This window comes from Equus przewalskii, chromosome 5, assembly GCF_037783145.1.
Source record: "Equus przewalskii isolate Varuska chromosome 5, EquPr2, whole genome shotgun sequence".
Lineage (NCBI taxonomy): Eukaryota > Metazoa > Chordata > Mammalia > Perissodactyla > Equidae > Equus > Equus przewalskii.
Genome location: NC_091835.1, coordinates 8351518 through 8417000, shown reverse-complemented (window position 1 = coordinate 8417000; position 65483 = coordinate 8351518). Strand labels below are relative to the sequence as shown.

At 52.8% G+C, this 65483-nt stretch overlaps 2 protein-coding genes and 1 long non-coding RNA gene across 3 annotated transcripts; 1 reads left to right on the top strand and 2 right to left on the bottom strand.

Annotated features, from left to right (window-relative positions):
• Nucleotides 1–29538: 29538 nt before the first annotated feature.
• WNT10A (Wnt family member 10A) lies at nucleotides 29539–42037 on the bottom strand. Its single transcript, XM_070618318.1, has 4 exons — nucleotides 41388–42037; nucleotides 40086–40348; nucleotides 32900–33279; nucleotides 29539–30618 (listed from the first exon to the last, which is right to left on the bottom strand). Exons 1-4 carry the CDS (start codon nucleotides 41498–41500, stop codon nucleotides 30121–30123), a joined length of 1254 nt encoding a protein of 417 aa, XP_070474419.1. The 5' UTR covers nucleotides 41501–42037; the 3' UTR covers nucleotides 29539–30120.
• A 6126-nt stretch (nucleotides 42038–48163) lies between these two features.
• On the bottom strand, nucleotides 48164–61259 carry WNT6 (Wnt family member 6). The gene is made up of 4 exons (XM_008544660.2): nucleotides 60794–61259; nucleotides 51164–51384; nucleotides 50642–50976; nucleotides 48164–48994 (listed from the first exon to the last, which is right to left on the bottom strand). The coding sequence occupies exons 1-4, from the start codon at nucleotides 60871–60873 to the stop codon at nucleotides 48533–48535; spliced, it is 1098 nt and encodes a 365-aa protein (XP_008542882.2). The 5' UTR covers nucleotides 60874–61259; the 3' UTR covers nucleotides 48164–48532.
• Nucleotides 51222–55514, top strand: LOC103567912 (uncharacterized). The gene is made up of 3 exons (XR_548811.2): nucleotides 51222–51351; nucleotides 52281–52357; nucleotides 55242–55514. It is a non-coding gene; the product is annotated as an uncharacterized lncRNA (long non-coding RNA).
• Nucleotides 61260–65483: the final 4224 nt, after the last annotated feature.

The window sequence follows — 65483 nt, the reverse complement described above, 5'->3', positions numbered from 1 at the left end:
AGCAGTTTGTCGTTTGTCACATATAGCCCGACTTGAACAATCCAGGGCTGCTATGGCTGCTCCATGGTGATGAGGATCCAGTTTCCCCCCATCTCATTGCTTTGCCATCCTCAGCATATGGCTTCCATCTCACGGTCTAGGATGGCTCCTCCAGCCCCCACAATCATGTCTGCATTCTAGCCGTGAATAGAAAACAGGAGGAAATAGAAGCCTGCCCTTCTGCTCACAACCCCTTGGTCAGAACTTGGTCACATGGGCAAATCTATATACAAAAGAGTCTGAGAAATGGTCTTTAATTGGGTAGCCATGTACTGAGCCCAAACTCTGGGGTTCAAATACTAAAGAACTAGAGGGGGAAATGAATATAGAGGGACAGCTAACACTCCGTGCCACAAATAGTTTTCCATTGCTCTTACAAAAATGTTTTATATGTCCCTTGGCTTTGCCTTGCTGGGGTCCAGCCTCACCTCCCAGCACACCCCCGTCACTCTCTGCCGTCCAACCACACTACAGTTCCTTGAGTGTTCCACCACCCCAGGGCCTTTGCAGGAACTATTCATTCTGCCTGGAATGCCCTTCTCCACATCGCCTAGGTAACTCCCACTCATTCTTCAGATGTCAACTCAAATGCCATTTCCTCAGGCAGGCCTTCCTGATTCCACTCTGATACGGGTATTTTTCTTAGCCACTCTCATCTACCATGAACACTTCCTCTATAACACTTAGCTCAGTTGTAATTAGACACCTATTTGCTAATTATTCACCTAATTGCCATCCCCTCCTCTAGACTCTCTGTTGACAAAGGCAAGGCCATTTCATCTCTGCCCACTGTTATATCCTCAGCACCTAGTAGATTGCAGGACAAATATTTGCTTTTCTTGAAAGAAAGGACAAATAAGTCACATTGAGTCCTTCAAATTGTCTGGATGATACTGACAGGACAGTTTTGGCTGTGTGGACAAGTTCTCAGACCACACGGCTTGATCCAGAGACTTCTCACTCTACAGTCACTGTGTCAAGCATGGGTTATCTGGGTCCGCCTGTGGGCAGAGAATGGGTTGTTCAAATTCCACGGTGTAAGGTTTGAGTCTAGCATTCTGTGCCTTGCCCTCTTGCCCCCTGACTGCAAATAGATTCAAGCAGACTTTTAGCTTTTCTCTTTGATGAGGTTGTATTAAAAAAGAAGCCAGGAAGGTTGAATCCTGCCAGACCGCATCTCTGCACAGAACGCCCCACGGCTGTATCGTGTGAATGACTGGCTGCTCTGAGGTCCAGAGCTCAGAAAACCTAGAGGGAAGAAGCCCTTGGGAGTGCCCACTGGACTTAAAATGGAGCACAGTGAGGAATTTCTGCAAGACAAAGATATGACTCCTTCTTCTGCATTATTCCTGGTCCAAACACAAAGAACTCTGCAGACCTCAGAGTTATGTGTCTGGATGCTTTTGGCTATAAGTTACAGATGACTCCTTCTCAGCTGGCTTAAACAATAAGGAGTTTCTTTTTTTTTTTAAGGAAAGAAATGGATCTTTTTTCCTTTTTTTTTTTTTTTTGAAGATTGGCACCTGAACTAGCATTGATTGACAACCTTTGTTTTTTCCCTTCTTCTTCTCCCCAAAGCCCCCAGTACATAGTTGTATATTCTAATTGTAGGTCCTTCTGTTTCTGCTATGTGGGATGCCGCCTCAGCGTGGCCTGATGAGCAGTGCTAGGTCCATGCCCAGGGTCTGAACCTGTGAAACCCTGGGCCGCCAGAGCAGAGCACGCGATCCCTACCACTCGGCCACAGGGCCGGCCCCAGGAGTTTCTTGACACATATCGCAAGGAGCCTAGAGGCAGGGCAGCCCAGGGTTCTTTAACTCAGCCGTTGGAACACTCCAGAGAGGGCCTGAACTCGTTCCATCCCCGTTTTATACAAATGGTTCTGCCCCTTGCTTTTTTCTTTTGATAATATATCGTTCCCAACAGGACATAAAGAGCTACCTTATTCGATGTTTTCTTGTTTAATTGAATAGTATCCCATTTTAAAGAGATATCATAATTTATTTAACCAGTCTCCTCTTGATGAACACTTAACTTGTTTCCAGTCTTTTGCTATTACAAACAACGATGTGATAAATATTTGTGCATAAGTTATTTCATGTGTGAGTAAGTGCATCTGAAGATAAATTCCTGGAAGTGAAATTGCTGAGTCACAAGATATGTGAGGCATTTGTGATTTTGATAGATGTTGCCAATCTGTCTTCCACATGGGTCGTACCAATTTACATCTCCCTCCCCAAATGTGTACGGCAGCGCTTTGTCTTTCTGACACCTTCACTTAAACATAGAGTGGAAAAACTACGGCGGATGTCTGAATGGTTTCCGCATAGAGAAACAGTAGTGGAGTGGCTTATCATCTCAGTCATTTTAACTGATAGCAACATAAGCCTCAATCCTCCTTTTCAATAAATCATTAATCCTTGTGGACTCCCCAACCCCACCATTGTCCGAGGGTGCCAGGCTGTCCATACACAGTCCATATTTCAGAACTAGCACCTGTAACTTGGTCTTTCTATCCAAATGACTCCTCCCTAGATGTCTTTTCTCCCCATCTCCACCCGGCCATCTTCAAGTCCTCTCTCAGACCCAGCTGAAAGGTCCTCTCCTCCATCAAACATTATCTGACACCCCCAGGCAGTCTTGGTCACTCTTCTCTGCTTCTACAGAATTTTGTTCACAACTCAGTCATAGCATGAATCACCTGTAATATAATTATCCGCTTACCTGTCTGTCCCTCACCCTATGCTACTCAAGGATAGAAACCTCATCTTCTCTAACTTTGGGCCAGCCCCTCCACACACGGTGTCTGGGACATAAATGGTTCACAGTAAATGCTCTCTGAAATGAAATTAGGCAAGGACACAGTTTCGTAGCACCCAGTGGCAAATATAACAGTACTTCCCTTTTTCCTTTTCTGGTGTGTTGATCAGAGAGTCAAACAGACAGACACTTCTGAATATGCTTTATTTCTTTTTGTGTTTCTGGACTTCCTCCTTCTCCTGGAATCTGTTCTATTCTGTTCTCTGCTATGTCCTCAGTGCCCGGAACAGTGCCTGGGAGACAACAGGGGTTTCATAAATACGTTCTGAATGAATGGATATCTCTGATCAGAAGGAACATATACAGTGCAGCTGGGACTTTTTCGCCTGTTTGATATGGCCAGAGGGTATTTCTAAGTCTTTCCAAAAGCCTCAAGCTTAGTCCCTCCTGCCAGTTCTGTGTGTTTGGGTTTTCTTTCACCTCAAGTTAATGCATGCAAAGTGCTTAGAATAGTGTCACGTACTTCGTACACGTTCAATAAGTGCTGACTATTATTTTTATTAATATTCCTGCTAGCCCAAGCATGCTCCCATCATCAGTTCACTGCGTACTGGTCTCTTCCTCTCTGTCCCAGCAGATAATGTGGCCTCAATCCCTGAAAAACATTCCATTGAAAGCACAGGCTTCAATATACCAGCTTGTGTGATGTTGGGCCAGGTTCTTGATTAAGGAACTCTCAGGGGCTCAGTTTCTTCATTTGGACAATAGGCGTTATGTTAATATCTACCTCTCTGGACTGTTATGAGAATTAAATGAGACAATGATGGATACCGCTTAGCACCATGCAGGCTTTGGAGGAAGAATTCAGCTACTGCCTTCTCCTCATCGTCATCATCACCACAGAGGGGAAGGGCTCTCATCTCTTCTTTCTGGGGGCTCATCCCCACAGCCCTTCTGGTTGACTGTAAACCTTTAGCTGGTTCTGGAGTTTGGAGCATCACCGGGAGGCTTGTCTTGACCATGTCTGGGTGAAGTTCCCGCTCTTCCCTCAATGCTCTCCTGGCTGCGTTATTTGAAGATATTTGTTTCACTCTCATAAAAGTGTTTTGCTCTGACCCATTACTGAGAGCTGGAAGGAGGCTGCGGGAACTTCAAATCAGAAAATAGGGAGTTGCTCACTCTCCTTGACCACATCCCTGCCCCATGTCCAGTGTTTGGTTGACACTTGATTCTGCCAGGTGCCCCAGTTTGATGAGTCCTACTTCCCATAGACTCACGTGTGACTTCGCTCTGTAAATTTTTAGGGAAAATGAGGTCGCCTCTGACCAAGAGACCACCATTTTGCCATCTCCTAATGACCTTCATCTCAAGTAGCAACTACACGCTTTCCTTACTAATCCAGTTTTGTGCATGCTACTGTTTTACCAAACAAAACAATAGGTGGTACAGGAATACAGAGGAATTAGGAATTACAACAATAATTCTAGATACTAGAAAATAAATAACATAGAAGACAGGCAGAGGTTGTCTCTGGTGGGGAGGGAGGGAGGGAGAGTAATTGTGGAAGGACCCACAGGGAACATATGAAATCCTTGTAATATTCTGTTTCTTAACCTGAGTACTGGGTACATGGATGTTCATTGGACTATTAATCTTTAAAATGTACGTATTCATACAATACACTTAAGTGTGTGTGATGCATCCCATAATTTTTTCTAAAAAGGAAAACACTGTGAAAGAGGAAGCAAGGGAGGCAGGGAGGAAGGAAGCAAGGGAGAGAGGGAGGGAGGAAGTTGGATCTGTTAATGGGAAAGAACATGTCAACATCAAATCTCCACTTTTGGTTGATATTATTCAGCATCCAAGAGGATAATCTTGACAATTACTCACTGGATCAGTTTATTTAATTTATGAACTGTGAGGTTAATTAATGCTCAAAAATCAAACATTCTAAGCTTCTTTCCTCAGAATATCTTCCAGACCAAGATCTATCTCATGGATTAGGGGGCAGAATTTCCTGGGGAATCCTGATCTTCTTGTAGTTGCTCCTGCAGCAAAGGTGGAACAGCCATACATTAGGCCAAAATACAAATGAACTCTTTAGTTTTCATCTTAAAATTATCTCTGCTCCTCCAACCCCCAAATTAACTCTATCACCTTCAGTACTCACAGCTCAAGCAAAAGATACTCTTACTGACCAGTAACATAAATTATCACTCCCTCAGCACCAGGGTTCTCAATTTTGAATTATTTTCAATCTTTTCTGCCAAAAGGCTTGCTGAAACAAATGATTTTTTTTCTCCTGAACTGGCCAAGGCTTAGAAAGCATGGTATGTCCACAGCCCCCGCCTGAGACAGTTTCTTAAATATCTATCTGTGTGTTGTTACCAACTCTATGACCTTGTCCTTAACTAGCTTGTCAATAACCACAGCTACTGACCAGGACTGGGCATCTGCCATATGGAGAGACAATCTAGAAGTGGGCCGGTGGCCTGTGCATAGTCGTTAAATAAACAAACGAATGGATGACTCTGATGTAGTTTGGCACAAAAGCTTTGCTCAAGAGAATGGACCACGTCTGAACTGAAACAATCAGATTCACTCTCTTGTGGAGGCGAAATTGAGAAACAGATGCTGAAAGTCAACGACAGGTTGAGAAACTGAGTGAACACAAAGAGGTGGCAAGTTACAGAGGTCTGGAGGCCACACGGAGGCAGAAGCCACGAGTAAGCAAAATCAATGAACAAACAAACCATATTCAGAGAAGAGACTGAACAGGTTGGCTGCCAGCAGAAGGAGTAGGAGAATCAAAGAAAGGAACAAGGCGCGTCTCCACCATGGCAGAGAATTGAAGCACTTCTGATGTTGTGGGCGTAATAATATAACCCAATCACAAGTTTTATTTAAGGTCCTAAATCACCTTCTGGTCCTCAAATTATGTCCTAGGCTACACAAGGATTAGCTGTTCTGGGTTTCTTATGAAATGTTTATTGACCTTCTTGCCATGTGTAGCTTTAGAATAAACTGATATCATCAGAATAAAGCTATGGGGAGGCTGGAGGGTCTCCATCCCTTGCAGTCAGAGGAGCCTCACTAAGACAAGATTTGAGAAGAATCATCTGAAGGATATGCTTGTCATTCATTCATCCAAAAACGTTCTTGTACTGTATTGGGCACTGCACTAGGTGTGGAAATCCCTAAAGTATCCTCTGTAAGTCTGGTGTAGAGGATGGGAAACAGTTACAGCACAGTGTGAAACTGTTACCACAGAGGTTCACTCAAGATGCAAGGGTCCCAGAAAACAGAGGAGTCAATATGAGCTGAGATTTAAGGGTCCCTTTAGCCCCTTAGCCATAAAAACAAGAAGGATGGTGACAACAGGCGGAATAAACAGCATAAACAAAGGAACAGTGGTTTGAAATGGCCAGCTGTGTTTAGGGAAGTGTGAATGCATGATTTTTATGCTAAGCAGAAAGAGCCAGAAGTGAGGGAAAGATTAAGAACCCAGGAAAGAAACTGTTCTTCAGGTTATGATGAAGTAGCTAGTATCAGGACAACTCTACCACTGAAAACAAATATTAAAGCTAGATAAAATACAAACCAGAGCTGTTTGACGTCATCAAAGAGCAACCAAGGCAACCAGGACCTCGGGGACCAAGTTCTCAGAGAGAAGCAAAATATAGGAAAAATGAAAATTAGCAGAAAGGGCAAATTTGTAGGTAAATTTCATTGAATAATGACAGTTCAGAACAAAAAAAAAGTGACCTATTATGAAGTTTATAATGTATTAGAATAAAATATATGACAATAGCATGAAAGCCACGAGGATGCTAAGCAGAATTAAAGTGTCATTAAGCCCTTGAATTGTCTAGAAAGAGGTAAAAGGACTAATTTAAAGGAGACTTTATTGAGTCAAGGATGTATGCTGTCATATCTAGGGTAACAAAATAATAACAATAATAATGATAAATGTGTAACTAACAAGTTACAGAGGAGGGAAATAGAATAATAAGAAAAAATATTGATTGATCCAGAAGAAGGCAAGAAAGGGATAAAAAGACACAAAAAACAACCTGCGATCCATTTTGAGTTAATTTTTTTGAAGGATGCAGGGGCTGCGTCTAGATTCATTTTTTGGCACATGGATTGTCCAATTATTCCAGCACCATTTGTTGAAAAACTGTCTTTTGTCCATTGTATTGCCTTTGCTCTTTTGTCAAAGATAAGTTGACTATATTTACGTGGCTCTATATTAGGGCTCTCTAGTCTGTTGTGTTGATCTATTTGTCTGGTCTATCACCAATACTATACTGTCTTGATTACTATAGTTCTGTAGTAAGTCTTGAAGCTGGGTAGCGTCAGTCCTCCAAATTTATTCTTCTCTTTCAATATTGTGTTGGCTGTTCTGAGATTTCTTCTTTGACTCATGTATTATTTAGAAGTGTGTTGTTTAATCTCCAAGTATTTTGGGATTTTCCAACTTTCTTTCTGTTACTGATTTCTAGTTTAATTCCATTGCGGTTTGAGAGCAGACGTTGTATGATTTCTATTATTTTAAATTAGTATTTTATGGCCCAGAATGTGGTCTGTCTTGGTGAACATTCCATGTTAGCTTGAGGAAAGTGTGTATTCTGCTGTTGTTGGATAAAGAAGTCTATAGATGTCCATTATATCAAGTTGATTGATATTTTTTTCCAGTTGATTGATGTTGTTGCTGAGCTCAACTACATCCTTACTGATTTTCTGCCTGCTGGATCTGTCCATTTCTGATAGAGGTGTGTTGAAGTCTCCAACTATAATAGTGGATCCATTTATTTCTCCTTGCAGTTCTATCCGCTTTTGCCTTACGTCATTTGGTGCTCTGTTGTTAGGCACAGATATGTTGAGCATTGTTATGTGTTCTTAGAGAATTGACCCCTTTATTATTACATAATGTCCTTCTTTATCCCTGATAATGTTTTTTGCTCTGAAGTCTGCCTTATTTGAAATTAATATAGCTACTCCTACTTTCTTTTGATTATTGTTACTAAGGCATGTCTTTCTCCATCCATTTACTTTATTTATTTATTTTTAAAGGCACAGACTTCTACTTATTTATTTATTTATTGGAGGAAGGTTAGCACTGAGCTAACATCTGTGGCCAATCCTCCTCTTTTTGCTGAGGAAGACTGGTCCTAAGCTAACATCCGTGCCCATCGTCCTCTACTTTACATGTGGGACGCCTACCACAGCATGGCATGCCAAGTGGTGCCACGTCCACACCTGGGATCTGAACCGGCAAACCCCGGGCCACCAAAGCAGAACGTGTGCACGTAACCGCTGTGCCACCAGGCCGGCCTCCATCCATTTACTTTAAATTTACATGTATCTTTATATTTAAAGTGTGTTTCTTTACAACATATAGATGAGTCTTGTTTTTTTGATCCACTCTGACAATCTCTGTTTTTTAATTGGTGCATTTAGACCATTAATGTTCAAAGTGATTATTGATAATAGTTGCATTAATATTTACCATATATGCTACTGTTTTCTATTTGTTATCCTTATTCATTGTCCCTATTTTTTGTCTTCCTCTATTTTTCTGCCTTTCTTGGTTTTAACTGGGCATTTTATAAGACTCAATTTTATCTCCTTTTTTAGTACATCAATTATGCTTTTTTTTTTTACTTTTTTTAGTGTTTGCCCTAGAGTTTTAATATACATTTATAGCTAATCCAAGTCCATTTATAAATAACATTATACCACTTCACACGTAGTGCAAGTACCTTATAATGACAAAATAATCCTAATTCCTCCCTCCCATCCCTTGTACTAATCCTGTCATTCATTTAACTTATATATAAGCACACACAAGAATATATATATAAGAATACATAATCAAACCCGTTGTTGCTATTATTATTTTAAACAAATTGTTGTCTGTTCAATCAATTAAGAATAAGAAAAGTAAAAAGTGTTTTTTTACTTATACCTATTCCTTCTCCAACACTCTCCATTTCTTTATGTAGATCCAAGTTTCTGATCTACATCTTTTACTTCTGTCCAATGAACTTTTTAAAAACATTTCTTGTAAGGTAGATCTATTGGCAACAAATTCTTCCAATTTTTGTTTGTCTGAGAAATTATTTGCTTCTCCTTCACTTTTGAAGGACAGTTTTGTAGGGTACAGAATTCTAGATTGGTAGTTTTTTCTCTTAACACTTTAAATATTTCACTTCACTCTCTTCCCACTTGCATGGTTTCTGAGGAGAAGTTGGATGTAATTCTTAGCCTTGCTCCTCTATGGGTAAGGTGTCTTTTCACTCTGGCTTCTTTCAGGATTTTTTCTTTATCTTTGATTCTCTAGTTTGAAAATAATATGCCTCAGTGTAGTGGGGTTTCTTGGGCATTTATTCTGCTTGTTGTGTTCTGGACTTCCTGGATCTGTGGTTTGGTGCCTGACATTAATTTGGGGAAATTCTCAGTCATTATGGCTTCAAATATTTCTTCTATTCCTTTCTTTCTTTTCCTTCTGGAATTCTGATTATGTGTATATTACATCTTCTATGGTTTTCCTGCAGTTCTTGGATAGTCTTTTCTGTTTTTTTCAGTCCTTTTTCCATTTGCTTTTCAGTTTTATACTGAGATAGCCTCAAGCTCAGAGAGTCTCTCCTCTGCCACGCCCAGTCTACTTAGAAGCCTAGCAATGGCATTCTTCAATTCTGTTACAGTGGGTTTTTTTTTTTTTTATCTCTAGCATTTCTTTTTGGTTCTTTCTTAGAATTTCCATTACTCTACTTACATTGTCCATCTCTTCTTTCATACTGTCTATTTTATCCATTAGAGCTCTTAGCATATTAATCATAGCTGTTTTTCATTCCCAGTCTGATAATTCCAACATCCCTGCCATATCTGCGTCTGGTTCTGATGTTTGCTCTGTGTCTTCAAACTGTGTTTTTTGCCTTTTAATATGTCTTGTGATTTTTTTCTTGATGGTCAGGCATTATGTACTAGGTAAAAGCAACTGTTGTAGATAGCTTTTAGTGATGTGGTGGTAAGGTATGGGGGAGGGGAAGCATTCTATAGACTTATGATTAGGTCCTAGTCTTTCAGCGAGTCTATGCCTTTGGACTGTGAACTTCACACATGCTTCTCGGTTTCCCCTACCTCCCTTAGGTGGGATGGGATGGCTAGACGGGGCTGGGTTTGGGTATTTCCCCTCCTCCAGGTCAGTTAGGCTCTGATAAAACCCTGGCAGGTTAGGTTCTGGTTAAATAGTTTCTCTATAAGGGCAGATCTTGTTAAGAAGAAAAGAATGCTCTGGTATATTTCAAAGTTGTTCTTTTCCCCACTCCTTTGCTGGAAGCACATGGGGACTTTTCTCATTATTCGCTGAGAGAATCTTGGAGAACCACAGGAGATAAAACTCACAAAAGTGTGGGAAGCTCTCGATGACTGGGTCCCCTTGGAGTTTTTAATTCTCAAAATTGTCCATGCTGAACCTCCAGCAATTCATCAATTACAGTTCAGGGTTCCCGACTCCAGCACTGGTTCCCACAGAGGTTTCAGCTTTGGGGTTTCTGTTACTATAAACTGTTTTTCTCAGCATCCGCCTGTTGGTCTCTCCAATTTGGGGGGCAGTGGTGTGCCCTATGACCTCACTTTGTTTATGGATCTAAGAAGAGTTGTTGATTTTTCAGTTTGTTCAGCTTTTTTATTTGTTGTTAGGACAGAGTGGTGACTTCCAAGCCTGGAAACAGGAAGTCGTTTTTGTTTTGTTTTCTTTTTCTTTTCTTTTCTTCTTTTTTTTTTTTTTTGCTGAGGAAAATTAGCCCTGAGCTAACATGTGTGTCAGTCTTCCTCGACTTTATATGTGGGTTGCCGCCTCAGCATGGCTGACAAGTGGTGTAGGTTCGTGCCCAGGAACCTGGGCTGCTGAAGTGGAGCATGCCAAGCTTAACCACTATGCCACAGGGCCAGCCCCCGGAAGTCGTTATTTTTTTATTATTGACTTCTAGCTTAATTTGTCAGGGATTTCAATCCTGTAAATTTTGCTGGTATTTCCTTTATGGCCCAGATTAAAACAAGACTCAAAAGGATCAAACTGTTTCCAAGGAACTTAACTGCATCCCAAAACAAAGCTGAAACATAATTAAAGGAATAAAAAATAATCCAGCATCCAACAAAGTAAAATTCGCGATGTTTGGTCCCCAAAGATGAGCTGACTTCAAAAGAAGCGTAAAAACTCCAGCTATAAGGAGGAGAAAACTCAATCAATCAAAATCAACGCAGGACTAACGCAGATGTTAGGATTAGTTAGTATAACTGTGTTCCATATGTTCAAAATTTAAGCGAACATATGGAAGATATTTTTTAAAAGAACTAAACTGATCATCCAGAGATGAAACTACAAAGTGTGAGATGAATAATGAACTGAGAGGAATTAGCAGATTCAACATGGCAGGAGAGTAGTGAACTTGAAGGCCAAGACTGTGATCAGTTTAAGGTGACGTGTACCATAGCCCTTGCAGCAACCACTGCAACGACAAAATGAAGAGGTAGAGCTAATAAGCCAATGAAGCAAATAAAGTGGAATGATACAAAAACACTCAATCCAAAAGAAGGCAGAAAAGGAAGGAAAGGGAACAAAGAACAGATAGGACAAACTGAAAACAAATAACAAGGTGATAACCAACCTAACCATGTCAAAAATCACATTAAATGTAACTGAACTAATTAAATAAATAGCAGAGATTGTCAGAGATGTGGACTAAAAAAGGAAGAAACCCAATTATGTGCCTCCGAAAAGAAACGCACTTTAAATATAAACACGCAAATAGGTTGTAGAAAAAGACATACCATGCTAACCCTTAAAGACAGCCAAAGTGGCTGTATTAATATTAAAGCAGATTTCAGAGAAAAAACTATAACCAGGAATAAAGAAGTTCATTTTATAATGATAAAGGAGTCAATTCATCTAAAGGACATACCATTCCTAAATGTTTATGCACTTAAAAACAGAGCTCCAAGATTCATCGTGCAGAAACGGATAAGACTGCAAGGAATAATCCACAATTATATTCAGAGATTTCAATATCCCTCTGTCAATAATTGATAGAACAAGCAGAGGGAAACTCATAAAGATACAGAAGACATGAGCAACACTGTCAACCAACTTAACCCAACTGACGTTTACAGAACACTCCACTCGGCTACAGCATACACACTCTTTTCAGTCGGCCATGCAGCTCTGCAGCTAAGGGAGTCACGTAGGTAGGAAGCAGACTTGAGAGGCATTACCTTAAAAATGATAATTAAGGCCTTGGGAGTGAAGGCAAAGAGTGTGGAGGGTGAGAAGAAAGGAGAGCCCATGCCTACAGGATGGGTAAAGGGAGAGAAACCAGCAGAGCAGCCTGAGGAGCAGCCAGAGAAGTAGAAGCAGCAGGGGAGTGGGCGTTATCAAGACCACGTGGAGAGTGTTTCAGGCAGGGAGTAGTCCACAGAGTCAAGTCCGAGTTTATTCATTCAGCAACTCTGAGCACCTGCTACATCGCAGGTACCATGCAGGGGTCTGTGGACACAACGGGAAGAGAAAAGGCAGACTCGGTCCCTATGTTCCTGGGGTTTACAGAAGGAAGACAGCAAGATGAATCTCACCAATAAGTTTATAACTACAAAGATGGCTTTGTGAGAGCGTATATCGAAGGAAGGTTGTCTGTCCTGAGGAAGTGACATTTGAGCTGGATCAAGGTGGAAGGGCATGAGATGAAGCACCAGGAGCACAAGCAACGAAAGAAAAAACAGGTAAGTTGAACTTCATCAAATTTAAAAACTTTAAACTTTAAAAGACACCATCAAGAAATTGAAAAAGACAACCCGAGCGCAGGGGAAAATGTTTGCAAAACAAATGTCTGATAAGTGACTCCTATCTAGAATATATTGAGAACTCCTAAAACTCAATAATAAAAAGACAAATAACCCAATTTAAAAATGAGCAGAGGATTTGAATAGACATTTATCCAAAGAAGACATACAAATGGCTAATAAGCATGTGAAAGTCTGCTCAAAATCATTTGCATTAGGGAAATGCAAATCAAAACTATAATGAGATACCACTTCACGCTCAAAAGGATGTTTATAATAATAATTTTTAAAATGGAAAATAACAAGTGTTGGTGAGCGTATTAGTCTGCCAAAGCTGCCATAACAAAGTCCCATAAACTAAGTGGCTGAAACAACAGAAATTTATGATCTAATAATTTGGGAGGTGTTAAAAGACAAATGAGGCATATTAAAAATGTTAAGAGTTTATTTGAGCAAAAATCAATTCGAATAGGGCAGCATCCAATCTAGCGGATAAAAAGGAGCTCCGAGGAGCTGTACAAAATGAAAGACTTTTATAGGCAGAAGGCAGCAGGGACAAGGAAGTCATACCAGGCAAAAAGCGGGTTGGTTATTTCAGGCTTACTTTCCTTTAGTGGGTGGCAGGGGTCTCTCAGGCAGGTGACCTCACTAGCGCTGATCAGGCGAGTCCTGGTTGACTGGCGGTTCCATTTCTGGAGAGCCAAAACCGTAATTAAGTTAAGTCTCAGTCTGGTGACATGGGGCTTAGCATAAGTCACTCCATTTTGGGCCCCTTGTCTGGTCTTTAACAAAGGCTAGAAGCCTGAGAGCCAGGTGTCAGCAGGGCCGTGCTCCCTCTGAAGGCCCTAAGGAAGGATCTGTTCCGGGCTGTCTCCCAGCTTCTGGAGTTGCTCGGCTTGTGGCAGCATCACTCCAGTCTTCACAGGGCATCTTCCCTGTGTGTGAGTCTCTGTGTCCAGATTTCTCCCTTTTATAAAGGACACCAGTCACACTGGATTAGGGGCCCAACCTGCTCCAGTATGACCTCATCTTAACTAATGACATCTGCCATGATCCTATTTCCAAATAGGTCCACAGTAGGAAGTACTTGGGGTTAGGATTTCAACATATGAATTTTGGAGAGACACAAATCAACCCATAACAGCCAGGATGTGGAGAAATTGGAACCCTTAGACACTGCTGGTGGGAGTGTAAAGTGGCGCAGCCACTTGGAAAAACAGTCTGGTGGTTTCTCAAAATGTTAAACATAGAGTTGTCACATGACCTAGCAATTCCACTCCTAAGTATGTACCGAAGAATATAGAAACATACGTTCTTACAAAAAATTATACACAAATATTCACAGCAGCATTATTCACAACAGCCAAAAAGTGGAAACAACCCCAACGTCCTTCAACTGATGAACGGATAAACAGAATGTGGTATATCATACCATGGAATATTATTTGGCAATAAAAAGAAACAAAGTATTTAAATTTATACAATGTTATATGTCAATTATAAAACAATAAAAAAAGAAGAGAGAAATGAATACATGTCACAGCATGACACATGGATGAACCTGGAAAGTGTTGTGCTAAGTGAAAAAAGGTAGTCACAAAAGATCTAGCAAATTGATAGAGACAGGAAGTAGATTGATTGCCTAGAGCTAAGGAGATTGGAGAGACGGGGGGGGGGAAGAGAGTGACTACTAATGGGTACAAGTTTTCTTTCTGGGGTGATAAAAATGTTCTAAAATTGACTGTGGTGATGGCTGCCCAACTCTGAATACAGTAAATTGAATTATGGACTTTAAATGGATGAACTTTTTTAAATTGAGGTCATATTGGCTTGTAACATTGTGTAAATTTCAGGTGTACATTATTATATATCCATTTCTGTATAAACTGGATTGTGTTCACCACCACTAGTCTGGTTTTTATCTATCACCATATATATGTGCCCCTTTACCCCTTTCGCTCTGCCCCTACCCTCTTCTCCTCTGGTAACCACCAATCTGTTCTCCTTATCTATGTGTTGTTTTTTTTTAATCTTTCACATATGAGAGAAATCATATGATATTTGTCTTTCTCTGTTCTGATTTATTCGCTTAGCATAATACCCTCAAGGGCCATCTATGTTGTAGAAAATGGCACAATTCTGTCGTTTTTATGGCTGTGTAGTATTCCATTGTGTATATATACCACAACTTCTTTACCCATTCATCCATTGATGGGCACTTGGGTTGCTTCCACGCCTCGGCTATTGTGAATAAAGCTGCGATGAACACAGGGATGCATAAATCTTTTTGAATTCTTGATTTCATGTTCTTTGAACAAATACCCAGTGTTGGACTAGCTGGATCAAATAGTATTTCTATTTTTAATTTTTTGAGAAATCTCGTTAATGGACGAATTTTACGGTACATGAATTATATCTCAATAAAGCTGTTATTTTCTAAAAATTAATAAATAAATAGAAATAAATAATAAACCCCTTACTATGGAAAAAAAAGGAAGGGGAAGAACATTCCAGCAAAAAACAATCACCAGAAAGTGAGTCCAGAATGGCAGCAATTTTTGCCTGCTTTGTTTGCTGTTGTATTCCCATCAGTAAAACAATGTCTGGAAAATAACAGGTATAAATAAAATTATATATATATATATATACGCCAAAGCTCTGTAATCAGGGAAAGAGCATGGCCCACTGAAAATAAATGAAAGATCAGTGTGTGTGACTGGGGCAACGCTGGAGAGGACTGGGTCAGACTGTGCAGGTCAGATCTGGATCTTAATCCTAAAAGCAGTGGGGAGCCACTGAAGGATTTTAAGTGGATCAGATTTACATTTGAAAAGACGACCAGTAGCAGGGGAGAGTCAATTCAGATAAGGGGTGAAAAGTTAGATTTAGCAACAAAGAAATTGTTAGTGACCTTGGACAAAATCAGTGCAGGTGGAGAGATGGCGTGACTAATTTTGGGAATTGGAAAGGAAGTGGAGCTGGCAAAATGATACTACACTTGGGAAGGCCTCTCCAGATTCTCAAGTCTCCAGGGAAACCAACCGAAAATATACTTGGCTTGAGAAATAACAAAAGACGTGTTCACATGCATATTCACACACAGCCGGTTCCCCAGTTGATTCTGTTTCTGTTCAAGGACTCCACATTTACCCTGACACAGAGGGAGGACCCGTGGCTGCAGGTCTCTCCCACTAGATGCTGGCCTTCTTTCATTGCCAGGAGGGGTGGGTGGGAGGACACAGAGAAGGTTGCCATCACCTGACATCTGGGGGCACTTCAGAAACACAACTTGTTCCCTTTTAGCTTTACCAGGCCTTTCATCTGGACTGTGTACAACCCAGAAACCAAAGGCAGGCCAAGAAGACACACTCAGGCCCTACTCACTGAAGACTAAAGGTGAAAGGTTTTAAAATAGGACACTTACCCCTGGTGTGACCAGATGTCTGAAGTGAGAACCAAAAGGGCTGGCTTCTAGCACTAGCAGCAAAGCCAAGGGCAAGCAGCTTACCTCTATGGGCTTCCATCTCCTCATCTCAAAAATTAAGAGAATAAACACAAGCCCTGCCCTGATCAGAGGGGTTAGGAGACAACTGTGCGAGGGCAGGTCTAGATTCTGTGGGGCCTGAAGTTTATGTCATCTCACGGGACCCCTTTAAGAAAAAGAATATAAAATTACAAATACAAAATTAGGTACAAATGTGAATATATAGTTATAATGAGAAATTACATCCAACTACAAATTTTTAAAAGTTAATAGACAGCAAAAAATCACAAAAAATTTAAAAATAACATATTTGTTAAATCAACTGCCTGGCATAGACACTTTTTCCCCCATGTTTTTTGGCTGCATATTTTTTTTTTTCCTTTGTGGAAGATTAGTCCTGAGCTAGCATCTGTTGCCAATCCTCTTCCTTTTTTTTCTTGAGGAAGATTAGCCCTGAACTAACATCTGTGCCAGTCTTCCTCCACTTTATATGTGGGTCACTGCCTCAGCATGGCTGACAAGTGTAGGTCTGTGCCCAGCATCCTGGACATGAACCTGAGCTGCCAAAGTGGAGCGTGCCAAGCTTAACCACTACGTCATGGGCGGCCCCTCTATATTCTTTAACAGCCTCCTCAAAGACAATTTTATAATCCTTTCTATGGAGAGAACAGGAAGATAGTTCAATCTTTCCTCTCTATGGTCAGAATTTGTTCTTTATTACTGCTAGTTTAGGAAAGATTCTTTCAGCTTCCCAATTTATTATTTTAGGATGGTTGTCAAATTTGGGGAAATCTCTATCAAGCTTCTTTTATGAGCGCTAAGATTTCAAGGAATTTCTCATCTGCTTGTGCAGTCATCTTTTATATCTCATTCTCCTGGTGCTGGACGTCCTAGGGCCGAAGGACCTCGGACACGTCAGGTCACTGCACTTGTAAATCAGTACAGCGCAGGCTGGGAGCACTCCTAGACGCCACTCCTACACTGGAAGGCTAGCAATAACCTAAGTATATACACGAACCACAGATATATAGATCCCACTTAATTCAAACTGAGAGTATTCCCTACTCCAAAATGCCGGAAAATGCTCACAGCTACTTCAATGCCCCTAGATAGGGAAGTCGCAGTGGAAAGAAACAGTGGTCTTAACAGATTAGGGTTAGAATATCTTAGCTTTGCTAATTTTATAAAAACATGATCGTGTGAACACGTTGCAAAGACCTCTCCCATGGCCATAGAGGGGGCCGGGGCAAGTGAAGGTCCCGAAGGTGAAGCTTCGCCAGCGTTAGGCTATTTTAAAAGGCTGGGCCAAAGCGGGGGAACATTATTCATCTTTGGAGGAGGCGCGGCGGCCGGGCTGAGCTCTGCGGGGCAAAGCGAGGTCTCGCCAGTGTTCACAGCGCGTGGCCGGCCCACGGTGGCTGCCCAGTGACCGAAGCTGTGGCCCCGCCCGGCCTAACGCCACGCAGAGCTCTCTGCTGACCCAACTTTCCCCTCCTGCGGCCCCCGATCGATCCTCAGAAAGGACGTGACCTCCAGCCCACCCCTCCCTTCCGCGGGGCTCCTCCGGTTTCAAAAAGAGCGCGCTTGCTCGGGCCCGCCCCTCACTTCCAGCCTGGAAACGTATAGGTCCCGCCAGGTCTCGCGATATCGCGTCTTCTCGGCTGCCCGGGCTGACCCTGCACAGCTGCAGCGCCGAGTCAGCTGGGGCTGGCTGTCCTGGCTGGTGTTGGGGACGCGGGCTTCTCGCCCGGCCCGGCCCCTTTTCTAGCAGCACGGCCGGGGCTCCTATGGCCCACCGGCTCACTTAAGTCCACCGGGCCCTAGTGCTTCAGATCAGGAGCGGGGGGCGGGGAACCGCCTGCAGCCCGGTGTCCATGCCTGACTGCGGCCCTGGTCCCATTCTGCGGTGTATGGGTGACAAGGACTCAGAAATGTTGATAACTGCTTGTTCCAGGGGCTCACCGGGTGTCGGACACGGGGCTCCACACGCTTCGTCCCTTTTAATCCCCACAATAACCCAGAGAGAAAGGCGCCGTTTTTTACCCTCCTTATACAGATGGGGAAACTGAGGCCCAAAAGTGAAGGAGATTGCCCAGGGTCACAGCAGAGGATGTGACCAAAACTCGAACCCAACAGTCCGATTCCAACTCTAAGGCCTCATTACTGTGGTGGAGCAATTTGTCAACAGATCCCTCTGACCCCCAGACTCCTAAACGACAGTGTAGCTCAGTGACAGGTAGTCCAGCTGTAGGTTCATACAGACTCAGGTTCATATGAAAATCCAGACAATATGAAAATCCAGACACTTCTATGCTGTGTGACCTTGAGCAACTTGCTTAACCTGTCTGAGACTCTTCAACTGTTAGATGGGATAATAGATCATGGGACTGTTGTGAGGGTTGGGTATACCTTCAGCGCCTACTCCAAAATAAGTGCTCAGTCAATGGAAGCTACTGCTATTAATGTTCTTTTTATCCCCTTACATGTTGCATGGTGTTCAATGTGTAGAAGGTGCTCAATAAATCATAAATGAATGAATGGAAGGAGAAATTAAATAAGTCTGGCCAGACACCAGGTGGTCCTTGCCTCCAGCCCACTAATCTTACCCCATTCCTTGATGAGGCTACAACTCAAGGGGCTTGAAGTGGGAAATGACTGTTCATCCTCCTTTTCCCAAACAGGTGTGTGTGTGTGTGTTTTAACTTGTTGTTGAAGTAATGTACAGAGACGTGCACAAGTCTTAATTGCACTTAAGTTTTTACGTAATGAACACACCAGTGCAACCAGACCCCGATGAAGAAGCAAAACATCACCAGCCCCCAGAATGTCCCTCATGTTTCCTTCTAGTGACTACGTCCCCTGCAAGGGTAACCACTATCCTGCCTTCTAGAAGCATAAATTAGTTTTGCCTGATTTTGCACAGGGTGCAACTAGAATCATACAGCACTGTCTTCAGTGACTCCCCAAATCTCCGTGTCTCCTCTCCTTCAGTGGGAGTCCAAGAAAAAGCCTAATGGGGTTGCCTCCCACGTAGTCAGAGCTACTGCCTGAAGCCACCCATCTCACAGCTGGCCTCTCTGCCTCCCCACTGGCCCATGGAGCCTTGTGCCCATGGACCCTTGGCATGCCTCTCCCTCTCTGAGACAGGAAAGCATCTTCCGCTTCTTCTCAGCTTTCATAAGCGTTCCCATGGTAGCGATGTGTGTGCCCCTTGGGACCCCGTCCTTGCCATTATATCCCAGATCTCTGCTTCTCCACTAGGAAGACCCTAGGAGAGTAGGAGGAGGGGCTGTGCTGAGTCACAAGATGGTCATGCCCAGCCTCACACCCTTCCAAATAACACTCCCTCTGTTCTGTTCAGGGTGCCCCTTCCCCCTCCATCAAGAACTCTCTCACTTAGGGCGATGAGCTCTCCGGCCCCCTGCTCTTCCTCACAGTCTGCCGCAGTCCCCTGCCCACTAGACATGTCTGTTCATGCCCGAACCCCGACTGTGGGCATGGTTTTCGTCCCCTTCCAAAGGATTCCTGAAGCCATGCATGTTAAGAGACATGGCTTAAGGGTTCTGGGCATTCTGCCTCGAGGGGGCAGTGTTGCCCAACAGCACCAGACAGCCCACTCCTTAGCCCAGTCAAGACACCCCATTTCACAGATAGTATCATCAAACCCATGTTACGTGTAAGGAAAGCAAGGCTCAGGGAAATGTCAGAGATTTGTCCAAAACCATATAGTTCACAAGTGATGAGAAGTAACTTCAAGAGTGCCATTCGATGCAGATCGAGAAGGCTGGATGTTTCCTAAAGGCCGCCATTCAATGAGACTACAATGGACCAGATGCACAGATATTTTACATATTTTATATCTACTCCTCAAAACGACTGCAGGAGATAGGTGGGCAGGCATTTCTCTCTCTCCATACAGTCTTTCCACATGACTTGCTTAGGTTTCTTCCCAGCATAGCAGTCTCAGGGTAGACAGACCTCATACATGGTGGCTGGCTTCCCCCAGAGGAAACATTCCAAGAGGCTGAGGCAGAAGCCACAAGGCTTCTTGTTACTTCTCTTTGCAGGTCATGCATCACTTCCACAGTATGCTATGAGTGAAAATGAATTAAAGGGCCAGCCCAGATTCAAGGTGAGGGGAAAACACATAGGGGTGAATGTCAGGAAGGTGGTCCAGTGGGAACCATCTTTGGAGACCAGCTGCTGCAAGAGGCAAGGCAGGAAGGACCAGCTCAGGGAGCTGCATGCAGTCCTGTTTCAGTGGAATGTGGAGCGCAAGGGAGAAACACTGGAGAGCAGAGGATGTGGCAGATGGTGGAAGCCTTCAACGACACACTCAGGAACCTGCGTATGGGTACAAACTGGGGTCTTTAGCATCTGAGCCTCTTTCCTGTGATGGAGGATCCTCCTTAGTGGAAGTCTTAGTGGGAGGTCGGACACTTGCTCCCTTGACCCCTGGCAGGAAGGTCAAAGACCTCAAAAGTGTACCAAATCAGTGATCTCATTAAGTACTCTGACTCTTCAGTAAGTGACCCAAGGAAGCAGAGAGCTGTTAATAATTCATCCTAGAGGCAGCAATGGCCAGTTCTCAGGGGGATGGCGGCTATGCGAGAGATGGCTCCAGAGCCCAGGGGCAGCAGTGCCTTAGCCAGGCTGCTCCTGGAGCAAGGCCTGGCTGAGGTTCTGGCTGCCTAGCTTCTCTTGGTTCCTGCCTGTTTCCCAAGCCTGATTCTTGAGACTTCCTCTCAATTCTGTGAGCTGCCTGCTATTGTTCCGGTAAACTTCTCTTCTACTTAAGTGAGCCAGAGTCCATTTCTGTTGTTTGCAATTAAGAACACTAATTGGTACAAAAACCCATTGAAAGCTTCAGCCAGGGGAAATGACATGATCAGAGCACTTTAAGGGAGAGAAAAATGGAAAAATCTGATAGAGATGGATTGAAGAGGGAGAAACAGGAATGAGAGAGGCCAGCTGGGAGGCCATTGTCATGACAGTGTGCAATGAACTACCATATGGACTTGTGCTGATGGAGTGGGAGAATGGGCAGGCTTTGGCCACTGATTGAATGTGGAAAAGAGAAGAAAGGGGAAAGTCCAAGTTGACCAGAGTTTTGAACCTTAATAACTAGAAAAATGATGGTGTTACAAAGAGAAACAAGCAAATGAAGGAGAACTAATTTGGAGGGAGAAATCATTCATTTATTTATTCGACAAATATTGAATGCCTGCTGTCTGCCAGGCACTGTTCTAGACATCGAGAAGACAACAGTGAGCAAAATGAAGTCTCAGTCCAAAATGAACAAATACATACAAAAGATAATGAAACTGCTGTAATAAAGCTTTAGTGTGTGGTGCCACAGACACACAGCAAAACGTGTCTAGCTGGCAGCCGGAACTTCAAGAAAGACTCTGTGAAGGAAGCCTTGGCCTAAAGACAGAATGGTAGTCATTCCCAAAGACATTCATTCATTCATTCACTTATATTTATTGCGAATCTACTATGTACTCATACGGTTCTTGCTACAGAAATACAGCAAAAAAAAAAAAAAAAGAGAGAAAGAGAGAGAGAGTCTCAGCTCTCATGGAGCTTCCCTTATAGGGTGTAGAGGCAGACAACAAACAAATACAGAAATATGTTAAATATGTGATATATACCACAAAGAAAAATAAAGCAAGGTGAAGGTAAGAGGAGGCTGCTATTTTAGATAGGATGTCCTGTGAAGGTCCATCTTCTAGGGAGATATTTGAGTGAAGCCCTGAATGAACGGAGGCAACATCCGTGTAGTTATCTAGGGGAAATCTATTTCAGGTAGAGAGAATAGTGAGTGCAAAGGCCCTGAGGCAGGACAATTTGGTTTATTCAAAGAACTGCCAGGAGGCCAGTGTGGCTGAAGCAAAATGGATGAGGGTGAGAGGAGGAGGCAGCGAGGCGAAGGTGGTAGTGGGAGCCAGATCTGTAGATCCCTGTAAGTCATTGTAAGTGCTTTGGCTCTTGTTCTGAGTGAGTTAGAACACTTCGGAGAATTTTGAACGGAGGAGGCACAGTACATAACTAACACTTTAAACGGATCCTTCTAGCTGCTTGTATAGAAGAGTCTGGGGGAGTGAGGGCAGAAGCATGGAGACTAAGTAAGAGACAACTGCAATCATTCAAGGCAAGAGACTGTGGTGGCTTGGACCAGGATCATAAGGATGGAGGACGTATCATGTGACCAGACTTTAGACATCAACTGAAGGAGAACCAACAGGCTCTGCTGATGGATGGAGGTGAGGTATCAGAGAAATGAAGGAGTCTGGTGACTCCAGAGCTTTTCACAGGAAGAGCAGTTGCCACTTAACTGAATAAAGAGGATTGAGAATTGTATCTGAAGCTTCAAGAGAGAGTAAAATTGTTTCCAGCCTTTCTGCTTGCCTTCCTTTCTGAATAATTTAGCTCAAAAGCCATGATGTGGGGCCAAGCAAAGTGAAACATCCATGCGGAGGCAGAAGGAACATTGGGCTGGCACAGGTTACCAAAGTCAAGATGGGAGAAGATGATGTCTGCAAGGGCAGTTGGGGGCGCAGCAGCGGTGGGGAATAGGTTACTTACAAAGGGATTAATCCAACAAGAGGAGAGAAAGAAGTTACAGTGATAGGAAGAGAGAAAATTAAAATAAATCGTGTGGTGTTGGATTGGAATTGAAAGTATCATGTGAACTCATGGTTTTCTACATAGAGAGATTGATGGATGATGATAGGTAGGTAGGTAGGTAGATAGATAGGTAGATAGGTAGATAGACATAAATGTGTGTGTATAATCATACATATATTCCTAGCACTGTCCACTGATACTACTGGAAGCAGTGACACCCCAAGAACAATGAGCACACAGCGCCCAGATCTTGACTTCTAAATATCATTCTCCATTAAAAGAAACAAAGGTCCCTGGGAGAAATGGCTGTTTGCAGGGCTGGAGCAGAGAAAGTACAAGATGAGGCCGGAACATCTTGTTGTGCCAGAAAGTAAGGAAGTACTCAAAGAGCTATGGTGACAGAAGCCAGCTTGGCAGCTGGCCAAATCTGAGAAATCTGAGCATCAAAATAAATAATGAGGCAATGAGTAAAACACTCACATCTGTAATACTGCTGCCAAAGACTCATAACCCGAATCTAATCATAAGGAAACAACGATAAACCCAAATTGAGGGACATTCTACAATACTGTAGGTCTGTAGTCTTCTAAATTGTCCTGGTTGTGAAAGTAAAGGAAACCTCAGGAACCATCTCAGACTGAAGGAGACTGGAAGGACATGATAACTAAATGCAATGAATAGTTCTGGACTGGATCCTTTCCTCATTAGGCCAACTGACGCAAGTCCAATAAGGTCTGGGTTTTAGGTAGTATTAATGTATCAGTTAATTTCCTGATTGCAAGCATTCTATCAGGTTGTGTAGGCGAATGTCCTAATTTGTAAGAAATACCCGCTCAAGTATTAGGGGTGGTGGGGCATCACGTAGGCAACTTACTCTCGGGGGGCTCAGGGAGGGGAAAGTTCTTTGTACTATTGTTGGAACTTTGCCATTACAATAAAAGAAAAAGAAAAAAAGCAAGGAAAGAGTGAATGAAATCTCTGAGGCAGCGGAGGGTGAGAGGAGGACCAGGCATTGGAACATCAAACGTGCACCAAAGGGTTGAGCATGTCTGAGGAGAAGACAGTTGATGACGTGTAGTGTTGCAAAGACATTGAAGAGTATCAAGACTGAGAAAAAGGTATTAAATGTCCATTTTTTTCTATGTTGTTAATCATGGTACCATCTTCATACAAATGCAGTACAATGGAGAATAAATCAGCTCTTCCATTCACAGCAGTCCTGGATATACATATGGATTTGAGGACCCTTCTAACAATTTCTTGGCCACCTTGGGCTCTGAGATTCAGAGGTTGGAAATCTGCTTTCCCTATAAACCATTATGATTTTCAGAAGAAAATCCCAATGACTAATCATATGAGCTCTAATCAAGAGGCCAGGTCTCTCTAATTCCTGGTTTCAAAAGAGTTCTTTCTTAAATTTAGTATATTCTAATGATATAATTTGACACTCACATTTAGGGCAAAAATATTCTGGATATGGAATTATTATGTGCCCAAGTAATACGTGTTCATTACAGACAAATGAAAAATACAGATTAAAAAGGAGACAAATTTTAAATCACCTATAATCCCATCATCCAAAAATAATTTGTTAGCATCGTGCTGCCTATTAAAATGCAAATCATATCTATAATTTTTTGTTGTAACAAAGGAGGACTCTTGCCCTGTACTATTTTGTATCTTGCACCCCCTCCCACAGTATAGAGCAAACACTGTCTCAGTCACTAAATATACTTCAACCACTTCATTTTTAAGGCCATAGCGAGGAATTCCATTGAGCAGATGGGTGGTGATTTATGTAAGCATGTTTCTATTTGTGGACTTTTACGTTGGGCGCCTAGAGATCGCGCCGAAGCACTTGCCCACGATGCCCAGACGACTAGAGATGACCGGAGGTTGGGGGATGACTAGCTGGCTGGACAAGGTTATAAGCACCCAGGGACCGTGGAAAGAGGGTCAGCGAGGCCGCGGCCGACGGAAAGTAAGGAGCCTAAGGAGTCGGGTTTGTGAGCGCCGCGAGGCAGAGGGCGCGTCATACCCAAGGGCAAGGGGCGCCGAATGGGTGGAACCCGAAACCCACCCTACTGGAGCGAGACCCCAGGCCCCCGGTGGCGGCGGGCGGTCCAGGCCCGAAAGCTGATGCGCCGCCGCTCTGCATCGACAGAGGGCGCTGAGTCCACAGCAGTTCTCAGTGGGCGGGTCCCAGCTGCCGGCCAGATGTGGACAGCTGGACCGCGGGAGACACGAGCTCCATCCCAGTCCCTGCAGACCCGCAGGCGGGAGGAGAGCAAAGAAGGGATGGCAGGGGGCAAGAGTGGTGGCAGAAAACCCCACCGTCGCTTACTCTGCAAGCTCCCGGATTGCCTTCCCTTGTGGGGCAGAAGGAGGGAGCCTCCCGCCCAGAGGGGGCGCCGTTCTCCGATTGCCACAAAAGTGCGGTACAGGCTGGCAGCTGCCCTGGCGCTGGCTCAGCAAGACATGGCCGGGTCCACGGGCCGGGCGCCAGGCCAAGACAGACCCACGCGACCGTCTGCGGCGGGAAAGAGAGCCGGCCTGAAGGGCTTTGAACTTGAGTACCCAGCCAGCCCTCGACTCCAGACGCCCCAGCATCCACACGCAGATCCTCCCTGCATTCTTTCTGCCCTGGGTGCGGTGTGCATTCTAGGAGAGAGAAACTGAGGCACAGCAGGACAGAGCACTGAGCAGATCCCTCCTCCCCATACTGTCTAGAATGGAGAAGAGAAACTGAGCTAGAGGGCCGCAGCCTTCAGCTCCACTTAAGGACCCCGGGCCGGGGACAACCCCAGGGACCCCGCCCCCTTGACCTGCCTGCTGTCCCCACCCTCGGCCGCTTCCGGGAGTCCGGAGTAATCAGCTGCTGCGCGCGGCTGTAATTGGCGGTGCAGGCCCTGCCTGGCCGCGGACCGGCGGGCGGCGCAGGGCGGCCGAGGGGCTTAATTGCAGGGCTTCGGGTCGCAGTCGGGACAGCAGCTCTGCTTGGGAGGAAGGGGACGGACACTTAGCTCGGCGAGCCCAGCCTCGGGGGAAGCCAAAAGACCTTCGGCTCGGTAGTCGGGGATCCCTTCCCCGGAAACTGGGGGTTGGGGGGCTTGAACCTTAGCTAGAGTGCGGGAGGAGGAGCGGGACGTCTCCGGAGAGCTAGGCGAGGGGCAGATTCCAAACTCCCACCCCAACCGCAGAAGCCCTGGTTAGTCTCGTCCAAGACTCCTCCCTCGTCCTGACCGCCCCCCCCCCCGCTCCCCTTTCTGCCGCCCCCGTCACCCCCCTTCCTGTATCCCCAGGGCGCTCCCACCCTGGGGAAGAATGTGCCCTCCTAGCGCACCCTCGCCATGGTAACGGCACACCCCCACCCCCGCGCACCGCAGCGGCCCGGCCTGGCCCCGAGGGCGGCTAGAAAAGGGGGGTGGGCGCCTCCCAGCCCCGGGGACACACCTCGACTGCCCTGGTTGCCGCAGCAACCGGGGGCGTTTCGAAGTGCGCAGCCGCTAAGTGGCCAAGGGCTCTTCTCACTATCCCTCACCCCTCTAAATCCACCAGCAGAGGACCCTGGCTCCAGGGAGAGACTGCCCCCCCCCCCCGGTTGGACAAAGTCCAGAGAGGGATCATGGGGTGTCCCAGCTTCCACGCGCGGCAAGCCTCGGGAGCAAAGGCAGCCTGAGGGCCCCAGAGAGCCCGGAACCTGAAAAGGGATCCCCCTGTCGCCAGCCCGTCCCCCTCCCCCAGCAGAGCCCGAGGGGGGCGCTGGCAGCAGGAAGCCAGGGAAGGGCCCGGAGGCGCGCAGGCCCCACAGCGGAGCGGTGATTACAGGGACCTGTCCCTCCCGCCCCCGGCTCCCACTCTCATTAAGTCATTTTTTCCCCTGTTGGAAAGTCCCCGTGCCTTGAGCGCAGGGGTTGGGGCGACCGCAGGCAGCTGCCGGCAACCACATGAGAAGGGGGGTGGGAGGGGAGCAGGGGGGCCGCGACTAGGGCCTGGCCAGGCTCCAACGTGGAAGGCCCCCTGCCGGGGGCTAGCTGGGGGCGCATTAATTTGGGGCAAGGACGGGGAGGGCCCGGATGCCCCTGACCTTGCTTCTCACCCACCAGCGCGCTCCTACCTACAGCTGCCAAGGCCTCTACCTTTCCCTTTCCCATCCTCTCTTTTCCGACCTGCGACCTTGGGCGGCTGAAAAGCAGGATGCCTGGGTTCTGATCCCCACCTGAGTCTGGCTGCCTCTCCCTGACCCTTAACCCCACCACTGCCTGCTGATCTGTCCGCCACCCTCTTTCTCTGTTAGTTCCCTCCCCTCCTCCCGTCGGGGCCAGCCAGGCTCCAATAGACGGGATTATTTTTTCCTCCTGTAAGGAGGTGAGCCAATGTCCATCAAGGTGAAAGGTGTTGGGGGCGGGACCGTTCCGCCCCTCTGAATGATCTCTGATCCACGTTCCGTTCTCATGTCTGAATCTCAAGCCTGGTCCTCCCCACTCTGGGGGCAAGTTCTTCCTCCCATCTACCTCCACCGTCCCACTTTATTTCAGCCCATTTCCCCTATTTCTGAACAGCGCACTGATTCCTGCCTTGTCCTTCAGCCAGTGTGCATAAGCCCAGTCCCTCTTGGGCCCCATTTTCCTGACGTTCAGGGCCCTTATCAAGTCCCACACACCCCTTTTCAATTGCCAGGTCCAGCTCTGGTCCCGGGACTCTGGTCAGCTTCTGGCACAGAGAGAGGACAAGGGTAGGCAACACCCTATTTGTTCCTTCCCCAACTTTTCCTCACTTCCTTTATGCAGGCCATCATGCATCAGATCACCACGACTTGACTTGACAGGAACTTGTCCCCTCCCCTACAACCGGGTGTCCAGCCCCGTGCCCCACCCCACGGCCCACCCCTCCCTCTTAGAGGCAGCGGGCTCTGCAGTGTTTCTGCTCCTACCTCATCCCAGCCCTGATCCTATAGCTCTCATCTTCAGTCTCTCCTCCCCCAGCTCTGTCCTCCGTAAGCCTGGAAGGCAGAGGAGGGTGAGGCCAAAGCTAATGCCATAGGTGGACAGTGCTGGAGGTGGGGGTGCCCCCCCCCCAGGCCTCCATTCCCTCCCTTCCCTCCTCCTCCCTGGATGGGAGGGAGGAAGGGGGTAGGAACCCAGCCCCCACAGCTCTCTCCTGGGTGAACAAGAGGAAAGGAATGAGGCAGGTGTGTCTGGCTGCTCCTGCCTACCCCTCCTCCGGGGGGACTCTCACCCGCCTGCCAGTGGGGCTGTCTTTTGGGGGATGGGGAGAGAAACCCTGTCCTCCACAGAGGCAGCGGAGCTAAGCCTGTGGAAGGCCCGGCTGCCTTAGGCATGTCTGGGAGCTGCTGGATGCAGGCAGTCGGAGGGGAGGGGGCTGAGGGCAAGCTAGTGAGGGCAAATCTCCCAGCTAGGGCATCACCATGAGAGCCTCCTTTCCTTCTCGCCCCTACCAGGGGCAGGGAGACGTGGGGCAGAGCTGGGGAAACATGGGGATTCGTGTAGGCTGGCAATTGGGAAAAGAAATGAGACTTCATCTTTGGTTCATCAAGAAGGGTGCCATTCTGGGGTAAAATGAGGCAGCAGGATCCTCAACTGCGAGCAGCAGGAGGCCTGGATGCAGTAAGTGAGGCGTTCTTTCCCAGGCCTCCTGACCCCACCTCCCTCTCCACTGCCCTCCTCCTTGAGGGTCTGTTCCAGAAAAAAATCAGGTCTGAGAGCCAAGGAGAGGGCAATCCTGGTCCCAAACTGCCAGCTCAGCGGTGTTCCTATGGGGGTATGGAGGGGAGGCTTGCTGACCCCCCAAGGGGCACCCTGAGCTGGGAAGCTGCCGGCACAAGAGGCCCAGGAAGGATGTCCGCCCACCCTCAGCCTTACTTACATACCCCACCTCCCCTGCCTGGACTCAGAGAGACCAGAATCCAGACAGTGAGTCTCCAGGCCCTCCCCCGCCACCCTCCTCCCAGCCACACCTCCTAGCCCCACCTGCTCCCCCGGGGCGCTGGGCTGGCTGGGTTGAGCTGGGTCTTGCCCAGGATTACTACTCTCAGAGTGCCTCCTGTCTCTGCTGACGGGTGCTGCTCTGCACCGCCACTCGTCCTGGCTTGTGGCAGAGGGCTCAGGCACGAGGTGGACAGCTCTGGCATCAAGGGCTCCTGATCCAGCCCCTTGTCAACATCCCCACTGCCTCCATCTGGTCCAGGTCACATCTCTGGTTTGGAAGATGGCCATAGTTTCCTAACTACCCTCACCCTGCTGCACCCCCCCCCCCCCCCCGCTGTCATCTTCTCCCCCTTCATTCAATTCCCCATACAGCAATCCATGTGGGAATCAGACCATGACACTCACCAGCTTAAGACTCTCTGAAGGTCCCCAATTCCTCTTAAATAAAATCCCAACTCCTTACCTTGGCCTAGAAGGACATGTGATGTGACCTTACCCCCAACCCACCTCCATCCCCTCCCAGCTCCTCTCCTGCTAATCTGCCCTTCGATTTCTTTACTCCAGTTACACTCTTTTCTGTTCCTCCTGAGAAGGACATCATTCTGGCCTCAGAGCTTTTGCATTCGCATGGCCTCTGCCTGGAAAGCCCTTCCCCTCAATCTGTGCATGGCTGTCCCCATCATGCAGGTCTCAGTATGAGTATCACAACTCAGAGAGGCCCTCCCGGACCAGCGGCTTTATCTAAAAGGGGACCCCACTCCCCACAAATCACTCTACACCCAGCACCTTGCTTTATTTTCTTCATGGCACATAGCATTGTCTGAAATGACCTTGTTTGTGTATTTACTTGTTTATTGTCCATCTCCCCCAGCCAGAATGTAAACTCCAAGAGAGCATGTGCTGTGTCTCTCTCATTCACATCTGTATCCCCAGTACCCCTCGGCCCCCACAGAGTGCCAGGCCACAAAGAGTGCAAAATAAATATTTGTCAAATGAATGATGAGGGGCAGAGGCTGGTGGGGGTGGGGGTCTGAGGCCTCCACAGAATCACGTCAGCTCAACGATGTCCATTTCTTCTTTTTAATCCTCCTTCTCCTGCCCATCAGCTTCCATTCATTCCCTCCCACTCCTGGGGAAGGGGTGAAGGGATGAAAGGAGACAGGCCCAGGGGCTGCCGGGCTGAAACTTGCTCTAGGGTGTGGAGCAATCTCCAGCCCAACTGAGCTATCTGAGTTGGGGCAGGGAGCCCACAGAAGTGAGTGGTGGGCTCCAGGTGATTGCAGACTTGACGACCCTTGGGGCTGGGAGGTTCTTATAAAATCATTGATCCAACCTCCCCCCCAGGAGCCAGGGCGACCCTGCCAGGCCAAGATGGCAAGCCGCGGAGGGCCAGGCTCAGGGAGGGGAGCCTTCCGCTCACTTGCAGACGCTGACCCACTCGGTGATGCGGCACTCCTCGCAGACCACGAAGCAGCACCAGTGGAAGCGGCAGTGGCAGCGCTCGCTGCGCGTCTGGCGCAGGATGTTGTGGCCTCGGCCGCAGCACATACTGCCACAGCCGTCGGGGCCCGTGCTGCTCTTGTTGCACAGGCGGCCCACGGTGCCCGCCGAGTCCAGGCGCGGCTCGCGCTCGCAGAAGTCGGGCGACTTCTCGAAGTAGACGAGGTCGGCGGGGCTGGCGCGGCGCCGCGGCCCCGGGACGCCCGGGGCGGGCGACGGTGCCCCCGCGGGGCCGGGCTCCAGCTGGCCGCCGTTGCGGTTGTGCGGCCGGATGAGCGTGGCGCGGTGGAAGCGGCTGCGCAGCAGCGCCCCCACGGCGCGGAACTCCGGCGTCACCTGCCAGCACGTCTTGAGCTGGCAGCTGCCTGACGTGCCGTGGCACTTGCACTTCCGCCGCATGTTCTCCATCACCGCCTGCAGAGGGAGGCACGGGGAGGGGTGACGTCCACGGCCAGCCCCACTGCCCTCCTCCCAACGACTGGCCTGCGAGAATCTCAGAGGCTTTTGAAACCAACTCCCATTGAACAGCAGCAAAAGCTGAGGCCCGAAGCGGGGCGGGGGCGGGGTGGGGGGGGGAAGGGGGGGGAGGCGGGCAGGAGAAGAGCCCTACCTGCTCTTCTGCGCTCCCACCCACCTCCCACCAGGCCAGGCCCTGGGGGAATTCCCTCCTTCCTGCTCCTCTCCTCTCCCGCCTGCCTTTTCAGCAGCTGCAGGGGGCCCTTGGGGCTGGAGGCTGTTGCTTCCTGAGGGGGGATCCCAGATCCTCAGGGAAATTCCCTCTCCTTCCACCCCTCGGGTGGGGGCCAGGAGCTGGAGGGTGCTGGCCCAATATATCCCAGCCCCAAAGCCTCTGGCCTCGCTCCAGGCTGTGACTGGGGGGCTGTGGAGGGTCTGAGAAAGCCCCTTTTCCTCCTCCAGGCCCTGCAGCCCTTTGCAGGGAGCCTAAGGAGGAGGGTAGGGGCTGGGGAGACTTCCTGCCCCACCCCCTTTATACGGGCTGGGGCTTATTCTGCCCAGCACTGAGTGTTCTACCTGAATACAGAAGGGGACCCAGAGAGCTAGTCCCCCGGCCCAATGGAAGTGGAGAGGTTCCCAGGCCCCCAAGGGAGGTAGTCCTGGGAACACAACCTACCCACCTCCTGCCCAGCTCTCAATCTGCTCTGGAGTCACCTCCCAAAGAACCCCTTGGCATCCTCCTCACCAGAGACCCCAGAGGAAGTGGCCACATCCTCCTTTCCCCTACTCCACTGCGAAAACACCCCCAGGTGGGGAGAGCAATGATCTGGGGGCCCTCAAACCTGGGCAGTAGGGCCCTAAGACAGGGAGCCTGCCCCTCCAAGTCTTAAAGGGCCCCGCAGCTTGTGTGTGCAGCCTGTGGTGTCAGCACCATGTGGGAACCAGCCCAATGCCTCCTCTAGCCAACAGCCCCAGAACATCTGCTTCCCACAGGCAGCAGCCATTAATTAACCAGTTTAACGAGGAGGAGGAGGAGGAGGCCTGTTGGTCTGGGCTGGGATAGTATCGAAGCTTGGGAAAAGAGCTGCACAGAGAGGACAGGGCTGGGTGGGAGCTGGACGTGACCCGAGGGAGTATATGCCGCAGTTTACCTCACCTCTACATCAGGATGGGAAGAGCCGAATCAGCTCAGAGTCCTTGTGGAAAGAGAAGGTGAACCGGCCTGGACTGAGAGGCCAGGAGAAAGGGAAGTGAGATGGAGACAGTGCCAGCCAGAGTGAGGAGAAGCCAGAAACAAGGCCTGAGCAGGCCGGGCAGGCCGGGCAGGACTGGAGAAGGGAGGGGACCCAATGGCCTGGAAAGGAGGGAGCTGAGCTACCACGAGGGCTAAGGAGGCATCTCAGTGCAGGCATGCACAGAGTGGAGACTACCCTGTGAGCGGAGGAGCACGGAGCTCAGAGGAGCTCAGAGCTCAAGGGCCCAGGATGAATCCTGCCTCTTCCACTTTGTCCTACTCACATCACCTTGGGCTAGCTTAGTCTCCCTGTGCCTCAGTTTCCATATCTTAACATGAGGTTAATAACCGTACCTTCAAGGTAGTTGTAAGGAGGCGAATATATATAACCAGGCTAATATATGCACTAACTGCTCTGGACAGCGCCTAACACACAGTAGTCAACAAAGGCAGGCTAATAGTGCTTTCCTTTCTTTCTTCTCCTTTTGTTTTTTCCCAGATGAGTGACCTTTGAGGTAGTATGCACATTTGAGGGCAGAGGAGAAGAAGGAAGCAACCGTAACCCAGTACCGCAGGAGGGGAGTCCCAGCAGAAGAAGACAGAACCACAGAAGAGGGGTTTTCTGCACGATCCAGTGCAACCTTCTCCCTTTATAGGGGAGGAGACAGAGGGGCGGAGCCAGGCCTAGACCCCTGAGGTCTGAGAGCGCCTCCACTGCTCACCACAGGAAATGGGAGGAGCAGGCGGCTCAGCAGAGCATGAACTCATCCAGGGAGGGACTGTCTCATCCCTGTATCCCCAGGCGAGTCCAGGGCCTGGCGCACAGTAGGTATCCAACGCACGTTTGTTGACTGAATTAGCAAGGGGCAACGAGAAAGTTGCTGAGTTAGGGGGAGCAGTGTGGTCCTCAGGGAGAGGGAACCTGGGGGAGGGGAGGAGCCCTAGGCAGAGGGATTCGGAGCAGGCGGGGGGGGGGGGGGGGGGGGGGGGGGGCCCCGCTCTCACCTGCCTCCCCACTCGGTTGTTGTGGAGCCTCATGCGTGCGTGGATGTCTCTGTGCGGCTCCCGGGAGTCCAGAAAGTCCTTAGAGAAGCGCTCCCCGAAGCCCACGTCAGGGCTGCAGCCGCCCCACTCCCAGGAGTCCTGCAGGCCGGGGCTGGCGGGGGGCAAGGCTGGGTGCTCCGGGACTCCGTGGCTCAGCCCCTTACCGCGCTGCAGCGCGTCCAGCTGCAGGCGATGCAGCTTCCGACGGAAGGCCTCCTCGTCCCCGCGCCGGGACGCGTCGCAGCCACACGCCTTCAGCTTCCCCAGGGCACACGCGTTGGACACCGCGTGCACGACGCCGGCCGCTGCGATGGCGTAGGCGAAGGCACTCTCTCGGAAACCTGCGGGTAGAGATCCACGAAGCTAGGTTCTGATGGGCCTGACATCCCATCCTTTGGCCCTCCCTGCCCGACCTTCTCGCCATACCTAGGGAAAACGGAGGCCCAGCGTGGGGGGAAGGTCTGGTACAAGGACATAAAGAGGGGCAGAAATCACACCAAAAGTTGTGCACACAGCATGGGATGGGGGAGGTCACCCGGATAGCCCTCCTTTGTTGCACTCCCTTCCGTTTCATTAATATCACCCTTGGCAAGCTCACGATTTGTGTCTATAGCTCTCCTGTTCGACAGAAAGTATCTAGTAATCATTCTTTTTAAGATCAGAGACTTAATCAATTACCTTTCACGTGATATTTGCAATTTTTTAAAAAGAAGGCAAAATTTGACCAAAAGAATAAATTACCAGGATGGAATTCCAGGCCTCAGGAGATGTTAATGGGCAGAAGGGTAAGTAAGAGGAGATGTGTCCCCCTAAAGCTCCGGGCCCCAAGATTGCCTGCCTGGTGCCACCCCCTTAGGACCACCATAGAACAGTCTCTGATGGCCAGATTTGAGAGGCAGAGAAATGAGCCAGCAGAGCCTATCCACCGGACATCCCTGAAAGGCTGCTCTGAAAGGGCCCTGCCCGGCTGCCCTGCCTGCGGCTGGTGGAGGCCAGCTGACGAGGTGGTTGAAAGGATGCTGGAGGTGAGCCAAGCGCCCTGCACTGGGTCAAGCATATAGGAGTGGTGAAAACTGAGAGGGAAGGGCGAGCTAAGGGAGATATCCTCCCCGAGATGCTCAGGGGACACAAAGACTCCCTGAAGAGCCACACTGAGGGGCCCAGGGCTGGGCCAGCCTGGCCACTGACTTGTCCACACTGCTTTCCTCCTTGGTGTTCCCATCCTGAGCCACCCTCTAGGAAGGCCCTGGTAGGTCTGGGCGGGTGGCTGAGGTAGGCTTACTTGCAGGGGAGGGTTTGGCTCCCAGATCTCCAAGCTGCTGCTTGCTTATTCTGCATCTGAGAAAGGACCAGCTAGGAGTAGGGTCTGAACTGGCAAGGGTGGGCACTGGGAGAAGCCAAGGGCAATAATAGCCCCACACAAGGAGGAGAATCTACCTGCGCCATGGGCCCTATAGGGGAAGCTCAGAACCTGGCCAGAGGCTGATGGCTGTGGGGAGGCCAGAGAGTCAGAGGAAAAATCTCTGGGTCCTCCCACCCCAGCATCAAACACTGGGAGGACAAACTCTCAGGGGTCTCACAGATCCCAGGGAGCCAATCAGGACTGGACAGAGACCCTAGTCCAATCTGCCAGCTCACTCTGTGCATCACAGGGTTCTGTCCTCCTCTCCCTGCGCAGCCAAAAAAAAAAAAAAAGACAAGATGTGTAGTAGTTAAGAGTATGCACTCAGGAGCCAGATTACCTGGGTTAAAATCTTGGCTCTTCCACTTACTAGCTGTTAATAGCTATGTGACCTTGGCCATATAACTTGACCTCTCTGTGCCTCAATTTTCTCATCTGTAAAACAGGGTTGTTATTATCTGCCTCATTATTGTTCCAAGAATTAAATGAGTTTGTAAATTTAAGGTACACAGCATAGTACTTTTCACATAGTAAGTACTACATAAACATTAGCTACTATTGAGAAGTTCTTTCTGCTGTCTGACCTCACTGACTACTGCCGCAGTTTCAGGCCATTTCTTCTTGTTTCCCCTAATCAGGGACAGAGCTCAGCAGCTCATGCCCCACTCGAGAATAAATCACTTGCACCACCAGAAGCCCACAAAGCAGACTGTCCCTCTCTGTCTTCTCCTTCCAGCTTGTGGCATCTCAGGACCTTTCCCATAAGGAGCCCAGCTATGAGCAGACATGAGGGGATGGCGATTGGGCTGGAGCCCTCAAAGGGGATGCTGAGAATTGGTGGGAGTGGCCGAGGAGTAGACACTGCTCTGGGAGGTGGGGCCCAAGGGAAAGGAGGGCAGACTCAAGCTGGGGAGCACAGCCTGTGTTCATCTCTTGCCTTTCCTCTGCGGAACTCTGAGCACTCCTCTTATTGCTGGACAATGGCAATACTCAGGTCTCCAGAGGCAGCCGAGGCCTCAGAAATCAGCCCCCAGCACACACACACCGTGAAAAAGGGGGATACCAAGGTCACAGGGGTTATGGAGCTGGACTCAGCCCCAGCTCTCCCAGCTCCCAGGCCTGGCAACTTTCTGCCGGAGGATATTTGGCTCTAGGGAAGCTGAGTAAGAACCCCAGGTAGCCCCATTCCCAGCTCCTAGGTCCAGTCTACACATGGGACCAGGAAAGAGCAAGAGGCTGGTCCAGGGGATGCTCTGGGCCGACCACCGTCTCCCAGGCTCTGTTACATTCAAGGGCAGGCCTGGAGGAATCTAGAGAAATGTAGCCCACAGCCTGCGGAGAACACCCTACCCACCCCGGGCCACGAAAGACAGGGTCCCAGGGCCTCGGGCAGTTGTCACAGCCACGTGTAGGGATGGCCAGGCAGGGCTTGTGTGGCCATCCTCTGCTCCAAGCATCCAGGCCTCAGAGAAGTCCAGCCCACTGGGTCTGCCCCCAGTTCCCATTCAGGGCCCCAGTTTCGGTCCTGGCCTCAACTGTCTGGGGCAGACGCAGGCACTGTGCCATCTGGCCAGCTGGAAGAGGAGAGGGGCGGGGCCATGGCCAGCTGGGCTGCCCGGAGCACTGGGGGGGCTCGTTAAGACGCACAATTAGCTGCCTTGCCTTTGATCTGGGACAGGGACTGCCAGCATCTAAGTGGAGTCAGCTGCTGCAGCCAACGGCCAGGAAGGGGCTGGGGGAGGAGGTTTGAAGGGCAGGGGAGTGTGGAGGAGAGAGGATTCAGGGCTCAGTGGGAACCAGGAGGGATTAGAGAAGCTTGAGCCCCACCCATTTGAGTCAAAGAGGGAGGGAAGAGGAGAGGTCTGGTCTCTGTTCCCTCCACGCAACTAATCTGTGCACACTCATGCGCCTGGGCTGAGAGAGAAGGGAGAGAGTCGTGTGCATGGGGGAACACTTAGGGGTGACACTAAATATGGCTACACGTTTGCACAAACATGGATAGGTATTTGTGGGTGTATGTCAGTTTCATTTCTTGGACTACTCCTCAAAAGGGCCAGCTCACCTCTGGACACACGGTGGAAGATCATGGTGGCATTGTGGCTTGGGAGGCGGTATGGCAGGGCTTGAGGGCAATCTCTTAAAGTCAGCTGGCCTGCATTTGAGTCCTGGCTCTACAGCTCACTTAAAGCTGTGTGACTAATGGCAAGTTACCCAACCTCTCTTAGTTCATCTGTAAAATGAGAATAATAATGGGACCCACCACATGGGGATAATTCAAGGCTCCTAAAGTATAGATAAAGTGCTTTAGAAGAGTGCCTGACACACAGCAAGTACTTAATATGTATTGGCTAACTTATGGGGTACCATTAGAAGAATAGGACCTTAGGTGACCCTGAGACGTGATTGCCTGTGCCTCTGTCTCCCTATCTGAGCGCCACCACATACCCCAGGCCTGGAGGCCCAGCACAAAACCAAGACTCCCAGAGGATGAATGCAAAATGGAGGTGGGAGAAGAAGGAGCCAGAGCCTTGGAAAGCAGAGGCTGGACTCTCAAACTGCTGGCTTCCCCTGGGCTGGGCGCCTGGCTCCCTCCGCTGCAGGGCCCTGTACCTCTTTCCATCTATCCTGAATGGGTCTGGGCCTTAGGGAGGCCAGTACTAACCTGTGCAGGAGCTCCGGGACCTGCTCTGTGAATCTACTACACTCCCCTCCATCCAGCCCTCTCTGTTCTCTCATCCCTCTCTCTCCAGGGCCCGAAGCAGCCCCTTCCTCAAATCTCCCTCTGGTCCCTGCATCCTGAGTGAGAGATGGAGGGGTCCTCTAATCCTCACAATGAAGACCTCCCCTCTAGCAGATGTTCCGCCCAGCACCCCACCCACCCAGGTACCAAGTGTCTGGTTCCTCAGAACAAAAAGCTGGTGATACCAGTGACCTTGACATTTAGATCACAGCTGCCCCTGGTCTGGGTAAAGCAGCCAGCCTGGGCTGAGGGGTCCTCCCACAGCTGTTTTCTGACTCTTTCTAGGCCCCTAGAGGCCCCTCTCCCTCCCCTCCAACCGCAGGTCCAGCCCCCCCTTTCCCCCCATGCCCTCTCCTTGGCTGGGTAAAGCCCTCTTCCTGCCCTGCCTTCCCAGGCTTGTCCACCCCAGATGCTCAAGCACCGACCCTCTCCCTGTATATCAGAACCCCATCCCTGCAGCCCAACCCATCTCAGGGAAGGCGCCAGGGCAATTAGATGGCAGGAACGGCATCAAGATGGAAGGTCCACGGGACCACATCCTCCCAGCAGTCTCTGAATTTTAAACATGGCAGAACGTGCCTTCAGGAGAACCCCATGGCAGCCTCGGTCAGAAGAGGGGTCAGCGCCCTAATATTCCACATGGGGGAAACTGAGGTCACTTGACCTCACAATGGACAAACCATAGCTTGAAAAGAAGGGAGACTTGGGGAAGGACCCAGTCCAGGGGCTGGCTGCCACCAAGACTGGCCCCATGGGATTCAAATTTAGCTAGTTCTCCAGGGGATGAGCCAAGACAGACCAGGAAATGACCTTAGAGGAAGGTGAACCCGGCTGTGGAGTGAGGGAGAAGCCGGTCGTGGAGCAGGGCGTGGCAATTTCTTTCCAGAATCCCAGAGGCTCCCCGAGGAGGGAGAAGGAGAAATGAGGTGTCCCAATGAGGCGACAGAAGCCACAGAGGTAGGGCGGTGTTTCGAGGCCAAAGGAAGGAGCCCAGCCCCGCTGCCAGAGCCCAGGAGCATCTGTCCCGCCCCCTCCCCGCGCTGGGCGCCGCCCCGGCCGGCTAGCCCCGGCAAGTCTCCCCCTTCCATCCCTAACCTCCCCCCAACCCGTCCCCCCAGCTCACCTCCCGCTTATTAAACTGCAGGTGAACCCGGGAGCGCCTGGCGCCTCGCCAACGCCGCGCGGTTCCACCGCTCGGAGCTCGCCCCCAAAGTTAACGTCCCCGTGTCCTCCACCAGGCCACACGGCCCTCACGCGGGCGAAGCGATCGGGACGCCTGGGTTCACTCAGTCTATAGGGGACAGGAGGACCAGAGGGGAAGAGGGGACATCGAGGCCGGGGAGAGGGATGAAGAGCTTGCTTTGGCTTGCCTCGCCTCACCCCAAGCGGCCGGGGTGAGAACCTCAGCGCCTGCCCGAGCCCCAGGGAGCGCCCCCGAAGCAAGGGCTTCGGCGTCAGCGCCGGGGTCCGAGCGCGGGAGGGAAAATGGGGCTGCGGGGAGCGCGGGCGCCCTGGAACCCGGCGTGGGAGCGGGCGCGCGGCGGCGGCGAGCGCCGGCCCGGCCCGGCCGCGGCATGAACGATGTGGGGGCCTGTCACTGCGTGTCGGCGAGCGGGGCTGGCCGCCCGGGGTCCCAGGCAGCCGCCCTTGCACCGCTGGCGCGCTGGGATGCGGCGGCGCGGGAGCGCGGGGCCGGGGCGGGGGCGCCCTCTCGGAGAGCCGCGCGGCTGGGGCCGGGAGCCGTCTGCCGCGGCCCGCGGGGATTAGTTCGCGGCTGCATGCCGCCACACGCGTCGGGCTGGGCTCGGCCGGGGAGAAACAGCGCCCCGGGCGCGCGGGGGAGGTAGGCGGGGGAGCGGGGGGCGGGGGCGGGGGCGGGGCGGGCGGCCGAGGGCTGGGCTGCAGGAGGCCGGCTGGCCCCTGACTTGGGGGCCCGGGGGATGCAAAGAGGGGTCCTAGGGAAAAGGGAAAGGCCCCAGCTTTGTGAGTTCTTTCTGAAGTTGGGGTACATTAGAGTCTGACTCTCCCAGAAGCCTCGCGCCCCAATGCCAGAGTATAGAGGTCTCCTTCCTCCTCCACTGTCAACTCAGAATTGGACTAGTCCCAAGGAGCCAGGTCCCCACACTGTCCCACACCGGGTCCCTGCACTGTCCCACTCAAGCAGCTGAGAGCAGCAAACACAGATACCCAGCTAAGGCCCAGCCAGGAGACTGGACCGCCATCTTTCCCAAAAGACCCAAGTCAAGGCCTAGGATACCAGGGCAGGAGGTGGGTATGAGCGGAAATGAGTGACAAAACCTCCTGCCATCTCCAGCCCAAGCCACTCCAGGGATTGTCAGAGTGGGCCCTGGGTCACCCAGAAGTTGGGGAGGAAGGATAGGGAGTGGGCTGGGGCCTCTCTGAGTGAGGGGAGGAAGGGTTGGCAGGGCCCCCAGGCCTGCTGGGCAGGAGGCAGGCACACACTCAGTGCCTCTGATTCAGAGATGGTTTTCCCGGGTGGCGAGGATGACAGGGAGGCTGGTGGTATACCCACTGGGAAGAGTGTCTGAGGACATACAGATGGCTTTACCTTCTGTCACCTATACCATTTGGCAAAAGTCCCTGACCCCTTTTCATGATGATTCTGGGTACTTTATCATAGGCTTTCCATCCTAAACGCTGTTTACTAGGTAGAGGGTAAACTGAGGCAAGTGACAGATATGCCTATTTCCTGGGCCTGAGATCTGCTGTGTCGATGACAGGGCAGGATAACCCAGGAGTCCAGCTCTCAGGCACAGAACCTGCCGCCCTCAGCCCACACAGCCCAACCTGGGGCCACATCTGTCCTGTTTGACCCCCTTGGCCTTTCTGAGACCAGAAAGCGGCAGGAGAGCAACATGGCTGGCAGATGGGCCCCTGGAGAGGTTGCCAGCATGAGGGAGTGTGTTGGGGATGGCTGGCAGATAGGTTCTGGGGTGGGGGTGCTGGAAGAGGCGGGCACAGGGGCTAGGGTGAGGGGCAGCTACCTCTGCTGAAGATAGGACTCTCGTAGGGGATCTTGTTGCGAGTCTCGAGACTAGAGCAGTTCCAGCGCTGGTCCCGGAACTGGTGCTGGCACTCATGGATGGCGATCTGGATGCCCTGGATGGCCGAGGCAGCCACATCAGGGTGGCGCACACACACCTCCATCTGCCGCCTGCTCAGGCCCGGCAGGGTCAGGCACACCGTGTTGGCGTTGAGCACGGGCTCCGGGGGAAGGCGGAGGCCCAGGATGTCGTTGGGTGCCGACCTGCAGGTGTGTGGGGTGGGGGTGGGGATAGGGGTGGGGGTGGGTGAGTGTTTTGGGGGGCTAGGAGGGCCCCATCTAACAATACACACTCTGTCCCAAAGGCCATAATCCCTGTGTGCTAACCCCTGCTTTCGAAGGTTGGGCCCATCAGTATACCCCTAAAGCATTCTCATTAACTTGACCTTCTCGCCGTCATCCAGTCCAACACAACCCACCCAGCTGCACAGCTATACAGGTAAACGTGCAAATGCGCACACATCCGGGATGCCCACTCACAAAGTATTCCATAAGCACATTCCCAGGTGTCAATGCTCACAGATGCGGTGTCCCCAGGAGACACTCCCAAAGGCATGTCTCAGACGGTCACATTCTCGCAGACACACTTCTGCACACATTGAGGTGCACACAGCCTTAAGAACACTTACACACATGCACACTTCGTCACACATAGTTACACATACACACAAAGACACAGGTACACACACGTGTTCATCTTGATCATCATACATTGATCCATGAGCTCTCACATTCACACACATGTGCACAAACAGACTGCTGTTTACAATACAGCTCACTGGGCTGACTTGATCACACACACACACACACACACACACACACACACCCTCCAGCTGCAGTCTCTCATTGACCCCACCTGGGCTATTCCCTTCCAGCTCCCCTGCCCCTGCCCCCTGGATCACCAAGGGGAGAAAGGTAGTGGGAGCTTACTCCCAGGGTGGGAGTGCATGCCCCGGGCATGGCAGGGACTCCAGGTCAGCAAGTGCTCCCCACACACACACACCTTTCCTTTCTAGTAGCCATTACTCTGCTGGGCACTGCACTGTCTCCCTGAAATGCCCATATTCTGTCACCAGTTCAACCCCCTCCCACGAGGGCACTGTCTTTCACTGGGCACCAGCACTCTCCTGCGACACTGTCCCTCCCTCCTTCCAGGGTCCCCTGGCCCAGCAGAAGCGCCAGCGGCTCCTTTAGCTGGGGGTCCCAGCTCTCCAGGAGGGCGGGGCATAAGGTGAGGGCTCACCTGGGCACGGCGGCAGCCAGCAGCAGGAGGAAGAACAGGAGCGCGCAGAGCGCGGGCCGCGGCTGGGGCCGAGGTCGGAGCCGCAGCCTGGGGCAAGGGTGGGTGCTGCCCATGGCGCGCGGGCCGTGACGGGCCGGGAGTGGGGGGCTCACAGCCCGGCTGGACCAGCGAGCCAGGGGCGACGGCGCATGATCCGCGGGGGTCGGGGCGGCTGCGACACACAGCTCCGACTCGGGTCACGGCTCCAAGAGCAGACGGCGCCCGCCTCCCCGCTCCATGGGGCAGCGCCCCCGGGCACCGCCCTCGGGGTGGGGGGGCGGGCAGGCGCACCGGGCACCTCCTGGCACAGGGGTCCGGGGAATTTCCCAAGGCCCCCCCTGCGACAACTCCCGGTGCCTCTAGAGGGTAAGGGGGGCCCGGAGGTGCTGCGGGCTGGGAACGAGAGGCTGGGGTGCCAGGGAGCCCCCCCCAGCGCAGCGCCGTGAGCCTGCGCTTCCGAGGGCGGGCGAGGCGGGCCAGGGGGTGTGGGGGGGCGGGCCGCGCTGTCTGTGCCCGGCCCCACCGCCCAGAGAGAGTGACTGTCCCGGCTCAGGGAGCTCTGCCGCCTCCCCTTTCCTGCCCCCCCAGTAGAGTGTCTTAGGGCTCTACCCCACGTGACGTCACGACGCGGGGGGTGTGGAGGCGTGGACGCATCCTGAGGCCACTGCGTCCGCTCTGGACTCGGGGTGGGGGCGGCCGCGCGGAGGGCGGGGGAAGGAGAGGTGTGGGGGTCTGTGCGCGCGTGCACGGGGAGGTGCCAGTGCGCTGGGATCGCTGGTCTGTGTGGGACGGTTTGTATTACTGCGAGGTGTGTGTGCCTGGCTGAGACGCAGCTGCTGGGGAGCCGTCCCCCCCAATATACACACCTGCAGGGGCTCAGGGGAGGGGTTGGCCCCTCTGCTCGCCTCCCCCACCTCAGAAGGGACTTCCCGGGCTTGGCTGGTAAGACAGGTGTGGGGTCCTGCAAAGAGCTTTGCCAGCCTCTGAATCTTGCTCTCCTTTGCAGTGTGACCTTAAACAGGTGCCACCCTCTGGCCCTTTGTGGAAGGAGGTTAGTGAGGCCCACCTCATCGTCAGTGAGCCTATGAAGGTAGACGTGCTGGGACTCCAGGAAATGCTTGTCTGGGAGAAAGCACGGTGGGGTGGCATATTCTGGGAGAAAGGATTAGAGGGTCTTTTAATCCTAAAACTGTGCTTTGAGGTCATCTTATTTTGCCCCCTTTTACTTCACAAGAAAATATTGAGGCTCAGAGAAGGTCATGACTTACTCAAGGTGACACAGCCAGTTAGCAAAAGAGCTGGAACTGAACCGAGTTCTCTGAGCACAACAGCAGAGCCCAACTCCGAATACCACTTGCTCTGGACCTCCTGCGGATGCTCCAGGGCTTGCCTGGGCCCTGCCACCTGTACTTGGTCCACTGGGAACTCCCCAACACCAGCCTCCTGGCTCAGGCCCATGCCTCTCTAGGCTCCCTTTCTGTCCCCCTGCCCCAGCCGAACCCCGGGCCCGCCTCCGTCTGTGGGGAGTGTGCTGGACCCCAGCAAGGGCCTGAGAGCTGGAGGGTTAGGGGACAGAGGCTCTGGCTTCTGTTTCTGATTTTAACTTGGGCCCTGATAGTGAATCCTACTCCCCCTGTGGCCTTAGCATCCTCCTCTGTAAAATGGGCACAGGTCTCCCCCTCTATATACACGCCTCCCTCCCACCCTCACTGCCCCCTCTCTCTGAGGAGAGCCCCTCCTGGTTTAAGGACAAAACTCCCCGAGCCTCTGGGCTCAGAGACAAAAGGGGCCCATTCCTGGAATTACCCATCCCTGGGGAACTGGGGGAGCAGGGTGGGGCCTTCCTTGTCCCCAGACTGTCAGGTGGTGGGGGCTGCCTGAGCAACAGCAGGCTGACGGCATAGTCCCCCTCCTTTCCCCCATCTCTGCCGGCAGCCACCGCAGCTGCCAGGAATTAAGGGCTTGAGGCTGCTGGGGGTGGGGGTGGGGAGTGGGGGGAGCAGTCTGGCCGGACAGGAGGAAAACAGCCGGGGGCAGGAAGCAGTCTGCGTCAGCCAGAGCCTTATTTGACCCCAGCCACCCCCTGCCCTCCCCACTCTTCCCACCATGCTGTAGGGCCAGGGACACCTTGGGATTGGAGTTTAGGAAGGGTATGCAGAGGGACAGGGCAGGACCAGACTCATCACAGGAAGGAGGCATGAGCCTGGGTGGAGAGGGCATCAGCAAGGACAAGCTGGGCTGGGGAGTCATGTTCCCCTTAGCTCTTGGGGAAACTGAGACACAGAAAGGATTAGAGACAGGCCCAACGTGACACAGGGAATGGTTCGTAACCCAGGTCACGGACCCCTTCCTCCTCATCTAGTGCATGCAGCAGCAGTTCCCGTGCTCATGCATCATCTGTACCCCCTGGGGTAGGCCATTGTGGGAAACACTGATTCCGGGCCCCCCACAGCTGAAAGGCCTGGGGCTCTGCATTTCCCACCAGTGTCCCAGGTGATTTTCATGAGGACCGCATTTGGGAAATGCTGCTGATCTGGTTGAGCGGCTGGGCTTTTTTCCTTTGGCCTCCCTCTCATGAGGGAGGGTCCCTTTGTTCCCCCACCCTCCACTGTTCATGAAATGTAGAGGTGTAAAGGAGAGGGAGAAGACCCTTTCTTTGAAAACCCCAGGAAGCAAATAACGATTCCCAAGATTTGCTTGCACTCAGGCGTGGTCTGCCCTGCTGTCTTGAGGATCCAGGAGTGCCCAAGTCTGGGGCACTTCTCCTCAGCCCAGGGAGGTGACACAGGCACAGGGCCTTGGCATGGGTAGAGATGAGGCCCAGCCCCATATGACCCACGCCATGGGCAAGCCCCTATCAGCAGCCCCCAGGCCCCGCCCTGGCCCTGCCCTGGGCTCTGGCCCTCAGCCCAGCCCCAGCCCCCGCAGCCGCCGCCTGAGACCACAATTACAGGGGCCACTGGAGGTGGGGGGAGCACCAAGGATGAAAGGCTGCTTGGAGAATGGTTCCAGCTGTGGCAGCTCTGGAGGACGTTGCAGGGCAGGGAGGGCTGGGGGAGTCACCAGGGTGAGAACAGGTGGGACCCTCACAGCCCCAGCCCAGCCCAGGAGAGAGGGAGGGAGCCCAGACTGATAAGGGAGCTTTGTCCTATTGTCCAGGTCTCAGGGACCAGCACCCCTCAGCAAGGTAAGGGGGCATAGCGTGGGGCTTCAGCCTCCCGAACTCCTAATATGTTTGGTCATCCAAGGGAAGGAGAAATGCTTCCGGAGCCCTCAGCCTCAGGCTGATCCTGGGCCTTCCAGCCAGGCTCCCCACCCATCTGCTTGAGTTCCGGCTGTTCCTGATGTGGTCACGCACACATCTGGGGCGCCTCTGTGCTCTTCCCCCCTCTCCCCAGTTCCATATGTGCCCCACCACTCAGCCAGCGGGGGACCTTGATAGCTTAGACTGCCTGGGGCTGAGCAGCTGGGTGAGCAAGGGGGGCAGGCTGGGAGGGTACAGTTCAGAGCTCTGCTTCCAGCCCCCTTCCCAGGCAGCAGTGCAGGAGTGCAGAGCCATCTTGGAGCTTGATGAGGGCCAGAATAATGGTCAAGAGGGGTGTTCTGGCCGTCATCACTCTGACCCTTCACAGAAGGCAGCTCCCAGACTCCTGATGGACTTCGCTGCAGAAGACGGACCACCACCATATGCCTGGCAGTTTACAGATTGCAATGTGCTCTTACAATATACTAAAAAGCTATCAGGCACCCCCATTTCATGATGGGGAAACAGGCTCAGAGAGATTAACTGACTTGACCAAGGTCAAGCTTGCAAACTAGGCCTTTTTTCACCGTATCATACGACTTCTTCTGAAATCCTTTTAACCTGCTTGGAGTGGTGTCAGTTCATGCCACTGCCTCAGTTTCTGTCTCTGGCATCATGGGAGAATATATCCAGCATCACCCACCGTATCCCACACCCCCAGGAGCTGGTAGTAGAGACTAGGAGGCAGGCATCACAGCCTAGGTGTGGGCCAGCCCAGAGGTCCCAGACAGTCTGGAACCCTAGCAGCCTGCCCCAAACTGTCCACCCGGGTCTCCCTGCTTCCTTTCATCCCACCCTCTCCAGCCCGCCACTCTCTCAGTTCGCCAGATGTCTTGCAGGTCCTGTCAATCCTATTAATAGGAAGCTGGACTCTGTGCGCCCTCTGGTGGTCCCTGGGAGAATGCAGAAGTTTTTTTTTTTTTTTAAATCTTGTACCCAGCGCAGAGCTGTGGGGACGGCAAAGATGTGAATATAAACCCTCCCTTAGGGATCTTCATTTCTCCTCCATGTGGCCCGCGATGCCAGTTAAAAGCACCCCTCCCCCCCCACTAAGTTAGCCAAGCCCCCTTGGATCGAGAGGTTCTGAGTCCAAATTCTCCATGACACTTCCATGAAGCTCAGGCATGTGACCTGAAGGAGCCAGGAGGAGGCAGGAAGGAAAACCCAGATGCCACTTCCTTCCCACTGCAGTCTGGAACCCCCTCTCCATACAAGCCTCACTCTGGGGCTCTGACATGATCCTTGAGGCTAGGTCATAGAGGTGGATGCAGGGGGATTGTGGGGGGCAGGACAGATGCACTGGAAGCCAAGATTAGGGTCTGTCACATCCTCCTTCCTTGTTTCATTTGAAGAAGTCTGCTCTCCTCCCTTGCCCCCATCCCCTGCGGTCTTAGGCAGGTGGCAATCCCAGGCATGGTCGTACATCTCCCTGGACACTGTTACTGGTTCAGGCAAGTGACCCAAGCTGACCCAACCAGGGTCTTCCTTAGGACTTCTGCTGGAAAGGCCGTTCTTTTTTGGATCACTAGCTCTAAGAATGTAAGCATAGGGCTGCCACATAGAGAAAGTCTATCTGCAGCAGGAGAGAATGAAGGCTGTATGAAAAGAGAGGCAGAGATACACAGAAAGAATAGATTGAGGAGTGGGGAGGGAAGGAGATGAGAGAGAGAAAGAGACCTATGGCGTGATTTGAGTCCCTGGGTTCAGCTGTGCCTGAATTCAGACTTAGCCCTGGATTTCCCAGGTATAATAGCGTTAATTAATTCCTTCGACCTAACTTAGTTTGAGTTGGGTATCTTCATTTGCAATCAGGGCCTGCCCAACACCTGCAAATCATCAGCTCTCTCCCCTTTCTCACAGTAGCCACCATTTATTAAACATAAATTATTGCTTCTCATATCTTAAAAAAGCCCTCCCCACCATTCTATGAGGATGCGGGATGATTATGATGGCTACAAATTCTTTGCCACTCTCCTGCTGAGTGGTGGAGTCTATTTCCCCCTCCCTTGAATTTTGGGTGGTTCTGTGACTTGTGTCAACCCATGGGGAGTGACAGCGATGCCGTGTAACTTCCAGGGCTGGACCTGAAGAGGAGACTTGCAGCTTCTGCCTTCAGGTTTGGCACAGTCTATTTTGAAAGCCAGCCTTATGTCAGAAGTCCAACTACCCCGAGGCCACCACACTGTGAGGAGGTCCAAGCTAGCCGCGTGGAGAGAAGGAGGCCACCGGAGAAACTGAGGCACTAGACATATGAATGAAGCCCCTTGGCCTGTCCAGCCCAGCCCAGCCCCCAGAAGAATGCAGCCAAGTGAGTGACCATAGGCAACAGTTCTGCCATAAGGAGCAGAACCACCAAGCTGAGTTCTGACAAATTCCTGAGCTGAAGGACTCATGAGAAGTAATTAGTTTGGGGTTGTTTGCTATGCAGCAATGGATAACTGAAACGGAATGATATTCCCATTGTATAGGTTAAAAAAATGAGGCTCACACGGCCTATACTGTAAACCTCTAAGCAGTAGCACCAGCTTCAAACCCAGAGCTCCTGAATCCAAAGCTGATGCCTTGCCCTCCATGCCTGATGGGGAGGCATTCCCCACTGCAGGATGTAGACTGTGGGAGGACTGGAGGCTCTGAGACCCAGCCGTGTGGCCACACCTTCCCCCATTCTCTTTGGAGGAGGATGGTGACATGATGTTCAGCTCTGGAGAACCTAGAACCCCAAACTCTTCCTCTCTGTCCCTTCATCCTCACCATCAGCTTCCCGAGAAAGAACCAGAAGGAAGGAACTGTGGTTAGGTGCCAAGACAAACCTTGGGACAACTCTGCACGGTCTTCCTCCAAGTGTGATTAGAAATGCTGTTCTGGGCAGCCTTTTCAATGTTAATGGGGGCAAAGTTAGTTTCAGTGGTAACAAAGTCTGATGTTACTAATAACGTATTTTCATCCCATTCTATAGTTAATAAAGGACTTTAATCCTATGGGCTTGGGTGGCCCTAAAAGTCTACCCCCTCAAATTCTCCAGGGGTCACAGACACAGAAGAGCAGATGAAGGTGTCACACTCCCCCGGAATTGAGATGAGGGATGAACTGAGAGCTGAGTGCACGTCCAGAGACTTCTCGTCTTCTCTCCCTGGCCGCTTTCAGTCTGCTCCTTTAAAGGAGGGTTGCTAGTTCTTCCCCAGCTTGCAGATCCAGGCCCGAGATGTGTGACAAGAGTGAACAAGAATGCCAAGGGAGAGATTTGGCACTCTTTACTAAGGTTGTCAGGAAAGCTGGATCTAGTTGGGGGGGGGGGGGAGATAAGGACTCCAGATGATGACCCCTGAGATGCTAGTTCTATCAAAACCATCTCCCTTCACACACTCCTTCCAGAGCCTGGCCCCATGGCAGCCCGCAGGAGACCAGCGCCCCTCCAAAACTGTGGGCCCAGTCCTTTTGGTTTAAATATCTTTATTGATACTAAACTTACCCACCCACCCCGTGGCCAGCAGTTCTGAGGCATCCGGCATCCAGAGGCCTAGAGACTGGCTCTTTGGTTTCCATCTGAGGGCCAAGGAAACACAGGGGCTGTATAGTCTCCCTTAAGAGCCCCCAGAACGCCTCTCGGGGGTCCCTCCCATGCCCTGGGCCTTCAAAGAGGGGCGTGTATCTCAAGCCCCACTGCCTCACAGTTTACAAAGGCCCGGGAGAGGGACTTTCGCAAGGGGAAGCTGGGCCGGGACAGCGTCCCCTGCTGGAGACCAGAGGTCCCGCAGGTGCCGAGAGGCGGCGGCGCGCGCCGTTTGGAGAGCTGCGCGGCGGGTCAGAGGCAGAGGCTGAGCTCTTTGTGCACGCGGCAGCGGTGGCACTGCACTACGCAGCACCAGTGGAAGCGACACAGGCAGTTCTCCTCGAGCTGCACACTCTCCTGGCGGTGCCCGCGGCCGCAGCACAGCAGGTCGCAGCCGCTGAGGTCCGGGGCACTGCTGTTGCAGGCGCGGCCGCGCGTGCCGGGCGAGCCGGTGCGCCGGTTGGGGGCGCAGAAGTCGGGCGAGTCGGCGGCGTAGAGCAGGTCGGCGCGGCCCGGCGGCTTGAGAGTGCGGACGGCGGGCAGCAGAGCCTTGCCGTCGTTGGTGCCCATGACACGCGAGGCACCGTGGAAGCGCTCGAGCAGCCGCGCGCCCACCTCGCGGAACGGGGGCAGCTTCTGCCAGCAGGTGCGCAGCGCGCACGAGCCCGACAGCCCGTGGCACTTGCACTCGGTGCGCGTATGGCTCCGCACAGCCTGCGGGGAGCAGAGGAGCAGCGTATGGGGACAGATGGGGGACGCAGGGCGCGGAAAGCCCCAGAGGACCATCAGAAAATAAGATGGGAACGGTGGACAGAAGAGGGGAAAGAGCAGACCAGAAAAAAGGAGAGCACAAGGTGGGAAGGAGTAAATCAAGGCAGCCACAGCCCCGAGGAGGAATAAGAATGATAAGGGTGGAGGAGTGGGAGAAATGGGGAGTGGGGGACAGTATGTGGTGCAGAGATTCCCGGATACAAAGCCAGGGGATGGGGGAGAAAGGAAAATGGAAGGCAAGGGTGAGAGTCTTCCTGGAGGAGTGGGGGAGGTGGCAGCTGTCGCGCCCCATTCCTCTTGCCAACCCGGCCCCCTCTTTCCTGCCCCTCACGGCCCCAGGCAGCGCTAAGCAGAGACGCAGAACTGGCCGCCTGGGCGTCTGTCTCCGCCACTCCTCCCCAACCCTCTCCAACAGGTATGTGGGCCTGTCCGGACATTCCTCTCCGGTCCCTCGCACCCCCCTGCCCGATGCCTCAGGCCCGAACCCTACAGGACACAGGATGTGTATGTGGGTGTCGCTGGAGCACTCCAGAACTGAGGCATAGGGTGCAGGAGGGCCCCTGGTGACCCGCTTCCGAGAACCAGAACCCAGGAACCCTGCCCCTTATTTGGTACTTGGGTCTGAAGCAGGGGTCTAAGAATCACAACGTGACCAGAGATTTATGGGGTCAGATGACCCAGGAAGATCATCTCAGGAAGCTCAGAGTTCAGGGGCCAACCTGATCTGCAGACTTGTGTGTTTCCCTCCCCCTGCAGGGCCCCTCTCCTTCCCTCCACCGCCTCCTGGAAGCATCTCATGGGACAGCTTCTTGTCCCTAAACAGGAGCTCCTAGGGTCCTCATTGCAGAGAAAAGGGGCAAGCTGCAGGGTTCTGGGCAGGGCCTGCTCTGGGGTTGCTGGGCAGCCAGCAAAGTGCCCAGGTTTTGTCACGGCTCTCCTGGCCTCTGCCTGGCCCCCGCCTACCTCCCCCAGGATCTACTCTGTGTCCTTCACTCCCTTCCAAGCTCTTTGCCCCTTGGGCCTGTTCTTCCCCTTTCCAGGCCTCTCTCACTTCTCCTGGCTCCCCTACCTCCAGAGCCCAAACCTTTGCCCCAGCTTCTCTCCTTTCTTCCATCCCAGCCTTTGGCTCCCTCCTCTGCCCTGCCCTGGCAGCCGGAGCTCCACCCACTCCCAGCTTTGTCCCACCTGTCCTGTCTCAGAGGGATGCCCTCCCTACCTGGGGTCCCTAAAGGGCCTGAGTCCTCTGCTCTGAGTGTCCCCTCCCCACCCTACCCACTGGACCACCAACCTCGGGCCCTCCCAGGCCCAAATGACTCCCTCTTCTAGGTTGGCCACCTCACCTCCCACATGCCAGTCCACCCCTGGAGCCAATCTTCCTAAGTGGTCCCCTCCCACCTCCTGGTTGCACACCCATTAACGTACTCCTACACATACACACCTCACTTCCTCACACATTTTCACTCACTCACTCCAACACACATACCTCTCTCCCACATCCACTCACACCAACTCACACATTCCCACACTTGCACACACACGCGTTTCCACACACACATTTCCACACTCTTACACATTCCTGCGCATACCCACCAGCCGGCCTGCCTCGTTGTTGTGAAGCTGCACCAATGCACGGATGTCTCCGCGTCCCCGCTTGTGCCGCGCATCCATAAAGAGCCTCGACTTCTCATCCCCGAAGTCCACGTCGTCGCCGCAGCCTCCCCACTCCCAGGCGGCGCTGCCATCCGGGGAGCCCGCAGGGCCAGGGGGCCCCGGGGTGCCTGGCAGGCCAGGGGGGCGGGGTGGGGCGCGCCCCCGGGGCGCCTGGCAGCCGCATTGCAGCAGCTCGCCCATGGAGCAGGCCTGCGTGACCGCGTGGCTGGCACCCGCCGCCGTTATGGCGAACACGAAGGCCGTCTCCCGGATGTCTGCGAGGGCAGGGAGAGCAGTCAGCCGGCAGGACCAAAGCTGGCTCCTGGGGGACTGCGGTGGGCGAGGCAGTGTGACCTGGGGCTGGGAGACAAGGTCAGGGCAGGGTGCCCAGAGACCTGTGGAAAAGCATCCCCAAACGCCCACCCTCTTCTCTGGTCCCCCAGCTCCCCTCCCCGCACTGACCCTGCTGCAGGATGCGCCCGAAGGCCTTGCTGTGGCTGGAGCAGTTCCAGCGGCGGAACCGGAACTGGAACTGGCACTCTCGCACCCCTAGTCGGGCGCCCCGGGCCAGCTCAGCCACCACTTCTGGCTCGGCCTGGCACAACTCAGCCTGCCGACCTGCCAGCCGCCGTGCCTTCCTGCAGATGCTGGTAGGGTCCATGACCAAGGGGCTGCCCACGGCCCTGGGGAGGAAAGAACAGAAGGAGGGTATAACCCAAAGGGTTTGGGGTGAGGGGAGGGAGACGAGCTCTGTTCACCCCACAGCCAGGAACTGGCACGTGCCTCCTCCCCACCCCACCCCCACCAACTGAGATTGAGATTGTCCTGTCTGGTTCTCTTCCATGCCTGTGTTCCCTCTTAACTAGATTCTAGACTGAAATTGATGTCGAGCAAGGATTCAGTATTACCCTTCTGTGCATACCTTCACTAATAATTTCCTATGCGAATTTGACTCAAGGTGAAGGCAGCTGGCACCAGGTAGGCCGAGGTTAAAATTCAACAGGCCTGGCCCAAAGGGAAACAAGGAAGAAATTAACAGAAGGGAAATAAAGAAGGCTATCAAAGAAAAGAAAGTGTGTATCATAAAGAGATAGCAAAGAGAAGTAGGTACTATCAGAGAAGGATCTGGTCTCAGTGGACGACAAACTGGATATGTGTCAGCTTAATAAGTGTTGCTAGAAAGGCAGGGGCCATCCTGGGGATCTAGATAGCCACGGGATGGTAGAGTGGCGAGGGAATGGAGGTTCTGAGGAAAGTCACACACACACCCTCTCTATAGCCCAAGTTTGTCTGTCTGTAAAATCCGGCTGGGCTTTGGTCTCTAAGGTGGGCCCTCCCACCCTGACATCCTCTGTTTCCCTGAACTGGAGAGCAGGAGCAAGGGGCTGGGGATTGAGTGTCTGGAGCATTGTTGTCAAGTAGGTGACACTGACTCTTCTGCTCCAGGGTCTGTGACCTTTCCAGAGCAGGACAGTAGCAAGCCAAGCGCTGTGCCCTGGGATGACACAGCTGACTGGGGAAGGGGGTGCTGTTTGGCTTGGTGAATAAAGACCTCACAGGAAGTTCCACCCACTTTCAGAAATCCCTCCATTTCCGCCCTTCATTCCACCTGAGGAGAGAGCTGCCGTTTGGTTTCCATATACCAGAGCCCTGCAGGTAAAGTCAGCTGGGTATTCACATCTGCGTGGAACCCCTGTAATCAGATTGCTCTCATTCGAACGCTTGGCTAGGATCCCTGTGTTGTAGGAATGAATGGGAGCCAAGGGTAATTTGAGACCACTCAAAAACCTTTCAGCAGAGGGCAGAAAAAGACTCTGGGAGGGGAGAAATGGCAGCAGGAGATAGAAAATGCAGAAGAAAATGGTGGCAGATGTGTGCCACAGGTCAAAGTGGCCTACTTTTCAGTTTGGCTTTGGTACACATCCACCCCACTGTCCCCATTGGCTCCACAAGTACAAGCTGCCCAGGCATGTTCTGGCCCCACAACCATGAGATGCAACGTGCTTAAAGAACAGCAAGAGGAATTTAGGTCTTAAGGTAGAACTTCTCAACACCAAGGAGTGAGATGCTGGAAGAGGCAGTTGCAGGAAGATGTGTAAGCTGAGTCCTTTAAGGTCTCCTACCACACACAGCCCCCCACCCTAACAGGTCATGGTCGTCATCCCTACCGAGTAGTACAGGAGCCAAGGTTCTCTCCTCAGTGGAGAGGCTTATAGTCCAGACCTTCCTTCCTCCGTGCTTAGGACCTGCCAATCACTGGAAGTGTCTCCTGGGAAGGTCCAGCCCCATCCCTTCCCAATCCTGGAGAAGTGACAGATGGAGCAGTGGGGACTGGGCCAAGGGTAGGGCAGCCCAAGATGGCTCCCAGTGGCCCAGTGACCTTCAAAAATCATTCATTGTCTATCTATTTATCTGGCCCCTCTCCATCCGCTTATCCCACTTCATTACGAAAAGGATTTGGGGCAGCTTCCAGTTTGGTTGTGCAGTGTCGGTAGGTAAGACCTTGAGTGCCTTGAGAGTTAGGACTGCCATTTTCTTTTGCCTCCCATGGCAGATTATTAGGTGCTTAATTCATATTTCCCCCCAATTAGGGAAATTTGCATATTATGAACAATTACCATCGTACTACAATGAATACCATTTAACACGTCTTTTTGAGTGAATGGATGAACGAGTCATTTAAGGAGAAGGTCCTCACTTGAGCCCAGGCCCCAGTCTACAGGTGACTCATGACTCCTAATTAGCTTCCTCGAATCTTTTCTTTTCCCCACTGGATTCAGAGGCAGGGAACCAGGCCTCCCCACAGCTGTCCAGCGCCGCCCCTGCCACCTGCATGTCCGCGGCTCCACCGCCCAGGAGCTTAGGGCTCTGCAAACTCATCTTTTCCACCCCCGCTATGCTATGCTGCTAAGTTCCCCAGTCTCCCCTCCCCAACCCTGCCCTCTGCTAACTCCCTACTTTCCCAAGGTTGACTGGCCTTATCTTCTCAAGGTTACTCTGCCCCATCCCACTTCTCTCCCTCTACTGCCCTAGAAAAGGAGGAGAGGGTGGGGGTACCCACGGGCGAAAGGCGAAACCATCGACCTCCCTTGTCTGCTTCCCAGGGGCTAGAGATAGAGGAGGGATTAGGGCACGGCCCTTCAGGAGGTGGAGCCAGCCCTTCTCAGGGTTGAGGGGCTGCCCCAGAGCCAGGTCCTGGTCTGGGTCTGGCTCCTCAAGCTGGCTGGCTGCCTGGGAACTAGATTTGTTTACGAGTTGGTCAGGAGGAGGGATGGGCAGTATTGCAGCCAGAATCCCAAGAGACCAGCTTGCTCCCTGCCCTCCTGTCCTCGCTCCCATCCTCGAGTCCCAGGAAAGGAAACTCCAGAGGGGGAGTGGCAGGGAGGCATTGGGTAAAACACCGCCTCACTTCCAAGCTTTGGTCTCTGTCGACTGAGTGAGCTGAGCCACTCTGGGCAAGTCAGTTTCCTCTCTGGGCTTCAGAAAAATGAAGAGTTAGCATGAGAGGCTCACACATCCCCTCTAACTTTAATGCTTGACTCCGCATCAAGAAATAACTCCCCCATCTCCCCTCTTCCTGTACCCTGCTTCCTTCCCATCTGCTTCCTTAGGGAATGAACTCTGCTTTTGGGGCCTCTGAGTCAGCACTGGCCTGGGATCAGCCCAGAGAAGATGTGCCCATTTGGGAGCATCAGCATGTTTTGCGGGCTGGAGCGCAGTGGTGGTAGGAAATATATAATATATAATATGTTGGATCAGAGATCCTAATCAAATAGCTATTCCTGGGCATAGAAAAAAGGAGGCTAGCCCCAAAGGAAATCAGTATGCAGACAAGAATGGACAAGCCTAGGGCTGGCCATCCTAACTGGCTTGGCCTGTGCCAAGATTTTCCTCCCAGGAAGGGACCTTGGTTGGTAGAATCAGTAGTGGAGTGAGGTGGCATCAGGGGCCAGACAGATCCTACTGGCAACATCCGTAGATCTAGGCCCTGGAGGCCCCGGGTTCTGGCCTAACCTACCTTTCCACCCCTAGATTTAGAAGGCCAAAGAGAATGCCAGTGACCAATTAATTCACTCCACCCACTTTACCCCCAGTATACAGGTGAGCGATATGAGAAGTGAGGTGGCCGACCCTGGCGACTCAGTAGAGGAATCCTTATTGCAAGAAAGTTAGGGGAATCTTTTAGAAACCAAAGAGGCTGGAGGGATATGGCCACATGCGGTATCTGAAGACCTCAGGTGGCCTCACACGCCATCCTCCACACGGCCCTCACTCCTACCAGGGCTGGTGAGCTCTGCATCCATCCCAGATTACATCACTACGTTTCTGGACTCAGAGCCACCCCCTAAGCCAACCCCTAAGTTATCAAAATCCCCCCCAGCGTCTCTCGAAGCTCACCTGGGATTCCACTTGCCCTAAGGAGCCTGGCTGACCTCCCCCCGCTGCCTCACTCCAGGTGTCACTCATTTGGGGGACACTTGTTCTCTTGCCAGTGATGTAATTATTTTGTGATATTTTCTTGTCTTATCTCTCCGATTAGAAAACTCATCAAAGATGAAGATCTCACAAGGAAGCATAGTGTCGTCAGCAGAGCACGCTCGGGCTTGGAGGCCCGTGGGACTGTGGATCTGGGCTCTGCTATCTGCTGGTTCTGAGATGCTGGGTCTCCAGCACGTGAGGTCGACGCTTAGGATTGGGGGAATGAATGATGGAACTTAACCTTCTGAGGCTCAGTCTCCACCGCAGTAGGATGGAAGTAAATAATAATACCTGCCTCCTTCTCGGGTTACATATGAAAAGAGCCTGTCCAGAGAGTGGCTTGCACAAGTGTTTTTCGTCTTCCCCTTCACAGCCGTATCCTTCTCCTGGGCCTGCACAGCGCGGGGCAAACAGGCGGAGTACAGATGGTGTTGGTGGGTTCCTGAGAACACTCTTTTCTCCAACTCTCTGTCCTGACTTCTCAGCCTGGACCCCTATGTCTCCCCCTCCCCTATCAGCCCTGCCTATGGACCAGAAGCACCTTCCATGACCATCTTCTTCCCCAGCAAGCACTCCTGGAGGCATGATTGAGGCCAAGGGGATCACAGACCCCTTGGATGCCCAGCCTCCTCTAAAAGGTCTCATAGCCGGCCCCCTCTATTTCCCCACATTGATCCCCAGGGTCCTTAGTCTGACCCCCACCTCCCAGGAGCCAGCAGAGGGAGCCGTGAGCCCTGGGGCTGTGGGTGGGGGCTGCACGGGGGTGGGGGAGGTGGGTGGTGGAGAAGGGGCAGAAAAATGTTGCCTGACGGCTGCTGAGGCGGCTGGGCCCGGGCCTGTGCCCGCCAGCCTGTCCTGTCCTGCTCTGCCTAACTCGGTAATTACTGCTCCCCCTCCCCCAGTCCCTGCCCCCACCCCAACCACCACATCAAAGCCAGTGATGCCCGGTTCCATTAACCCCTGCTTCCCCACCGCCCACCAGCCACCCCATTCCACTGCTCCCCCCTGCCCCCAGCCCCAGTTGGTGCCTCCTGCCCAGTCTTGGACACTGCCCTTCCCAGCTCCTTACACTTCTGTCCTTCTCATTGCTCTGGGGAGAGGCAGGGACTTGCCCTTCCCTGACAGATCCCACCATACGAGAGGGCTTCTTATTGGTCAGAGCCGTGGGAGCAAAGGAGTAGACACATTGACCATCCACTGGATGTCCTGAGGAGAATCTGTCATGTGCCTTCTGCTCTCCCATGCTCAGGTGGGGAACACCCAAGTGAGGGTGGGGATGGGGGAGCAGAGGGGGCCTGTGGAAAGCCCTGTACCCGCTTCCCGACCCCCACCCCCTACTGCACACAAGGATGAGGTACTCAGCAGAAGCTGGACTCCCAGCCCTAGCCCCCAGCTAACTGCACTCTGGGTGGCCTCAGGCAAGTCACCTTCTGTCCCTGGCTTTTGCTGGACTTCTCACCATAAGTGAGAAGATTGGGCCGGAGGATCTCGAAGACCTTTCTGGATCTAATTTTTGGATTGAACGGAGGGCTCAGAGCTGGAGGAACCAGCCAAAGAAGCCAGGTGGGAAAGGGGAAAGGACCTTTCCTTCCTTCAGCTCCTCCTCAGTCAGGCCGGGGAAGCACCCAAGGTCTCGCCCCACCCCACCCCGGGCAGGAAGGAGGCAGGCTAGAGGGCACTGGCCTCAGTCTCCAGGGACAGGCTTCTGTGTTCCCCAGGCGCCTCCTGCTCTGGCTGGCGGGGCGCCCTGCTGCCAGCCTGACTGCCCCGCCCTCGCCTCTTCTACTCCACAGCTGTGTTTCTCCCTCAAAGTACACATTCTGGAATCCCCCTTGCTGGGCCCTGGTGATCAAACCTCCCGCTGACCTCCCCCCACCAACTCCTGGCTTCTGATGAGAACGGGGCAGGAGGGGGCTGCCCCCCCAGGAAGTGTCACCATGCCAGGACTCTGGTGGGCTCAGGGCATGCTCTGGCCAGATCAAGCCAGCCTCCTTTGCCCCTGCCCTTTTCTGCTCACAGCCTCATTGTCTCCCTCCAGGGGAAGCTGCCAAGGCGGGAGGGCTGGAGGTGGGGGGGACTGGATGGCCACCCCACCCCCATCCCCACCCCACCCTGAGCCTGGCGGGGGCCAGGAACAGGACTGCCCATGAAGGGTCAGAGGCCTCAGATGAAGCCGGGATGGGAGAGGGTGGCCAGGCCCTGCCTGCGGTGGGGGTCACAGCTGCAAACCTGGGTATCAGGAAGAAGCTGGGGTCCTTTCCCTGCCTCCCTGTGGGGCCAGAGATGAGGCTGCAAGATGAGATGGGGGAAGGGAGTAAGACTGGGTGGTGTTTTTCCTAGTGGAACAAGGGAAGGGCTCGTTTCGTTCATAGAAAATATGAAACAGAGGAAAGAGGAAGAGAGAAGGGAGATTGATTTGGCTATTCTGTGAGAGTGGGCTATTTTCTACATCCATTGATTGAAGGTATAAATAAAGATGGGTGGAACATTGAGAAGAACTTTCTGGGGGAGGGTGAGAGGGGTGGGAGCTGGTGACCAGGAAGCCATAGCCTCTCCTTCTGTGCTCACTCTCAATACGGTATCTGTCAGGTCCAGAGCATAGACTGGGTGGCCCGGAGGCAGTGGGCTGGACAAAATGACCTCAAGGGAGCCTGGCCAATGTCCTGGAATCTGGGATTCTGCGATTCACAAAGATATGGTTACAGACAGGAGAGAGACAGACAGAGAGGCCAGAGGCAGAGTTTAGAAAGCATGCATTGCATTGGGAAGAAGGAGGAGGGGGAAGAAGGTGGAAAGGAAATTTCTCTGGAACATGGAGCCAGGTCCTTGAGCCTATTCCAGGGCCTGGACCACTCCCCTCCAGGACCCTGCTTTCCTAACCAGTACTGTCAAGCCACTCAGAGTTCCTGGGGTCCTCTCTGCTCCCAGCCTGGCTGCTGCTGGAATGTCAGAGTGGGCTGCAGTGAGCTGCTGTGGGTCCAGCTGCTTCCCTCCCGCTGGAGCTCTGGCCTGGCCAGCATTTTCTGAGAAGCAGGGAAAAGAGAGCCAGCAAGCGGTCCTAGACATCAGAGAACAGCCCGGAGGCTCCTGGTCTGAAAAAGCTCTTAGCCAAAATGAAGCTGCGGGGTTGGGGGGTGGTGGTGGTGGGATGAGTGGCAGGAGCCTCAGGCTACCTGGGATGCTGGGTCTGGCCCACCAGCCCACTCCCAATGATGGAAGGAAGGGGTGAGGTGGGGACACGAGTGTAACCAAGCAGATTCAGAGATCCTGAGAAAGGGAATCTGGGCTCAGACCAGAGGAATGAAGTGTCAGACACAGACAGAAGAGAGGGAGGGGGCCAAGGCAGCGGGGAGAGGCAGGGTCTCTCTGAGAAGCATCTGAGCCAGGCAGTCCACCTTATCACCCTAGCCCCTCACTCTTCACCCGCCTCGCCCTGCAGCTGTGGCCATGAAGGCCTCTGTGTTCTCCCACACCTGCCCTCCTTACCTCCTCCCCCACTCCCTGCTTCTCAGCTTCAGGGTCAGTCTCCAAGGGACCAGGTCTCTCTCCCTCTGGCTTGGCTCCCACCCAGCAGCCCCTCCTGAACAAAGGAACCCCCACAGATACAAACCCCAGAAAGCTGAATCAAGCAATTCAGCAACACTCCACAAAACTGTCCCCTGCACATTTAGCCCAGGGCCCTAAAGACAAAGGCTGTCCCTTCCAGGAGCAGGGAAGAGAGAGCCAAGAGGAGAGGGTTGTCAGTAAATTGTGGTAACTGGCATAGTTTCCCAATGCATGGGGTGCAGTGGGAGCACAGAGAAGGCAAGGGAGGAAAGACAGAGGGACAGCTTCATGGTGGAAGTGGTATTTTTAACTGAAAGGATGAGAATGATTTGGACAAACGGAGTGGGAAGGAAGGGAAAGCGACAACCACCAGGGAGAGACCCCTGTCCCCATACTTGAGAAAGGGCAAAGTTAGGAAATGTGTGTTTGGGGAGCAAGAGAGAGCTCTTTAAAAAGTTTTGCTTGGGGCCCTGGATTTTAAATTTAAATTAATCCCCCTTTTCACACGTGAGGACTCCAGCCAGGAGAACATGGGGTGTGGAGGAGGGAACTTAAATCTTTGGAGCACCTTCCAACGTCAGGTCATTTTGTAGGTCATCCCTCCTAATCCTCCTAACTAGCCTGCCAAGTAGGGGGGCTGTTTGCTTATTTTACAGTTGAGACGTTGGGGAGCAGGGAGAAGCAACTGCCCCAAGGTCACAGACTTAACAAATGGCCGAGATTAGATCTCAGGTCTGTCTATTTCAAAGCCGCTACTGCTTTATGCTAAGTCAGGATCAAAAGATGCATGTTCCCTAGCCAGGACCTGGGTCATCCTCAATTTGCCCCCTCACTGACACTCCCGAGGGACGTCTCTCCCGCATCATGGGAGAGGGACCACGGCCAGCAGCTCCCTGTGTGGGCATCCTGCTCTGGATCCTCTAGAAGAGAGGGCTCTGCCTGCGCCACGCCTCCTTCCAAATCCGGCGGTGGGGGAGGACCGGGGGTAGAGCAATCCAGCCAATGACATGGAGATATGCAAATAGACAAGCCCCTGCCCTCTTAGGATTGGCTGACGCATCAGCGGTATTGTCCAAGTCCCTCCTCTCTAAACACTGAGCTATTCCGGGCGGGTCTTTGCTGCTCTGGAGACTGGGAAGGAAAAAAAAAAAAAGGCTACGGGATTCGGATCTCTGAGCGGGCACCCAACCTTCTCAGCCCCTGTCCACTCCCCAAGACTCAAAGTTCTCGCAACCTTCGCTGCCTAGGTGTCTGCTCCAGCTGGGCCAGGTCTGGAGGCCAGGTCTGGGAAGACGTCCCCATCCCTCGGCTGGCCCGGCCTCTCTCCCTTCCCCTAGGACTCTCCCCGGTTCCCAGGACCTCCTGAGCTGCACGTCTTCTCATCCACGACCCCCAAATCTGGAAGGGCCGGGTGTCTGGGTCCCTTTCCTGCCTTTCCTCCTCTTTGCTTGGGGAGGAGGAAGTAGAGAAAGTCAAGGTCCTGACTCAGTCTCCCCCTTTCCTGCCCACTACTGCCCACTCTGAAGGAGCCCAGAGAGAAGCTGGTGGGTAAAGTGGGGCGAGGAAGAGGCAGCCGTTTGACCCTGCCTCGCCTGTGCTTCCCACCTTGCTCCTCTCTTTTCCCCAAGTCCAGCCTGTCTCCCCTAAATGCAGAGCCCCCATCACACACTCTTTTCTTCGGATCTCAGACTACCGATCTTACCCCTCTCTCCGTGGTAGCTCTCTCCTACCCACCCGCCAATTCCTTGGTGACCTGGATGGAGCGCATAACCTGGGGAAGGTGGGGTGGGGGGTGTGGGACACGGGAGGAGGAAATACGCTAGGATGTGCGAGGTGGGGTGGGGGGTTAAGAACGTCTAAGTGGCGGATCAGAAGTGCCCCTGGCGGAGGCCGGCAGGAGAGCGGCACGCACCTCCCGGGCACCTCTCCAGCTGCCCTGAGGCTGGGCTCCGCGCGCAGGTAGAGCTCAGAGGCAGTGCAGCGCGGTTTGGAGCCCCGCGATGGGTCCCGAGGTCCCCACCCTCGAGCGTCCGGAGCCGCGCGGGGTCAGCCTGGTGCAGCACTCACCACCACAGTCCGCCGACGTGCGCCGGACACAGGAGCAGCAGCAGCAGCAGCCCGAGGCGGGAGGGCGCGGGCGGCAGCATCGTGACCGCTCTACGGCCGGCCGGTGCGGGCAGTGGGCGAGACTGCGGGGCCAACCGGTGCACGCGCGGGCCCAGGCTTCAGGGCGCGCGGGGCGACGGCAGCGGCGGCCGGGAGGCGATGGCTCCGGCGGCGGTGGCGGGGGGGCCCATCCCGGGCGAGGAGGGCGCGGCGGAGGCGGAGAGCGGACGGGGCAGCCAGCGCCTGTGTCTCCTGCCGAGCTCGCTCGGGAGAAGAAATCAGAGCCGGGGGCGGGGGTGGGAGGGAGCGGGGGCGAGGGGCAGGGGGGCCGTGGGGGTGGCAGTTGCGACAGTCAGGCGGCGGGACTCTCGGGAGGGAGCCGTGCGCCCCGGGGCGGCGGGCGCGGAGCTCAGCGGAGGGCGGGAGCGAGGTCCCGGGGCGGGGCCCGAGAGCGCTCGTGGCTGCGGGACCCGCCTGCCTCGCCCCCTCACCTCGCCTCTCGCGGACTGGGAGCCCCCCGCCGCCGCCCGGAGTCGGGGGCAAGGAGGGGCGGGGAAGTAGGGTGGAGAAGGGTAAGAGCGGGAAGGAAGAGGAGCTGAGGAATGGGGGACGGGCTGGAAGGGAGACGTTTGACAGGTTTGTTGACTGTAAAGAGAGAAAACTTCCCAGGAATGAGGGAGTTTGGGTGGGTGGGGGGGCGGTGCGGAGGGAGATGCTGGAGCGGGGGCCAGGAGAGGAAGTCGGCCGGGGGGCGCTGGGTGCTCCGGGGTTGGGTGTCGAACTCGATGGCCCAACGGGCCGTCTCTGGAGGGGTCATCTCTTACCGGGCCCCGCCTCCGCGCCGCACGCCCCTTTCTCAGCCTTTCCTTGCCAAAAGGAGGAAGCCCTAGGCCTCCACTCTCGCTCCCCAGCCACCCCGCCTCTTCAAACCCGCGTCCGGGGGAGGGAGGTGCGGAGAGAAGATTAGACAGCAAGAGGAACCTCTTGATGGCCTGCGCTCAAGCGCTCGCACGTGTAAGCGAGCGATAGAGCTGAAGTTACAGACTTGCCAGAGAGGGAGAGGTCAGAACGCCCCGCAGCCGGGCCTCGCGTGTCCGCGGGTCCCTGCCTCACGTTTCTTCCCCGGCTTGGCCCGGCCAGAAGGGGTGGGAGAGCCAGCTGCAGGTGAGATGGCGTTTATCTGATTCTCTAATGCCGCAAAAATGTCTTTGATGCCCCTGGCCCCCTCCCCACGGGGCGAGATCAAAGGCCCCGTGGGGAGGAGGGACAGCTCCATTCATCACGCTAAGCAGCCTGGCAGCCACTGCAGTCCCTGCTCCTCCCCTCCGGCCCCGCGTGCCCCAGGGGTGTCGAGGGACAGGTGGTGCGGGACATTCCACAGCAAGGGCCAATCTCTCTACCACCACCATCTAGAGTGGCCATCAACCTTTAAGGGTGTCCTGGGGTGGGGAGGACAGATTGAGGACCTCAAGTAAGTGTGGCAGAAACTTCAGGCTCCCGGGGGAAATTTCCAGGTCGTCTGGAGTGGGGGGACACCTGGACTTGGGGAGGGAGGCCACTACCAAGAGAGATGCACAGCCCTGATGAGCAGAGAGAGGGCAAGATCCTGAGTCCCCCAGAGAGTGGAGACAAGTGGATCAAGATAAGGCTGGGGGACCAAAGGGATGCGACAAAAGATCATAGGTGCTTAACCCAGGGGAGGAGACAGATTCAGGAAAGGAAGGATGAGAAAGTGGAGAAGAGAAAAGAGATAGAGAAACGTTAGCCTAAGCACTTAGGGAAGCCCTGGGGTTTGCTGGGAGCCCCACCCCAGGGCACTGGTGTCCAGGCTGTGTCAGTCTAACCCCTTGTACTAGGTACAGAGAGTTCTGGTGGGTGGTGGCTAGGGCACTCTAGAGAAGGAGAAAGGATGGGGGGGGGCCTAGTGGCTGAGGGAGCTAGTGAGGGGAGCATGGCCCAAGTGCTGCCCCCCCATTTTAGCCTTTAATATTATCCAGATGCCATGCACAGCCCTGCACCTATTAATTTTGTACACAGTTGCTCTTTCTGCAGGCAATGCCAGCTCTGGACATTGCACATTCAAAGACGTGCCCAGGTTGGGCACACGCTCAGGCCAGATGGTGCCGAACAGGCAGCTGGAGGGCTCTAGGGGTCCCTTGAGGCTGCAGGTGGCCAATGAGCAGCCCCCTGGGAACCACTGCCTGGGTTCCGAACCCCTGTCCACCCCTGCCCCCTCCCTGCTACTGTTATTGCAGATTATGAAATGCTCTCCCTATCCTGCATTCTTCTCCGAGGCAAGAATTTTAATGTATTTGTCTTTGTCATCAGGGGACCAGGACTCTGGGACCGCCCTGCCTCTGCCTGAGGAGGGAGCGCCCCAAGTTTAGTCCCTGCTGCCTCGAGACCCCAGCCTCTCTCCATTACCACCCCCTCATGCCCTGGCCCTGCTCCTCACCTCCCCCTCCTAAGACACAGTCTCTCTGTGGGGTGGATAAAAATGATGTTATTGAAACAACAGAATTGGGAGCAGTGGCAGGGAGCGGGGATCAGCTCAGGAAACTGGGGCGTTTGCCAAGAAGCGTTCTCCCCCGCAGGCGGCCTTTCTGCCCCCACCCCCCACCTTTCCTACAAACACACACAGATCGCCCCACCCCTCCTGCAGTGCTCTCTCTGGCCAGATCTTGCAGAATATTTGGCCATCCCTGGACTCCCTGAGCCCTCATCCTTTCCCCTCACCAGAGTCCCATTCCAGAACCAGTTCACCCAGTAGTGCCTGCAGCAGCACTGGAGCAGTGGAGAGGGGGGCTGCAGTCTGTGATGGGCAGGCCTCCTGAGCCCCCAATTCCCAGGGCCTCAATTCCAAGGGCAACCTTGCCTCTGCCCCCCTCCCATCTAGGGGTAGCTGGCATCTGGGCAGAGGCAGAGCATGACTTCTGCCCTTATGCCCTCCAAACCTTCAGACAGGTGAGTTCAGACATTCCTGAGGCTTCAATTCACCACTATCACCTTAGAAGACATTCCACGGAGCAGGGCTGGGGGACCAGGATATTGAGACAGAGGCACGCAAAGACAGATCAAGATGCGTGCACACACAGGCACACTCACACACACCACAGCTGGGCTCCGGCTTCCAGATCAGCCCACAGAAACCACAGGACACCTTCACCTCCCCTATACAATGCCGGATAACTTTCACCCACAGGTATGGATGGACACACAGGTGGGCTGGCTCAGGTTGAGACACATGCCTGCCTCCCTGGAGATCGCATGCATGCGCGCGCACCACACACACACACACACACACACCTCTGTACAGACATGCCTATAGAAGAACAATCACAAAAGATTGAGTGGGAACACAGCAACCCAGAAATAGGCAATGTGGATGGGGTTGGGTCACTCTGATTCCCCGCTTTCTGTCCTCTGAGCGCTGGGCCACCTCCCTCTCTTCCCCCACCACTCTGCCTTGAGTCCTGAGAACCTGTCAACTCCGCTTCCAGGCCCTGGCGCAAATGAGAGCGGGGGAAGGAGAGACATGGGTGTCTGGCTGTGGAGCTGGAGAGGAAGGAGGGGCAGAGGTGGGGACTGTGGAGGGGGAGAGAGGCAGCTGGAGATAGATAAGATCAGAATCGCTGCAGGGGAGAGCGGAGCCCTCTGTCTCTGTTGGATTCTCTCTTGCTGTCTTTCTTGTGTCTTCATGTCTTTCCCATTTCCATAATTCGGCCTCTACTTGTGTCCATCTCTAAATCACTTTCTCTGTTTCTTTGTTTCTCAGAGAGACTGAAGCTGCAGGAGCCCAGGAATTTGGGCCTGTGACCCTTCCCCTCCCAATAACCTCCCTCTCTCCCTCCCTCCCCCCCACCACTGCTCTCCCTCCTTCTTTCACTAGCAATGGGACCTAACTCTCATTCCTTTAGGGTGGTGACAAGGCTTGAGAATTCCTAAGGGCCCTGGGTCCCCTGGTCCCAGGAGAACAGAGAGAGGAAAGGCCAGCCCCCTAGAGAGATGGAGGGAAGGAAAAAAGAAAAGCGAGAGACAGATACATTTTTCTCTCCCTTCTGTATCCCAGATCACTCTACATCAGCTTTTTCTAGGCCACCTGAAGTCATGAGAATGTGCCTTTCCAGCCTGGGGTGGGAACGCAAATGCCTGGTTCCCAGCTTTAGCCAGCCTTTTCCCTGCCTTTCGGGCCAAGTTTGCTCCAAGACTCCCTCTGGGCCTTTGTGGGTGAGGGTTCCCACCCCAGGCCCCAGTTCCCCACAGAGACCACCTGCCTCCCATCTTCCACATCTCTCAACCCTATCCTTGATCCCAACCTTCCCATCACCCCATCAGTCAAAGGGAGAAAGAACCTGGGAGCTTGGAGGAGGGGGAGGGGCGAGCAGGGGCTGAGAGGGAGGGGCTGGGCTGGGGAGAAGCCAGCGAACATTTGTTTCCACTTAGCTCAGCCCCACTGGCCCCGAGTGGGAGTGGTTGGACCCAGGAGCCTCTCCAGCATCCCAGTCCAGGCCTGGCTCCTGCACTATAGACTGCGGGGTGGGCAGAAGGACCCTGGCATGGCCTCGTGTGCTGCGTGGGACATCTCACTGCTCCATTCTTCTCCAGGACCCCACTTATCCCTGCGGCTTCAGCTCTCACCTCTGAGGAGTCA

What these genes read in the sequence shown, in the direction of transcription:
- WNT10A (XM_070618318.1), bottom strand. Translation starts at nt 41,500, where the DNA reads ATGGGCAGCACCCACCCTTGCCCCAGGCTGCGGCTCCGACCTCGGCCC. An exon ending in CTGGCTGCCGCCGTGCCCAG is followed by an intron (nt 40,349 to 41,387) that starts GTGAGCCCTCAC and finishes ACACACCTGCAG; the next exon opens with GTCGGCACCCAACGACATCC. An exon ending in GAGTCCTATCTTCAGCAGAG is followed by an intron (nt 33,280 to 40,085) that starts GTAGCTGCCCCT and finishes CTCTACCCGCAG; the next exon opens with GTTTCCGAGAGAGTGCCTTC.
- WNT6 (XM_008544660.2), bottom strand. Translation starts at nt 60,873, where the DNA reads ATGCTGCCGCCCGCGCCCTCCCGCCTCGGGCTGCTGCTGCTGCTGCTC. An exon ending in CGGGCGCATCCTGCAGCAGG is followed by an intron (nt 50,977 to 51,163) that starts GTCAGTGCGGGG and finishes CTGCCCTCGCAG; the next exon opens with ACATCCGGGAGACGGCCTTC. An exon ending in ACAACGAGGCAGGCCGGCTG is followed by an intron (nt 48,995 to 50,641) that starts GTGGGTATGCGC and finishes TGCTCCCCGCAG; the next exon opens with GCTGTGCGGAGCCATACGCG.